The sequence below is a fragment of the Orcinus orca genome, chromosome 4, assembly GCF_937001465.1.
Source record: "Orcinus orca chromosome 4, mOrcOrc1.1, whole genome shotgun sequence".
NCBI classification, from domain to species: Eukaryota; Metazoa; Chordata; class Mammalia; order Artiodactyla; family Delphinidae; genus Orcinus; species Orcinus orca.
In genome coordinates this window covers 128,712,318-128,784,406 of record NC_064562.1, presented here as the reverse complement: position 1 = coordinate 128,784,406, position 72,089 = coordinate 128,712,318, and the positions used below count along the sequence as shown (strand labels likewise).

At 36.6% G+C, this 72,089-nt stretch overlaps 3 pseudogenes; 1 reads left to right on the top strand and 2 right to left on the bottom strand.

Annotated features, from left to right (window-relative positions):
* The first annotated feature begins 13,691 nt into the window (after nt 1-13,691).
* Nucleotides 13,692-14,569, top strand: LOC101290004 (40S ribosomal protein SA-like; annotated as a pseudogene).
* Nucleotides 14,570-14,989: 420 nt separating this feature from the next.
* Nucleotides 14,990-36,887, bottom strand: LOC101272222 (nucleolar protein 10-like; annotated as a pseudogene).
* Nucleotides 36,888-36,920: 33 nt separating this feature from the next.
* On the bottom strand, nt 36,921-38,012 carry LOC101290256 (syntenin-1-like; annotated as a pseudogene).
* Nucleotides 38,013-72,089: the final 34,077 nt, after the last annotated feature.

Here is a 72,089-nt window from a genome sequence, read left to right as displayed (position 1 = left end):
CTGAGGGGTAGACATATGAAAGTGGTTTTTTCGTCTATTAACTTTTATCCAAAATGTATAGGATTTCAGTTTTAAATAGTTGGAGCACTTTATATGGTCACTCGCTGACTGTTTGTAGTCACTTTCATCATAGAATCTGTTCTGTAACTCATCCTTTTAGCTGCTTCTTCCCATTAGGTATTATATTTGGTTTGTGCTTTGGCTTATTGATTAGTACTCTGTGTACAGTTCTGTTATTGGATAGGATCCAGAGTGTGTGTGTGTGTGTGTGTGTGTGTGTGTGGGTGGGTGGGTGGGTGGGTGTGTGTGGGTGTTAGGGCAAAGTTGGGATGGCAGTGGGGGTGGAGGGACAATTACATCCTGTGATGGAACAGGGAAGATAAGAGAGTCTTATGGTGATTTGATTTATTCTTAGGGTCTATGTAAAAAAGGTATTAAGCACTGGCAAGGTTAAATCCTGCATGAATAATCCTAGATTATTTCTAGTATCTATTTATACTAAAATAACTTTTCCATATTATGTTGCAATATAATATGGAATATAATTTATAATATAAAAGCCATTCTCTGTATCTTAGCCTTGTTTTTGTTTTTTTTTTTTGCAGTACGCGGGCCTCTCACTGTTGTGGCCTCTCCCGTGGCGGAGAACAGGCTCTGGACGTGCAGGCTCAGCGGCCATGGCTCACGGGCCCAGCCGCTCCGCTGCATGTGGGATCTTCCCGGACCGGCGCACGAACCCGTGTCCCCTGCATCGGCAGACGGACTCTCAACCACTGCGCCACCAGGGAAGCCCCCTTAGCCTTGTTTTGATGTAGTCTTTTATACTACATTGACCATTGCCTGCTGAAATGATGGAAGACATTAATTTAATAGAATGGTTTTTCTATGCTCCTTAGAAAATATTTATTAATGACATTCTTATCAAAAGAGTGTGTCAAGTTAGAAACCTATCTAAAATTGTCTTAAGAAAATAGGACAGACAGTTATATTTTACAACCAGGAAGGAATCAAGAATCACGTGGACTATTTGACACTGCCAGGGAGAAAGATCTAGAATGGAATAATACGATGGGTGCCTCAGACCAGAGGCACAAGGGTCTGGGTTGGATGGGGATTGTGGCAAATGAGAGAGAAGAGAGTTTGCCAAAGGGAGAGTGAACAGAATCGATGAAATATAGCTCTCCTTTTGCAACCCTGTTTATGCTTTCTTTTTGTGAGGTCAATCATAGTGCATACAAGGAAAGAATTAAAGAAGGGAAAAAATCTGTATTTATGTTTAGCTTACTTATTCTCATGCCTAACATAGTAACTATTGGTGTCTATTGGGGACTGAATATTTGTATTCCTCCAAAATTCTTATGTTGGAATCCCATTCCCCAATGTGATTGTATTAGGAGATGAAGCCTTTGGGTGGGGATTAGTGTCATGAAGGTGGATCCCTCATGAACAGGAGTAGTGTCCTTATAAAGGAGGCACCCAGAGAGCTTTCTCCTTTCTTCCTCAGTCATATGAGGATATCACTAGAAGACTGCGGTCTATGAACCAGGAAGCAGGCACTCACCAGACACCAAACCTGCTAGTGCCTTGATCTTGGACCTCCCAAGCCTCCAGAACTATGAGAAAGACCTGTTTGTTGTGTAAGCCACTCAGTCTATGGTGTTTTTTATAGCAGCCCCAAAAGACTAAGACAGTGTATAATATTTGTAAGTTACTTGAGACCAGGGGCTTTATTTTGATTACTGCTATCTTGCCTTCACCTACAGCAGTGCTTGGCACTTAGATATTATTCAATAAATACTTGTTGAGTGTGTGAAAATGAATGAGTGCATTATGTACTTAAAACATTTCATATATGTATGAAGAAAGGAAGTTACCTCTAACAGACTCACAGGTTCTCTACATTTAAAAGGCCCATCTGAAAATAAAAAGATATACAATCTGGCAGTATTTTATCACTAGCTCCTAACTAAGCTTTACACTATTCAATAGAAATAAGTATAGATAAAAACTCTTCTGTCTCTTGTACATGCAGCCAGAATATTACCTTGAAACACTTTTCTAAGTATAAGAAATGGTGAAAGTTCTGATAGACAGGAGGGAAATAACATATGTTCTGAAGTAAGACTGCTTGGGCTCAAATTCTGGATTCACTGTTTAATAGTTTTGTAACCTTGGGCAAGAGCACACTAACAAACTAACCTTTAGTTAATGAAAATGCAAACTACTAATTATTCCTTCGTGTTGCTATATTCTTAAGATTCTCTAAACAATATTCGCCAAACTTTCAAGATCAGGTATTCCCATCATATTTTGAGCATGCACCCCAATATATGTACCCGTATTTAGTTTCACATTGTGTCCATTTGCAACTGTACTCGCATATTGTCAACATCTTAAAACATGCAGAAAATTAGAAATATAAAAATAGGTGACAAAGACAAAATATACAACTTTATTTATTCTTAACATCTTTATTGGAGTATAATTGCTTTACAATGGTGTGTCAGTTTCTGCTTTATAACAAAATAAATCAGCTATACATATACATATATCCCCATATCTCCCCTTGAGTCTTCCTCCCACCCTCCTATCTCACCCCTCTAGGTGGTCACAAAGCACGGAGCTGATCTCCCTGTGCTATGTGGCTGCTTCCCACTAGCTATCTATTTTACATTTGGTAGTGTATACATGTCCAAGCCACTCTCTCACTTTGTCCCAGCTTACCCTTCCCCCTCCCCGTGTCCTCAAGTCCATTCTCTATGTCTGAATCTTTATTCCTGTCCTGCCCCTAGGTTTTTCAGAACAATTTTTTTTTTTTTTTTAGATCCCATATATATGTGTTAGCATATGGTATTTGTTTTTCTCTTTCTGACTTCACTCTGTATGACAGACTCTAGGTCCATTCACGTCTCTACAAATAACTCAATTTCGTTTCTTTTTATGGCTGAATAATATTCCATTGTATATATGTGCCACATCTTCTTTATCCATTCATCTGTTGATGGACACTTAGGTTGCTTCCATGTCCTGGCTACTGTAAATAGAGCTGCAGTGAACATTGTGGTACATGACTCTTTTTGAATTATGGTTTTCTCAGGGTATATGCCCAGTAGTGGAATTGCTGGGTCGTATGGTAGTTCTCTTTTTAGTTTTTAAGGAACCTCCATACTGTTCTCATAGTGGCTGTATCAATTTACATTTCCACCAACAGTGCAAGAAGGCTCCCTTTTCTCCACACTCTCTCCAGCATTTATTGTTTGTAAATTTTTGATGATGGCCATTCTGACTGGTGTGAGGTGATACCTCATTGTACTTTTTTTTTTTTTTTTTTTTTTGCGGTATGCGGGCCTCTCACTGCTGTGGCCTCTCCCGTTGCAGAGCACAGGATCCGTACGCGCAGGCCCAGCGGCCATGGCCCACGGGCCCAGCTGCTCCACAGCATGTGGGATCTTCCCAGACCGGGGCAAGAACCCGTGTCCCCTGCATCGGCAGGCGGACTCCCAACCACTGCACCACCAGGGAAGCCCTTATTGTACTTTTGATTTGCATTTCTCTAATGATTAGTGATGCCGAGCATCCTTTCATGTGTTTGTTGGCAATCTGTATATCTTCTTTGGAGAAATGTCTATTTAGGTCTTCTGCCCATTTTTGGATTGTTTGTTTTTTTGATATTGAGCTGCATGAGCTGCTTGTAAGTTTTGGAGATTAATCCTTTGTCAGTTGCTTCATTTGCAAATATTTTCTCCCATTCTGAGGGTTGTCTTTTGGTCTTATTTATGGTTTCCTTTGCTGTGCAAAAGCTTTGAAGTTTCATTAGGTCCCATTTGTTTATTTTTGTTTTTATTTCCATTTCTCTAGGAGGTGGGTCAAAAAGGATCTTGCTGTGATTTATGTCATAGAGTGTTCTGCCTATGTTTTCCTCTAAGAGTTTGATAGTTTCTGGCCTTACATTTAGGTCTTTAATCCATTTTGAGTTTATTTTTGTGTATGGTGTTAGGGAGTGTTCTAATTTCATTCTTTTACATGTAGCTGCCCAGTTTTCCCAGCACCATTTATTGAAGCGGCTGTCTTTTCTCCATTGTATATTCTTGCCTCCTTTATCAAGAATAAGGTGACCATATGCACGTGGGTTTATCTCTGTGCTTTCTATCCTGTTCCATTGATCTATATTTCTGTTTTTGTGCCAGTACCATATTGTCTTGATTACTGTAGCTTTGTAGTATAGTCTGAAGTCGGGCAGCCTGATTCCTCCAGCTCCAGTTTTCTTTCTCAAGATTGCTTTGGCAATATCCTATTTTAAATGATTATAATGGTACAAAAATATTTTTCCTCTCAGTACAAATATGAATAGTAAGAATATAGTTTTGTGAGAATGATGTGATTGAATGTTATATTTAATTAAATCTTCATGGATATTAGTCCCTAGTGACTGAAAAAGTGCTAATATCAGGAAAAGAAGTATCAGCTCTGTCATTTTCTTATTGCTCCCTTCTTCATACTTGCCTTATCAGGATTATATACAATTTTATTGAAGGGATATTTTTATGCTACTTACCTATTTTTTAAGGGTTAGTACAGTTTACATAAACTAATATTATCTATGAATACATTTAAGTGGGGACAGAAATGTTTCAATACTTAGCAAAATGCTATAAAAGACCAAATAGTAAAAATGACATCTTCAACACATCAGGATGCTCTGGAGGTATTAGGAATGTGGAACCATATGAGAATCTGACCTGCAGAGCTGTTGAAGGTGTCAGCAGTGATCCATACATTAAAGAGTATAAAAGACTAATTGTTTCTCATTTTAGGTAAAATTAAATATAAATAGAACGTGTTTCCCCACTCCAGTCAATGTTGTTTATATTTGACTTGGAGACCATTGCTCTACTAGGCATAAATATTCCTCTTCCTGCTCTTCTGTCATGGCATACTTTATTATTAATATATTAAACTAACACTAAAAAGAAGCAGGTAATTTTTCCACACGAAATAACATTACTGCAACATAGATCTTTGGAATGTAAATCTCAGAAAATAACATTGGAAATGCACGTACAAGTTAATCTTGTGAGCCTTCATGCAGATTTAATTCTGTGATTATAAGTGGAAATGTCTTTTATTATAGCTGGAGGAATGATCAACCTAACCCCAATAGGTGAACACAAAATCTACTGAACTGTGCGACTATTGAAAATAATGATCTGAAATGTATTTTCTTTCCAGTAAAAATGAAAGTTATTTAGGGAAGTAAAATATAAAATTGCGTGTAATTTTTCTACCGTATTCGTATTTTCCTACAGCTTCAAACGGTAGCATTTATAGGGCTTCCTGGTGACTCCTTCAAGTTGGCTCATGATTGTTACATAAAACTGCACTTAAAACAACGTCTATTATTTAAGGCAATATAATTTGGGGCAAATATTTTTAACTTCCCTAGACCTTGATTTCCTAGCCAGTAAGATAAGAATACAAAAAAGAAGCTATTCATACCAAGTATGAACTAAGAGAGATAACACATATAAATAACCTGGCACAGTTCCTGAACTCTAACTGCCTTGTCTTCTTGAAGGTTCTGACACTATCTGTGTCTGTTTTGGGTCTGTTTGCCATAGACCTGTTTTTTCCCTGCTCTGCTCTGTGTGGCAGGATGCTGACCTTTACATGCTGTTTCTCAGGCTCCTGTATCACCAAGTATCCAGTAGGGTCTAGTCAATGGGAGACACTCTGGGAAGATTGGAAGGCGGAAGAAGGAAGACTCACCCCCTCCCTATGCCTCAGGCTGTGGGTCCTGCAATTACCACAGCTCTTTCAGTGGCCTCAAGTACCCCCTGGACAGGCTTCTCTTGTTCCAGCTGCTGCTGTGTGAATCCAACCCATGGGCTCCAGTAGCCTACTTCCCACTGTCCTCTGACCTTGGGGTGGCAGTAGCTTTCTGTAGCTGCTAATCAGAGTTGCCTCACTGTGCTGCATTTAGCTTCTCTGCTCTCTTATCATTGGTGTAAGAAAATCCTTAGGTTGAAGTCCCTCTTTCTTAAAATCTCAAATACTTTCTGCTTTCAAGTTAGTCCTAGTATTAGTTTTCTATTGCTATATGCCAAATCACTCAAATTCAGCAGCTTAAAAGAACATCCATTTATTATCTTACAGTTAGTCAAAATTCCATGTGGGCTCAATTGGGTTCCCTGCTTATGATCCCACAGGGCTGAAACCAAGGTGCTGGGGCTGGGGTCTTATCTGGATACTCTGGGAAGAATCTGCTTCCAAATTTATTTCATATCCTTGGCAGAATTCAGTTACTCACAGTTATAGATATTCCTTTCATTGTCATCTTGGGCTGCTCTCAGTCTTGGCTTCCCTCACCACCTGGGCCCTCCATCTCAAGGATGGAAAATGTTAGTTCTTCATATCCTATTCCTCTCATACTCTGGAAACATCTGAGGTCCTCCTTGCCCATAGCTGGAGAAAATTATCCTCCCTTAAAGGGCTTATGTGATTAAATTAAGCCACTGGGATAATCTTTCTATTTTAAGGTCAACTGATTAGTAACATTAATTGCATCTGCAAAATTCCTTTTGCCTCATAAGGTAATTTAATCAGGGAAACAACACTGGGGAAAAGGACATCATAGAATTCTGCCTTCCACAGACATTAAGTGAGCCATCACTTCTGGCATTTGCCAGGTTTGTGTCCTTGAGCCAATAATTTAACCTCCAAGGGCCTTAGATTCTTCATTATAAAATGTTTATAAATAAGAGAGACAATCTGATTGCTGACATCTGGTTCTACAATACTATTGCCAACATTATTTGGGCCAGCAGGAAAAGTAATGTAGGGCTTGCTATCTTCTCTTGTGTCCCTTTCAAGGAGAAGCATTTTGATTTCATTTTGAAAAGAGGAGAATTTTGTTCTACTAGAAACAGTTCTTAGGTATGGTCACAATGGAAAATGTTTATATTTAAATTGTATTAACTTCCATATTTACAAGTGAGTTGCTCCTTCTTCTTTTGGTGTTGTCAGTGCTGCTGGAAGTTCTGACATGAATCATTCAGCCCCCCATGTCAGCCTTTGGGGTGGTGCTTTGATGTGATGGTGAACTGGAGACTATAGAAGGGTGGATCTCAGGGGAATGGTTAGAGGAGACTCAGTCTCAGATGACAGTGCCAGCCCTGGGGATCTCAGGCATGCCACATAACATCTCTGAACTTCAGCTGTATCATTTGTAAAATGAAGAAATTCGAATTGGGGGGTCTTAGGGTCCTGTAAGTTTTAACAATGAATGATCTTCCTCCATCTTAAATCCTTGGCTGTAATAAAACATAGTGACCATAGGTATAATGAAATAATAAGTTTATTAAATTCTCAGGTAAAAAGAAAGCTGACTACTTTAAGCAGAATCATTTGGAAAATTATTATTTTTTAAATGAGCTGATTTATTTATTTCATTTATTTATTTTGGTTGTACCAGGTCTTAGTTGTGGCTCCCGGGCTCCTTAGTTGCAGCTCACCAGCTCCTTAGTTGCGGCACGTGTGCTCTTTAGTTGTGGCATGCATGTGGGATCTAGTTCCCTGATCAGGGATTGAACCCTCATCCCCTGCACTGGAAGGCGGATTCTTAACCAGTGTGCCACCAGGGAAGTCCCTGGAAAATTATTTTTATTAAATAATTTCAGTGTATAGTTTTGGATGCTATCATTCTTTTTTTTTCCATAGATCTAGTCTTTCTAGATTTTAAAAAAACATATAGTAACACACCACCAAATGGTAGTCATGTAATGCCCCCTTCTGGCTAAAGATCAAAGTGTAACCTTTCTCTGCTATGGCAGTATCTGAAAATTTGCGTGTTCTTAGTTATTTTCTATACATTTACTTTTGAGTATCTGTTTCAACAATTTTTAGTCTGTTTAGTCCTTACTAACTTGAAAAATAAATGTTTTGTTAATAATGTATGCATTTACCTGCTTAGCAACTCAATTTAATATACATAGGCAACTTCTTAAAAATCTTGGACTATAATCTGTCTAGTTGGGATATCTTTACTGCAAAAATTAATCAACTTAACCAGACCCACATTTTACATTGCATTCCTAAAAGACAAAGTCATAGACAACTTCTAAAAACAACAGGATATTTTTATAATTAAGTTTTTCAATATATTTGAGTTTCTGCCTCTAGATTTGTGTGGGAGTTAGCTAAATGATTTGTGCTGCTCCCTAATCAAGGCAAACTCTCTGTGATATTATTGTACCATTACTTTTCTTACAGCTTTCACTATCTAAAATGTGACTATCAACCCTTAGGGCCACATCAGAATCACCTGGAGGTATGAGGGGGAGACTGAAGTTTCTCCATTGATGAAATGTGTGGTAGTCTTCAGAAGTGTTGGGACACTTTTAAAGCATATATATAAAAATATAAATATATATAATTTAGTATCTAAATGTGGGCTTTTGAGGGTGAAAGAATCATTAACAATTATACCAGGATATTAGCCTAAACTAGGGCTATTGAAGGTGAGGCAGAAGTGGGGTCACTGTATTTATATTTTTAAATTATCAGTTGGAATAATAGGAAGCTGAGAATCATTGCTGAAATTCTGTTTTTACCTTTATTTTCAATGGTGTTCCTCATCTTCAATTTACGATTTCTGTTGTACGGCAACTAGAAAGCATATTAAACACTATATTCTCCTTGGAGCCAGATGGCCTAGTTTCAAACTCTGACAAATTTCTTAATTTTTCTGTGCCTTCATTTCCCCAACTGTATGTGGGAATAATAATAATACTTACCTTATATGGTTGTTACAAGGATTAGAGGGTTGACAATCAGTAAATATGTGGTTAACATTTAGAATAGTACCTGGAGCATAGTAAACCCTATTATTAATAATAAAATTATTAGTGTCTATGAATGAATGATAATACATTTGAATTTTTAAAAAGTATGAGCTTTTCAGGTTTGCATTTATTTCAGGAAAGCACTTTGATAGGCAGCCTCTAAGACGGCCCCCAGTGATCCCTGCCAGCTGGTATTCACGTTGCAGTGTAATTCCCTCCCCTTGAGTGCACACTGGACCCATTTCGAATGAATAGAAAAGACAGTGAAAGTGGTGGGATGTCTCTTCTGAGATTAGGTCACAAAAAGACTGTGACTTGCATTTTGCTCTTGCTCTCTCACTGTTTCTCCTCCTCTCTTGGATCTTCTGCCCTGAGAGAGAAACAAGATGGCACATTGTGTGCAGCCATATGGAGAGGCCCACGTGGTAAGGAATTGCCTCTGGCCAAAAGTCAGCGAGGACCTGAGGCCTGACAATAGCCATTTCCAGTAGCAAAGTGTAATTTACAGATAGTAAAGAATCAAAATAAATAGTAGGAAAATGTGATTTCTTCAGTTTCCTTACCCCCCGCCAAAAAATTAAATACTCCATCTTTGTCCATAAATAAATCATCAGAATTTCCAAATGAAGAATAGCTCAGGTTGTGTTTTGAAATGAGGTGATATTTAATTATAAATAAAGCCTTGATAGGAATTCGAGTATGGAAATTAAACTGAATGCATTTGGAGACTAAGCATATAATCCTACAGTTTCATGTCAATTTTACCACTTGATGGAGCTATAATGCCAGATAACACTTCAAACACTGTAGTGTTTACAAGGAAGCAATCTTTTTGAGAAATATAGATAGAATGTATAATCCTAGTCATTAGTTGTAAGTGTTCATTCTAATCATTACTCTTCATCCTTGACAAGCAACTTCTGTAACGTGTCAAAGAGAAAACTTTATATAATCCCGGGCTGTTAGTAGCAGCTAACTTGCTTATTTTTAATTTAGAAAATTTGAGGAGGGTATTCCTTGGAAAATACTTAAATATTTGTACTAGGAAAGATATAATCTAATAAAAATTTAAAGATGAACATTAGGTCTTCTAGATGTCATTGTTTGGAGATTACATGAGAAGGAGAAGTGAACCTTCTTGGAAAGCCAGGCTTATGGAAGATTCCTGAGTCAGGCAGTGGTAGAGGAAGACTGATTTTTGCAAAGAAGAAAGAAGACAAAGTGTGGAAGTGTTGGTCATAAGCAAACATAAAAGATGCACAAAAGATCCATAATCTAATCCTTATAGCCTCTTTTCCCTATTTTATTTTATTCGGTAAATGCAGGTTTGAAATCCTTTATCTGAAAACTTTGGAGCTGACAACACTTTAGAATTAAAAGCTTTTCATATTTTAAAAAAGGAATACAGTATTTATACCATATAGTACATGACATTTCCAGCCATGTCTGAGGTGTCGCTCTTAAATAAACATGCAGTCTCAGGCTAAGTTCTACAGGAATCAGACTTTGAGACAGAGGTTCAGGGAAGGACATTTATCATTCCTTGGCGTGACCCAGACCACCATCCTTGAGGTTTCTGAGCCCCAGGTCACCACGCTTTTCTCAGAAAAATATTACTAAACTTTTCCACTAACCACCAAAACTTGGGAAGGGGACACCAAGAGGTACCCCAATGATCATCTGAATATCAGATATATTGTTCCCTGCCTGCTTTGTATCACTTCTACTGGTGAAAAACGGTCAATTACTCCTACCAGTGTGCTAACTCCACTCACATTCTGGTCATTTGCAAGAGGAACATGACGTGTCTAGGAGGCAACCCTTAGCTGATAGTTCAGTAAGGGCTCTTGCTGTGTCCTAGTGGAAATGTTTCTTTTTGATGGAAGAGTGCCCAGAGTGGCAGGGATGGGAAGCACAAATTTGCCAGGTGAGTCACTGAGAGTGATGATAAGTGGGGTTAATCCTGCTTCTGCATTTTGGTTTCTGGACTTATACATTCTACTTACTGGAGACACACCATCATATAAAGGCCTTTGAATTAAAGTGGACACTAAGTCCTGAAGGAATGGAGTCATTGTAAAGTATCTTCTCTGACCTTCAGCTTAGCCTTCAGCAGGCTATTCCATTTCTGTATCTGGCCAGAAGCTTCTGGATGGTACTGTGTGTGATATGTCTGGTGAATCATGTCATGGGCCATCTACAAACCCCCTTTTCTATAGAATGGTCCCTTTGATCTGACATAATATTACATGGAGTCTTGTAGTGATGAATCATGTTTTATAGACCCTAGGACAATGGTGCTAGGGTCTAGGACAATGGTGCTAGACCCTAGGTATCATGGGTAGGAAAAACGATTCCATAACTGTAATATGTGTCTGTTCTTATCAAAATGAATCACTACACCTTACAAGACAGAAGGAGTCCAATGTATTCAGCTGGCCTCCCGTGACCAGTTGGTGACATGTGAACACATCAGCAATGGTCTCTATTGCTGGCACATTGGACATTTTGTGGCTTTGGCAAGTAGGAGCCCATATGGTTGCATAGCCTCCAACTCTGTCATCATGGAAACTTCTTTTCTGTGTCCACTGTGTCAGCACCAGGGTGGCTGATGCCAGAGGCTGGCTTGTGTAAACTGGACAATTCAGTTTTATTTACCAGGATGTTTAGTTCTGCTTTCATGGTGGAGATCTCTGGTGGGCATTAACATGTGATATGAACATCTCCACAATGAGTGACCATTCTCAGATGCCCAATCCCATGTCTCTACCCAGAACTCTTTGAAACTGGTCTTTCAACACTTCTCTTTCCAGTCCCCTGATCAGCCAAGCCATTTCCCACTGTGCATTATTCCATACATTCTAAGCTTGCGCCACTTCTCTGTCCACACAAAATGGATGAGCAGGGTACTGTCTGAACCTCTTCTCATTGAGATGACTTCATATCGTCTCTGTCTTACCCTGAATGAGGCTATAGTGCTGTTGCCACCTATTTCTGTCTTGAACCCACATCCCCAGCTTACCCATTCATGAACCCAAACCCCTTCATAAGCTGTTTGTAAAGGATCTTTGTTGCAGCCATAGATGTGAGCTGAGGAAGAGGCACTGGGTGCGACAGTGATAGATGACATGAGGGTCATTATGATCAGTTGCACCCACCAGGCTTTTGATGGTTAAGCAACACCACTGGCCTTTATTGTTTGGGGACTTTATTCATTTCTACTGTTACCAGTGAGCTTAGTCTTATAGCATGTTCTCCTGCCCCAGCCCGCAGAAAAGAGCCACCACCTGCGTTCTTAGTAATGTGGGTGCTCTTCTCACCACTGTAATCCTTACTGTATTGGAAAATCACGTGACATCTGGGCTCTTTAATTTATTGGCTTTATTAATAATAATTGAAACTATACTGTCATCATGTCAGTTCAAGTAAATTTCTGCTGCCAAATGAATTTGCAAAAAAATAACGGTTGGATGTCAGAAATCTTTGGATTTTGGATTGTGGATAAGAGATTGTCAGATGGACAGAGAAAGTAGCAGAGACTCCTCTCTATGGGATTCTTATGACAACCTTTTATAGGCAAGATGTCACAGTCCTGTACCAAGAGACAGCAATGTATCAGTGCTACTTTTTGTTCTCCACATGTGCCCATTCTCCTGTGTCCATCCACATGCTTCTACCTCAGACCTCCTTGAACCTGATCTTTTAATCTTTCTCTTTCCAGTCCCCTGATCAGCCAAGCCACTTGCCATTGCCCATGATTCCACATATGTAGTAAGCTTGGGCTTAGATATGTAGTGGGTGGTAATTCCGGAACATAGGGGAAGGGATGGAAGCAGAGTAGAGACTGGAGTCTCATGTCACAGCAGATCACACACCTGTGACTTGGGACCAATATGGGACCAGTATGGGACAGGAGGAGTAACACAACCATAGCAGTAAGTTAGAGGGAAGACTGAGAAAATCCTCTGTATCTGGTGGCCACTAGCTAACAACACAAATAATGGTTATAATGAAATAAAACCAAACATGAATTTGAGTTTCATTATTTTGGAATGCTTATCAAAGATGTGGTAGAAAAAAATTCCTAACAACTCTTCAGTGTTCATATTTGTAGATTGTTGTCACCTTAAACTCAGTTTACTTAAAATCAAAGAAAACAAACTTTGAGAAAAACAATGGGGCAGCATGCTAACATTTATGTTTCTAGCACTGATATATTTTTCTTAGTCTTAAATTTTGGAATCATCTGTAACTCATATCTCTTTAGATGCTACATTGAACCAATTCCTATCATTCTTCCCTTAAAAGGCATCTGATACTTATTCATTATGTTTTGTTTCCATCTCCGGCTTCTGACTGCAGAAACTTGTCTCACTTTTTGATTATGAACTGATATCTTAATTGAGCCTTCCCTATCTAATCAACCCTGCCTACCACTGCTAAATTCGTTTTCCTGAAAATCTATTTTCAGTACCTCATTTTTGGTCAAAAACTATTAAAAATACAAATAAAAGTTGTTTGTTAAATACCTTTAAAGAATTTTAAAAAGAAAGCCCCAAACTGAGAAAGTATTTTAGCAACACGTTTGAGGATGAGTGTTGAAACTAGGTACTATATATAAGGGATGCTTCCAACTTAGCAAAAGACAAAGTCTCCAAAGAAAAATGGGAAAACATCGTGATAATTCACAAATGAAGAAATATAAACCGACAATACACATGAAAAAAATGTGCAAGTTGATAATAATAAAAATACAAATCAAAATACAACTCACCTTTCTGCACTACCCATAGAGGGGTCCATACAGCATTGTTCTGGGTTCCTATCATAAGGTAAATGGAAATTTTCACCATGTCCAGAGCCCTTGATATTCTGCTACTGAGGGAGGAGGATGTCCACAAATTCCTTGCAGCAGGAACCCACTTAGGTGGCAAAAACCTTGACTTCCAAATGGAACAGTACATCTACAAAAAAAAAAAAGGCAGTGGCATCTACATCATAAATATGAAGAGAAACTGGGAAAAGCTTAGAAGCCTTTGCTGGCAGCTTGTGCCATTGAAAACTCAGCTGATATCGGTATCATATCCTCCAAGATTACTGGTGATAGAGCTGTGCTGAAGTTTGCTGCTGTCACTGGAGCCACTCCTACTGCTGGCCGCTTAACTCCTGGAATATTCACCAACCAAATCCAGGCAGCCTTCTGGGGGTCATGATTTCTGGTGGTTACTGATCCGAGGGTTGACCACCAGCCTCTCACAGAGGCATCTTATGTTAACCCGCCTACAGTCGCTCAGTATAACACAGACTGGCCTCTGCACTATGTGAAGGCTCTAGCAGGAAGGACAGAGACCATCCCCTATAACAACAAAGGGGCTCACTTAGTGAGTCTGATGTGGTAGATGCTGGCCAAGGAAGCTCTGCACATACGTGGCACCTTCTCCTGTGAACACCCATGGGAGGTCACACCTAATCTCTACTCCTTCAGAGGTCTGAAATAGACTGAAAAGGAAGATCAGGCTGCTTAAAAGGCTGTAACCAAGGAGGAATTTCAGGATGAATGAACTGCTCCAGCTCCCAAATTTACTGCTACTCAATCCCAGGTCCCAGGCTGGTCTGAAGGTCGGCAGGTGCTCTCTGTGCTATCCGGCAGTTCCCTACTGAAGAATGGAGAGCTCAGTCTGCCGCTGGAAGAGTGGTCTGTAGCTCCCATTGCTTGGGCCACTGACTAGATAGTGAATGGAAGCAGGTATTGCAAGAAAAGAAGTTCCCAGAGCATGATCAAGCTTCATTTTTAGCACAGGATAACCTTCCATTTCATGGCACACATATTACATTGTTAAAAAATAACAACCTGGCCTACTTGATTAAAACCATGGGAAAATAACCATGTTTATGGGGAGCAGCAACTTACCAAAAGCACCCTGGGGGCGACACACTGACCATTTTGGTGGGGGAAGGGGTCCAGTTTCAAAGTCTGACCCATAAGGCACAGGGACAAGTTGTCAAATCTTTAACTTTTTAGTTGCATCTGGAATTTATACAAAACATTAAAAATGTACATTCCCCTCTCTGTGTTTAATGTACTCTAATGATGATCAATCTGGGGGAGAGGTCCTCCTTTCAAATCACAAGTAGGATCATTTCCAAATTCAAAGAAACAGCCATCCTCTTCCGTGTCTTAACTTCAGGTGACCTGCTGAACCAGGAAGTGTTTTCCCTTCCTGTCAGTGCAGCTTCTCAGTCTCCTGTTGCTTCTGCTCTTCAGACCTCTTTAACGTGAATGTCAATTGTTTACTGCCAATTGTAGTGTCTGATACACTCAATGTCCCATTTTCTGATTCAAGTTTCAAACGATCTTCAAGGGTTTTATTCATCTGCTTCTGGTTGGTGGCAGTCTCTGAAGCTTCCGAGTTCTTCTCCTGCTTTGATCACATATAACTGGGGCTTGAGGACCATCTGCTGGTTCTCCTTGTGTCTCTCCTACTGCTTCCGCCTGGTGGAGAAGTCTGTGCTACTTCCTGACCTCTTCAACCCCATCTTTTTTACCATCTGAACTCAAAATTTTCTGCATCACTTGGTTTTCCTTCCAGTTCTTTCTCTTCCCCTTTTTCATGAAGAATCTAAGAATCTTAGTTGCTTCTTGCTTTTTTCACTAATTTTTGAAACAGGTGAATTCAAAAGCCTAAATTCTTCACTCTCTTGGTCTCCCTGAAAGTCAGCGTTCTCAAATGTAACTTTAAAACCATCGCTGGTAAGAAAGAATATTAGGAAGGCTCTTAACTTTCTTCTTCTATGTAGATTTTTGCTCCTCTTCCTCTTCCTCAGCTAAGTGCTAGCCCTTTGTTAACTTTTGGCAAATTCTTTAATTGGACTCTATGCACGAGTTTCTTCTATCTTCTGTTGGATCTTATATTTCCCATATGCTTCATAAGCAAATGGATTTATCATGCATTTCATGAGTCTTATGATAGATAGAGTCTTATAACCATGAAAAATCCAGGAATATATGCCCGGAGAAAAAATGGTTCAATAATACGTGTGAGCCTTATATTTTCAGGGGCTTTCTTGGTGGCAAATTTTTAATCATCATAAACTGTTCTTTCTGTATCCTCTCCTAATTCTTCTGTCAATTTGTCTAAGAAGGAACTCATAACCTGGGAACAGAACCCAAAACTAGATTACTGGTTTATTATAAAGGGATATAACTCTAGAACAGCCAGATGGAAGAGAGGCATAGGTCGAGGTAATGGGAAAGGGCATGGAGCTTTCATGCCATCTCCTAGGGCACCCCTTTCCCTGAATCTCCATGCTCACCAACCCGGAAGCTCCAAGGGTAGCATATTTTTGTGAACCAAAACATGAAAAATAGATGTCATATATAAAATTATACTTATGGGGAAGTGAAGCAGCATTTTTTTCTTTTTCTTTTTTTTTTTTTTTGCGGTACGCGGGCCTCTCACTGTTGTGGCCTCTCCCGTTGTGGAGCACAGGCTCCGGACGCGCAGGCTCAGCGGCCATGGCTCACGGGCCCAGCCGCTCCGCGGCATGTGGGATCTTCCCGGACCGGGGCACAAACCCGTGTCCCCTGCGTCGGCAGGCGGACTCTCAACCAGGGAAGCCCTGAAGCAGCATATTTTAAATGGGAATTGCCTCTGATAATCTAGGACATATGATTGGCTTAGAGACATCATCAGAGAGTGGTGGGAAAATTGTTTTTCTTCTTGTGTTCATTATCACTCCCAGGCTTTCAGTGACAATGAGAAAAATCAGGATAAGCTGTTCGTAAGAATTTGAGGACATCATGGCAAAAGTTAACGATAAAGTATTTCTTAAAAGTAGCAAATATATCAACATTTTCATAATGAAATCATAGGACTAAAAAAGGATGTGACTTTTAGAATGCATTCCATATGCTATGTACCTTCTTATACATTAACTTCTTGAAGCTACATATCCGTTCCGTAGGATATATATAGAAAAGAGTTTAGTCTAACTACTTTAGCAGAAATACTAAAGGAAATTAAATACCTCCTAGAAGCTCTAGGAGAGCTGGAAGAGAACCAGACTTGGATACTGCACTGACAGGGTAGAAAAACTTCCAAATAGACCTTAGACATGAAAATTACCTGAGAATTTAAAAAGCATAAAGGAAATTATTATTAATGGCATCATGAGAAACTATAAGTACATTAGAAAATATATTCAGTGTCTTCTCTCAACTTTTATACGATTTTCATGTGACTGATCTTCATCCAATTTCATGGCCATTGTAGGTACTCAAAAGCAGTGTATGTCCTTCACACTCAATTACATTAGCTTTAATTCTAATGATGTTTAAGCAAATTTTACAAATTAAAAGACACTCAACAAAATGATTTAGTTATCAGTTAACAAGCTAGAGTAGATTTATTATTTGCTCACAATTATTTGTCTCCTCCCCACCCATGCCATGCTTCCCCATTGGTAGGGAATACACCCTCTTGTTCCATTGACACTGGCTTAGCCATGAGACTTGCTTTAGTCAATGGAGTGTGAGTAGGTGTGACATACACCTGTTCAAATAGAAGCTTTAAATGCTTTGCCTGGGTTGGCTCTGTCCTATCTAAGCAGTTGTCCTCTGCCATGAGAACATCATGTCTCAGATGGTGGCTCCTCCTTTAGAATGGATACAGGTGTGAGAGGACTCATGCAGCTGGGATGAGCTCAGTGGAGCCCAGCAAAGAACAGGTTTCAAGTTACATCCACATCAATAAAAAATCTTGTGGAAAACAAATTTTGGGTTTGTTTCCTGCCAGTAGTAAAAGTTGATAATATACAGGTAAACATAATTTCTTAACATAGGGTCAAATTTAGACATTACTACATGTAAAGGGAAAAGCCCTAAGGTTAAGGTTGAATTAAATTGCTTCCACATATCATTGCTAATAATTTACTTCTCTCAGCAAAAAGAACTTACACAAAAGGAGAAGTATATTCCACAGGACACTCGGTCTAATACAAGAGAGTGTGTATATCACTTTTTATATAATATATGAACACCTTTAGAGAATTTCCTAAGTCGCCTGTTATAATTTTTACTAATCATAATCAGTTTCAGATACAAATACAAAATAAAATTGAATGTAGAATTCAGAAATAATGATAGTATGAATTTGCTTTAAAACAATGATAAAATTTCTATGAACTGAAACTTATTACTATTGCTGGGCATACTCAATTATAAGCCAAAGCTCTTTCCTCCTAAAATTTTAATCCTCAGATAAGAGGATATAGTTATCTTATATCCAAGGTCTTACAAAGTCTAGTTATGGCAGACCTTCTCTCAATTTACTAAATTTTGATTAATCAAATACAGTTTGGGAAAGAAGACACATCAGTCTGAAGCCACATATGTCAATATTAGTATTAAATGATTAACTGAATAAATTGGTGAAAAAAACAAGAAGAAACTTTAATACATATTTCTTCATTACTCTCACTGGGATGACTTCACAATTTTAAGTGTTTGATTGTAAAGGCTTCTAAAATTTACTTGAAAAGCAAAGCAGAAAGTGTGGTTATGTTTTGGAGATCATAAATGCATGTACATAGGACAATATAAAATGATGTATTAATGTTTTCTGATTGTATACTCTCAGGGTAAATTTTCCAGTGAGAATAACACATACTGATCCAACACATGTTCTATCTCAAAAAATGTGGTCTGGCAAAATTATGTTCTCTCAACAAAGAGGATTCAACAAGCAATTCTGAGGGTGATACTACTTTGTAAGATACATATGAAAAGCTTGAATAAAATATTTTAAAGAAATGTGGAAAAGCATATTTTTATATAGATAAGGTAATTATATGCGTAAATTTGAATATTTTATAACTTATTTAAGAAATTAAATATTAAAAGTTAATTTACAATTATGTATTTATAATTAAATATTAACATGGTATAGTTAGTAAAAAAGCCACAAACTTCATTTTGGACCTTATTGTTGGGAAAATGGGAGATGGCTTTATAATTTGAGTTAACTCATAGTAGGAATGCATGGTATCTAACTACTTTCTGGACCAATTCCTTTTAATATTTACTAAATAGTATTACTTAATCTCTCATCCCTTTTCCACTCAAGATTAGTTCACCCATTTAATAATCAATTAATCAGTCTAGAATGTAATTTATAAGAGGAAATGTCCATGTCTCCTAACTCCAGGAGCCTAAAGGTTAGATTGAAAGGCAGAGTTCCTATTTAATCATTCTAACATGTTTGATTATTTTCCTTTTGACGAAGAAGAAGACAGAATTCAACAGCCAAAGGGTAAGATGTCATCTCAGACTCAGATCAACCCTTTGTTAATTAAGACATTTCTCGGCCCAATTACACAAATAAGGATTCAATTACTGTCACTGGTAAAGGGAGGCAGCTTAATTGGTTTCCTTCAACCACCACAATTTAAATTGAATTTTCATTAAAACTACAGGAGGGCAGACAGCAGAAGCAAGAAGAAGTACAATCCTGCAGCCTGTGGAATGAAAACCACATTCACAGAAAGATAGACAAAATGAAAAGCCAGAGGTCTATGTATCAGATGACAGAACAAGATAAAATGCAGAAAAACAACTAAATGAAATGGAGATAGGCAACCTTCCAGAAAAAGAATTCAGAATAATGAGAGTGAAGATGATCCAGGACCTCGGATAAAGAATGGAGAAAAAGAGTGAGAAGATGCAAGAAATGTTTAACAAAGACCTACAAGAATTAAAGCACAAACATGTAGAAGAATTAAAGAACAAACAAACAGGATGAAAAATACAATACCTGAAATGAAAAATACACTAGAAGGAATCAATAGCAGAATAACTGAGGCAGAAGAACAGATAAGTGACCTGGAAGACAGAATGGTGGAATTCACTGCTGCGGAACAGAATAAGAAAAAAGAAATGAAAACAGCCTAAGAGACTTCTGGGACAACATTAAATGCACCAACGTTCGCATTATAGGGGTCCCAGAAGAAGAAGAGAGAGATAAAGGACCGAATAAAATATTTGAAGAGATTATAGTTGAAAACTTCCCTAACATGGGAAAGAAAATAGTCACCCAAGTCCAGGAAATGCAGAGTCCTAGGCAGGATAAACCCAAGGAGAAACATGCTGAGACACATAGTAATCAAATTGACAAAGATTAAAGACAAAGAAAAATTATTAAAAGCAACAAGGGAAAAATGGCAAATAACATATGAGGGAACTCCCATAAGGTTAACAGCTGATTTCTCTGCAGAAACTCTACAAGCCAGAAGGGAGTGTCATGATATATTTAAAGTGATGAAAGGGAAGAATCTACAACCAACATTACTCTAGCCAGCAAGGATTCCTTTCAGATTCAACAGAGAATTCAAAAGCTTACAAAACAGCAAAAGCTAAGAGAATTCAGCACCACCAAACCAGCTCTACAACAAATGCTAAAGGAACTTCTCTAAGTGGGAAACACAAGAGAAGAAAATGACCTACAAAAACAATACCAAAACAATTAACAAAATGGTAATAGGAACATACATACCAATAATTACCTTAAATGTAAATGGATTAAATGCTCCAATCAAAAGACATAGACCCGGGCTTCCCTGGTGGTGCAGTGGTTGGGAGTCTGCCTGCCGATGCAGGGGACGTGGGTTCATGCCCTGGTCCGGGAGGATCCCACGTGCCGCGGAGGGGCTGGGCCCGTGAGCCATGGCCACTGAGCCTGTGCTCCGCAACGGAAGAGGCCACAACGGTGAGAGGCCCACGTACCACAAAAAAAAAAAAAAAAAAAAAAAGACATAGACCCGCTGAATGGATACAAAAACAAGACCCATATATATGCTGTCTACAAGAGACCCACTTCAGACCTAGGGACACATACAGACTGAAAGTGAGGGGATCGAAAAAGATATTCCATGCAAAAGGAAATCAAAAGAAAGCTGGAGCAGCAATACTCATATCAGATAAAATAGGCTTTAAAATAAAGAATGTTAGAAGAGACAAGGAAGGACACTACATAATGATCAAGGGATCAATCCAAGAAGAAGATATAACAATTATAAATATATACACACCCAACATAGGACCACCTCAATACATAATACAAATGTTAACAGCTATAAAAGAGGAAATCGATGATAACACAATAATAGGGGGAACTTTAACACCCCACTTACACCAATGGACTGATCATCCACACAGAAAATTAGTAAGGAAACACAAGCTTTAAATGACACAATAAACCACATAGATTTAATTGATATTTATAGGACATTCCATCCAAAAACAGCAGATTACCCTTTCTTCTCAAATGCACACAGAATATTCTCCAGGATAGATCACATCTTGTGTCACAAATCAAGCCTTGGTAAATTTAAGAAAACTGAAATGACATCAAGCATCTTTTCTGAGCACAACTCTATGAGATTAGAAATAAATTACAGGGGAAAAAAACACAGACACATGGAGGCTAAACAATACAATGCTAAATAACCAAGAGATCACTGAGGAAATCAAAGAGGAAATAAAAAAATACCTAGAAACAAATGACAATGAAAACATGACGATCAAAATCTATGAGATGCAGCAAAAGCAGTTCTAAGAGGGAAGCTTATAGCAATACAATCCTACCTCAAGAAAAAAGAAAAATTTCAAATAAACAGTCTAACCTTACACCTAAAGGAACTAGAGAAAAAGAACAAACAAAACCCAAAGTTAGTACAAGGAAAGAAATCATAAAGATCAGAGCAGAAATAAATGAAATAGATACAAAAAAAACAATAGCAAAGATCAAGAAAACTAAAAGCTGGTTCTTTGAGAAGATAAACAAAATTGATAAACCATTAGCCAGACTCAAGAAAAAGGGGGAGAGGATACCACTCAATAATATTAGAAATCAAAAAGGAGAAGTTACAATGGACACCACAGAAATACAAAGCATCATAAGAGATTACTACAAGCAACTCTATGCCAATAAAATGGACAACCTGGATGAAATGGACAAATTCTTAGAAAGGTATAATCTTCCAAGCCTGAGCCATGAAGAAATAGAAAATATGAACAGATGAATCACAAGTAATGAAATTGAAACTGTGACTAAATATCTTCCAACAAACAAAAGTCCAGGACCAGATGGCTTCACAGATGAATTCTATCAAACATTTAGAGAAGAGCTAACAATCATCCTTCCCAAATTCTTCCAAAAAATTGCAGAGGAACACTCCCAAACTCATTCTACGAGGCCACCATCACCCTGCTACCAAAACCAGACAAAGATAATACAAAAGAAGAAAATTACAGACCAGTATCACTGATGAATATAGATGCAAAAATCCTCAACCAAATACTAGCAAACAGACTCCAACAACACATCAAAAGGGTTGTACACCATGATCAAGTGTGTTTTACCCCAGGGTTGCAAGGATTCTTCAATAACACAGGAACACAACCCCACCCATTAGCAGAGAGGTGGCCTAAAATCATAATAAGGTCACAGACACCCAAAACATACCACCAAATGTGGTCCTCCCACCAGAAAGACAAGATCCGGCCTCATCCATCAGAACACAGGCACCAGTCCCCTCCACCAGAAGCCTACACAAACCACTGAACAAACCTTACCCACGGAGGGCAGACACCAAAAACAACAGGAACTACAAACATGCACCTGTGAAAAGGAGAAACCAAACACAGTGAGTTAAGCAAAATGAGAAGACACAGAAACACACAGCAGATGAAAGAGAAAGATAAAAAACCCACCAGACCAAACAAATGAAGAGGAAATAGGCAGTCGACCGGAAAAAGAATTCAGAGTAATGATAGCAAAGGTGATCTAAAATCTTGGAAATAGAGTGGAGAAAATAGAAGAAATGATTAACAAGGACCTAGAAGAACTGAAGAGCAAACAAACAATGATGAACAACACAATAAATGAAATTAAAAATTCTCTAGAAGGAATCAATAGCTGAATAACTGAGGCAGAAGAACGGATAAGGGACCTGGAAGATAAAATAGTGGAAATAACTACCGCAGAGCAGAAGACAGAAGAAAAGAATGAAAAGAATTGAGAAGAGCCTCAGAACCTCTGGGACAATATTAACTAAACCAATGTTCGAATAATAGGGGTCCCTGAAGAAAAGGAGAAATAGAAAGGGAGTCAGAAAATATTTGAAGTGATTATAGTTGAAAACTATAGTTGAAAACTATAGTTGAAAACTTCCTTAATACAGGAAAGTCAATCAAGTCCAGGAAGAACAGAGGGTCCCATACAGGATAAATCCAAGGAGAAACATGCCAAAACACATATTAATTAAACTATCAAAAATTAAATACAAAGAAAAATATTAAAAGCAGAAAGGGGAAAACAACAAATAACATACAAGGGAATCCCCATAAGGTTAACAGCTGATCTTTCAGCAGAAACTCTGCAAACCAGAAGGGAGTGGCAGGACATATTTAAAGTGATGAAAGGGAAAAAGCTACAATCAAGACTACTCTACAGAGCAGGGATCTTATTCAGATCGACGAGAAATTAAAAACTTTACAGAGAGCAAAAGCAAAGGAAATTCAGCACCACGAAACCAGCTTGAAAACAAATGCTAAAGGAACTCCTCTAGGCAGGAAACACAAGAGAAGGAAAAGACCTGCAATAACAAACCCAAAACAATTAAGAAAAAGGTAATAGGAACATACATATCAATAACTACCTTAATTATAAATGGATTAAATGCTCCAACCAAAAGACACAGGCGGCTGAATGGATACAAAAACAAGACCCTTATATATGCTGTCTAAAAGAGACCTACTTCAGACCTAGGGACACATACAGACTGAAAACGAGGGAATGGAAAAAGATATTCCATGCAAAAGGAAATCAAAAGAAAGCTGGAGTACAGTTCTCATATCATTCAAAATAGACTTTAAAATAAAGACTATTGCAAGAGACAAAGAAGGACACTACATAATGATCAAGGGATTAATCCAAGAAGAAGATATAACAATTGTAAAAGTTTATGCACCCAACATAGGAGCATCTCAATACATAAGACAAATGCTAACAGCCATAAAAGGGGAAATAGACAGTAACACAATCATGGTAGGGGACTTTAACACCCCATTTTCATGAATGGACAGATCATCCAAAATGAAAATAAATAAGGAAACACAAGCTTTAAATGATACATTAAAAAATATGGACTTAATTCATATTCATAGGACATTCCATTCAAAAACAGTAGATTACACTTTCTTCTCAAGTGCTCATGGAACACTTTCCAGGATAGATCATATCTTGTGTCACAAATCAAGCCTTGGTAAATTTAAGAAAATTGAAATCGTATCAAGTATCTTTTCCAACTACAATGCTTTGAGATTAGATATCAATTACAGGAAAAAATCTCTAAAAAATACAAACAAATGGAGTCGAAATAATACACTACTAAATAACCAAGAGATCACTGAAGAAATCAAATAGGAAATCAAAAAAACACCTAGAAACAAATGACAATGAAAACACAATGACCCCAAACCTATGGCATGCAGCAGAAGTACTTCTAAGAAGGAAGTTTATAGCAATACAATCCTACCTCAAAAAAAAGAAAAATCTCAAATAAACAATCTAACCTTACAACTAAAGGAACTAGAGAAAAAGAACAAACAAAACCCAAAGTTAGTACAAGGAAAGAAATCATAAATATCAGAGCAGAATTAAATGAAATAGAAACAAAGAAAATGATAGCAAAGATCAATAAAACTAAAAGCTGGTTCTTTGAGAAGACAAACAAAATTGAAAAATCATTAGCCAGACTCATCAAGAAAAAAAGGGAGAAGACTCAAATCAATAGAATTAGAAATGAAAAAGGAGAAGTAACAACTGACACTGCAAAAATAGAAAGGATCATGAGAGATTACTATAAGCAACTCTATGCCAATAAAATGGACAACCTGGAAGAAATACACAACCTTCTGAGACTGAACCAGGAAGAAATAGAAAATATACACAGACCAATCACAAGCACTGAAATTGAGACTGTGATTAAAAATCTTCCAACAAACAAAAGCCCAGGACCACATCGCTTCACAGGCGAATTCTATCAAACATTTAGAGAAGAGCTAACACCTATCCATCTCAAACTCTTCCAAAATATAGCAGAGGGAGGAAGACTCGCAAACTCATTCTATGAGGCCACCATCACCCTGATACCAAAACCAGACAAAGATGTCACAACGAAAGACAACTACAGGCCAATATCACTGATGAACATAGATGCAAACATCCTCAACAACATACTAGCAAACAAAATCCAACAGCACATTAAAAGGATCATACATCATGATCAAGTGGGGTTTATCCCAGGAATTCAAGGATTCTTCAATAACACAAATCAATAAATGTGATAAACCATATTAACAAATTGAAGGAGAAAAACCAAACGATCATCTCAATAGGTGTAGAAAAAGCTTTTGACAAAATTCAACACCCATTTATGATAAAAACTCTGCAGAAAGTAGGCAAAGAGGGAACATACCTCAACATAATAAAGGCCATATATGACAAACCCACAGCCAACATCATTCTCAATGGTGAAAAACTGAAACCATTTCCTCTAAGATCAGGAAGAAGAAAAGGTTGCCCACTCTCACCACTATTATTATTCAATATAATTTTGGCAGTTTTAGCCACAGAATTCAGAGAAGAAAAAGAAATAAAAGGAACCAAATTGGAAAAGAATAAATAAAGCTGTTATTGTTTGCAGATGACATGACACTATACATAGAGAATCCTAAAGATGCTACCAGAAAACTGCTAGAGCTAATCAATGAATTTGGTAAAGTAGAAGGATACAAAATTAATGCACAGAAATCTCTGGCATTCCTACACACTAATGATGAAAAATCTGAAAGAGAAATTAAGGAAACACTCCCATTTACCATTGCAACAAAAAGAATAAAATACCTAGGAATAAACCTACCTAAGGAGACAAAAGACCTGTATTCAGAAAACTATAAGACACTGATGAAAGAAATTAAAGATGATACAAAGAGATGGAGAGATATACCATGTTCTTGGATGGGAAGAATCAACATTGTGAAAATGACTCTACTACCCAAAGCAGTCTACAGATTCAATGCAATCCCTATCAAACTACCACTGGCATTGTTCACTGAACTAGAACAAAAAATTTCACAATTTCTATGGAACACAAAGACCCTGAATAGCCAAAGCAATCTTGAGAACGAAAAATGGAGCTGGAGGAATCAGGCTCCTTGACTTCAGACTATACTACAAAGCTACAGTAATGAAGACAGTAGAGTACCGGCACAAAAACCAGAAAGATAGATCAATGGAACAGGATAAAAAGCCCAGAGATAAACCCACGCACATATGGACACCTTATCTTTGATAAAGGAGGCAAGAATATATAGTGGAGAAAAGACAGCCTCTTCAATAAGTGGTGCTGGGAAAACTGGGCAGCTACATGTAAAAGTATGAAATTAGAACACTCCCTAACACCATACACAAAAATAAACTCAAAATGGATTAAGGTCCTAAATCTAAGGTCAGACACTATCAAATTCTTAGAGGAAAACATAGGTAGAACACTCTACGACATAAATCACAGCAAGATCCTTTTTGACCCATCTCCTAGAGAAATGGAAATAAAAACAAAAATAAACAAATGGGACCTAATAAAATTTCAAAGCTTTTGCACAGCAATGGAAACTATAAGCAAGACAAAAAGACAACTTTCAGTTTGGGAGAAAATATTTGCAAATGAATCAACTGACAAAGGATTAATCTCCAAAATATATAAACAGATCATGCAGTTCAATATTAAAAAAAACTAACGACCCAGTCAAAACATGGGCAGAAGACCTAAATGGACCTTTCTCCTAAGAAGACATACAGATGGCCAAGAGGCACATGTAAAGCTGCTCAACATCACTAATTATTAGAGAAATGGAAATCAAAAATACAATGAGGTATCACCTCACACCAGTTAGAATGGGCATCATCAGAAAATCTACAAACAACAAATGCTGAAGAGGGTGTGGAGAAAAGGGAACCCTCTTGCACTGTTTGTGGAAATGTAAATTGATACAGCCATTATGGAGAACAGTATGGAAGTTCCTAAAAAAACTAAAAATAGAACTACAATATGACCCAGCAATCCCAGTACTGGGCAGATACCCAGAGAAAACCATAATTCAAAAAGGCACATGCACCCCAATGTTCATTGCAGTACAATTTACAATAGCCAGGTCATGGAAGCAACCTAAATGCCCATTGACAGAAGAATGGATAAAGAAGATGTGGTACATATATACAATGGAATATTACTCAGCCATAAAAAGGAATGAAATTGGGTCATTTGTAGAGATGTGAATGGACTGTCACACAGAGTGAAGTAAGTCAGAAAGAGAAAAACAAGTATCATATATTAATGCATGTATATGGAATCTAGAAAAATGGTACAAATGAACCAGTTTGCAAGGCAGAAATAGAGACACAGATGTAGAGTATGAAAGTATGGACACCAAGGGGGGAAAGTGGAGGCAGGCAGCAGTGCTAATGGTGGGATGAATTCGGAGGTTGGGATTGACATATATACACTAATATGTATAAAATAGATAACTAATAAGAAACTGCTGTATAAAAAATAAATAAAAATTTTAAAAAGAGACAAAAAACAAACAAAAAAACAAAAGCAAGCAAAAAAAAAAAAATTCATGCCAAGTTCAGCTTACTGATTAATTACCAATTGTAATACTATATGTACTTAAGTGTGCATATAAAAAAAAACTACAAAGGCACATTTCTTAAAAAATGGCCCAAAAGGCTATATAATCCTCTTTTGGGATCTTTTTCCCCATAGTTCTAAAGTTCCAAAATTATAGGTTGACTTTTACTATTAAGTGAAAATACACAAATACTTTCCTATTGACCTGTGAGTAGATTAATACGAGTCTATGTGGCTTAATCCTTCCAGAATAACATTTGGTAGGACTATCAATGTTATACTAGGAAATTAAACCCACGTTCTCTCCAGGAAAACATGGAAGAAATATGATAATCCAACGATTCTCTTGGAGCCTACTTGCAAAATTTTAATTTTGACCCCTTCAGACTAGCTTGATCCCATACTAGATTTAAAAGACTAGACTTTTTAAAAAGTGCTTGTATTTTTGGACAATTCGATCTAAAAACATTATGAAAATTGAATATGTTTGTAAATTTTATTGGCTTCTACTCCCACTTCTGATCTCTTTTGCTGAGCAACCAGTTCTTATGCCAAACTAATCGTCCCCAACTAATCCCTTGTTTCTTCACACTCTAGAAGATGTGTCATACATGCTTGGCAAATCTGCTCTAGAGCTTTGCTCTTTGAAGCGTAGTCTGTGGTCACACATGGCTCACAGAGGAACAGACTAGAAATGAAGACTCTCAGGCTCCACCTCAGACCTACTGTATCAGAATTCGCACTTTTAAGAGTAACCCTAGATGGCTGGTTTGCACTTTAAAGGTTGAAGAAAACTCCTCTTAGGATCTCTTTGTAATTACTCTTTGGAACAACAGTTCTCAGCCTTAGTTGCACATTAGAATCACCTGGGGAACTTTCAAAATTCCTAGTCCTGTTGCCCAGGGCACACACTTGTCTATAGCAGAATCACTGGACATGGTCCAGGTATCAGTATATTTTAATGATCCCCTGATGATTCCAATGTGCAATCAAGATTCAGACTCTTTAGAGTGAATCAGAATCACCTGGTGATATTCTCAAAACACAGATTCTGGCCCTCAAAGGCCCCGAATTCCTGATTTAGTAGGTAATGGGTGGGATCTAAGATGTACCTTGAACAAGTTCCAAGTTGCTGTTGCTGCTACTCAGGTAGCCATGCTTTGAGAAATACGAAATTAGAGGATGTGACTCAGAGGGGAAAATTTCAAAAACTGTTGCCTAGGAAAAAGTATTACTCCCTCTCCAGCCTATCTCCTGCTATTCCTTATAAATAAATTGATGAATTCAATATTTATGAGCCTTCTGACACCCTGAACTTCTTTACTCTGAAACCCATATCTTTACTGTTCTTCAGAAACCCAATCACCGAGCCGCATCATGGCTATTTTTTTCAGCACCCAGAACAGTTCCACCAAAAAAAAGTCAGACTTCATACTAGATAGATACACTTGAACACAACCCAAGAAATACTGACAGCATATTCTTCTTTCCGGATTTTTTCATCCCAATAAATGACATCACCGTTTACCTCAACTATGTGATCTATTATGTCCCAGAGACATCTTTGATTCTCTTTTCTCTTTTACATTATGTCCAATATGCCAACAAGTTCTACTGATCATTTCCCTGTAACACCCTTAATCATATCTTCTCTTTTCCCTATTTACCGAGAGCAATCATCTTAGTCTCTGTTTCCTCACAGATGGTTGTGTCTTTCCCTATCCTCATCCACTCAGGCACCAACTGAATTGTTAAAATACAAACTGCTTGTCACACACAAATCTTGCTTCCACAATTTAAAAGTGCCAATATTTCTCCATTACACATAAAATAAAATCCAAAATAAATAAGGCATTCGGAATACTTCCACAATCTTATCTTCTCCCTCAGTATACCTTTCCAATCTATCTCCCACAACTTTTCTTCATAAGCCTGCTGAATTTCCAAACCCACTGAATCTCTCATGATTCCATAAACATGCTATTTCTTTCCATTATTTTACATATATATATATATCAAATAGGATATGTAATATATATTCTATGTAGTTCTGTATAATTCTATAATATATAACTAGAAACTGACTCTTCACTGTTGTTTTAAAATACAATTCAGTCTTTAAGACTCAGGTCTCATATTTCCTCAAATTCAAAGTCTTCCTCAATACCCTTGAGTAGAAAAATAACTTATTCCATTTTACCATTTAGTATTTTCCTATTGATAGTTTTACATCAATATGTCTTTCTGTATTCACAATAGCGTCCCTCACAGCATTTAGCAATATCTGGCTCTCAAAAAAATTGTTGCATTTGTTATTACATAAATGGCAGAATTATCATCAAATAGTAATTCTCTGCCCTTCAATATTGTTACCTTGCCCCACTTCAAACATATACCAAAAAAGATAGACTCAGGCAAAATTCTCCCTTTACTGTAGATACGGAATTCTTTTCCATTAGTTCATATGGATTAGATGATCCTGACGATGCCATTAGCAGTTACCGCAGTTCTCTAAAAGTATAAGTTCAAAGTCATCAATCAGGTTTCCAAAGCCATATTTTAGCCCATTCCTATAATAAGAAAAGAACTGGGGTAGGAAAATGATGGGGAAAACTTTTTTCTCACTAGGTAAAACTATATTCCTGCCACTATGAAGCTAATAAAAACGACCATTTATTTTCTGTCAATTTCAAATACAGCACTTTCACATACATTTTTATACCAACATCGAGATAGAGAGAAAATTTTCCTGTCTTTCCAGTTAAGCAAACTGAGACACAGGGAAACTAAATAATTTCCATGTCATATAATTAGTGACAGGTTTAAGATATAGCTAGTAGTCTGCTTTTTAACACACCAGAAGACTTTACAGCCAATAGCTGCTTTCCATTTCAATTACATGTGCAGTCCAGAGCATGCCGAGAGCGTGACAAATGACATGATGTTTGTTATACTATTGAAGTCCAGAACTGGAGGACAAAACTACAGAATTAAACTAAAACCAACTTCATAGAAAGATATTAAACTAGCAAATATTTACACGTTCTAAATTTACAAACTACTAATAGCAATTTAGTAACTGAATTATGCATTTAATATTACTAAATAGTAATTTGGTAGACAAATATATTTCAAGAAGAATAAGTGAATCTTACTTCTTAAAAGGATCATTTGAATGTCATCATGAGTCAGAGTAAGAGAAAGACAACACCTTAACTAGTTCAGAAGTTACCCAGCTAATACTGTGATGTAATCACATAAATTAATTCAGAAACAACCAAATTATTCAGAAGATGAGAGGTAAGAATATAAAATATATATAGACAGCTTCATTAAATTTATTATATCCTTCCCTGCCTTAATAAAGACAGTAGATTAAATGTAGTTAAGAATTTACTTGATGACTCAGGGTAATTATTTTATAATTACAGTTCTGTACTACAGTATGGAAACATTCCTTCCCCTCCCCCATCCTTGACTTGGTACTATGTGTAAGCCGTATCTTGCTTTTTGCCAAAAATTCTGGCAGCCATCTATGTTGTCCTCATTGCTCCTATGTCTTTTCCTCTTTGACCTGGCACTTGTTATTGCTGTCAGACTTTTTTTTGTTTCTTTGTTATTCCATGGCTCATTTCTATTCTCCAGTTGTAAGTTAGGATGGATTTGAGGATTATCAGGAGATTTCAGAAAACCAAACCATAAAACTATCAGAAAAATGCTGTCAAATACAGAAATTTGTTCTTTTCATTTTCACTTGAGAAAATAGTATGGGGACAAAAACCCAGTAAAAGACCAGGATCTGTCCCAGTAAAACAAGGAAGGTCAGTCATGCTGGAAGTAGAATCACAAAGGGACCCTGATCTGACGTACAAAAAGCCATCCTGTACTATTCCGAGTATCTTGGACATGGGGAAATAAATGTGACCTTGTAGGTTATTGAGACCTGAGAATTGCCCTATTGAAGAAAGAAAGCAGACTTTAGAGCCTGAGACCAACCCTAAATTTAGGGGTGACTTTTTTAAGGAGCCACTCTCTTTGAAAAGATAAGGATTGTATTCCAGATGAAAGCAAGTCTAGCAAGTCAGTCAGCCCATGCAGGATCTTTTAGAGGTTATAACACGTTTCCTTGCACATCAGCATCCAGTCTTGGGTTTCCTGTCCATCTCCCATATCAGTATTTCAGATTCAAATTCCCTCTGATGAGCATGAAACTTTCACTGAGTCTGTAACCTTTGTTCTTGGTTCAGTTATGAGAAATCATGGCAGAGGGCAGTAAAGAGAAGTGGGACTTTCCCTATACGACAGTCACAGTAATAATGGGAGGATAGTGGCACTGGTGTTTTGAGAGGTTAATCACAGTGAAGCACCCAGACAGCCCTGAGAGTGGCAGGGAGAAGAAGGCAGTGTGGAGAAGCAACTGCCACTTGGTTTGAACGGCATGTGTGAAATACGCTTTTTTTACTTCTTACTATACCACAGAAAGATGACCCTTAAATAGGAGAGGTCACAAGTTACAATTTGAATGATAATAAATAGACTTTATAACTACTGTTTATTTCATTAATTTCACTTACAGTGCTTTCCTGATTTGTTCAAGATCATTTCAGAAGTCTGAGGTTGCTGTAAAGCGCTTATTAGTTTAGTGGTCACTTTAGGCACCAGTATCGTCACGTACGTTTGCCAAAGCTAAGTAAAAGATAAAAATCTCGGGGTGCTCTGGAAAGTGAGTGTGTGCTGCCCTGGATCCACACAGTTAATAACCACACACATACACACACACACACACAAACATGGACTCCAGAAAGAAAGAAAGAGTACGCAGTCTGCGCTGTAAATCATTTTCCTATTTTTGTAATATGCACATTTAGATATTTTGCTGCTCTAAATTATCCTTATCTGTTAAAGGCATACATCATGTTCTTCTCAAGCAAGTTGTTGTAAGAAATACTTAAATGTCTGAGGTGGATTACAGTACATTACAGGTATATTTTAAGATCATATTTTTCTTTGGGAGCTTTCACACTCTATTAGAGAAGGTGCTATTAATCATTAACTAGGATGAATTGAAGAGCCATATTGAAATTGCAACACAAGGATTAGTTCTCTACTGGAAATTAGAAGATAGAGTAAGAATTTGTAATTAATCAGCCCCCAATTTTTGGTATCTCTGAATATGTATCTTTCTGAACCAAACTTCAGAATGGAGTGTTGCTGTTTTGTGTCAATAGCTGTGCTGTCTAATATTGGTAGCCACTAACCATATGTGGACATTTGAATACAAGTTTAAGTTAACTGCAGTTAAATAAAATAAAAATTGTGTCCCTCAGTTACACTAACCATGTTTCAGGTGCCCAACAGTCATGTTTGGCCTAGTGGCTACCATATTGAATACAGATGCAGAACATGTCCATCATCTCAGGAAGTTCTATTGAATAGTGCTGGTGTATAGGATGATTTTCCTTTTTTCCTTCTACATTACCCAGGTACACATTAAAATGTAAGCCATTATGCCAACATTTGAGAATGGCATACCCCAATACGCTGGCTAGCTAAAATGGAAGACAGTTTAGTGATACAAACACATCTTTTTTTCCACCTTTTCTTTCCTGGACTTAAGATACAGTAAGGTTTAAATGCTTTCAGAATTTGTTCAGTCCTCACGGTTAGCTAGGTTGAGTATACCCTTGAAAAAGGAAATCCAGTTGCTGATTTTCCGCATACACTGGGATATTATTTCTTGGATTCAGCCTTGGGGAATGATAATATACAATTTGGGAAATAAAATGAAAGAAAACTGCAGTCCCCTCCCCTTCCAGGTAACAGGAGAGCAGAGAGACATATACTTGTTTATGGACCATCAAATAGTTCCATGAATTAAAGATCCTTGCACTAAATTCAGGTCTCTTCTGTGAATTCCCAACGGGTATTAAATTTAAATACCTCTCAGGTTCTCACCATAAGGCCATTAGGACAAACATAAGATCTCTGTTGGTATAATTTCCTTTCTCTTCCTCCAGGCAACTGTATTTTGAAAAGGTAATCAAGATTAGGAATTGCCTTCATTCAGGCAGAGATGGGATTTAGTTAAATAGGTATAACCGATTAAGAAATGCTCTATGTATTTGAAGATGAGAAATCTACTAACTGGTCTGAGGCATCACAGTAATGTAATGGATGGTGGACAGACAGGTTCTAGTCTGAGTACCAGCCTATTATAGCCACAGAGATGTTGAGATTTTGTGGAGTCTCAGAGTGAGCAAAAAACCACCAAGACTTAGCAGGTTTCTAGGGAGATGTTGAAAAAAAGAAATACACCAGAGGTTTAGCTGTGGATTAGTTGTGCCTTGAGCACTCAACAGTCAGGATTTCTGTCAAGATTTGAAAACAATGCCATCTGATAGTCATTAGCTTGAATTATCAGCAGGTCTTGGAAGCTTTGAACTTCCTGGTGATTATGTGCCCTTTATCCAGTCTTTTGCCACCATATGTGCTTTTTTTAGTCAGAGTATGTTACATTAACTGGTTTCAGAAGTCTGAGTGACCCGAATATACAACTCTAATGTCTCAAAGAAAGAACATAGGACTGTAATTGAATAATGCCATGTTGCATACTTGAATACTATGAATATTATGAATACTATGCAGTTACGATTTGACATATGGTTAATATGGTGTGTCTGGATGAGTTACTTAAATATGGTCAAGAACTTAAAAGGAACCCATCCATACAAATCACAATTACTGCTCCTGCTGATAGATTATCTGGGAGGAAATAAAAGGATATCTTAGGGAAGCCAGCTCTGGTGAATCTGTGGCAGAGACCCTGCCTCATATGACCTCTCAGACTGCCTAACATATTGACATCACTTCATGATGATGCTACCAAGTAGAACTTTACCTGGTCCCAAAGAAACTTTTCTTTTTTATCACAGAAAATCTTCTGAGAAGGGTAAAATGCCCAGTACAATAAGCTAGTAAAAATTACTTCAACTAGATTGTTCTTGTACAAAGACCTTGCCCATATCATCTAAACAATGGGTGGGAAATTAGTTGGAAAACTAATTTGTAGCAAGAGCATTTTATTTATTCTGTTGCTCAGAATAGGGAGGTTCTGGGGTATAACTTAGGAGACAGTGACCGGGAGTTGCTGTAGGATTGCTTAGCATATACCATATCTGTGATTTAGCAGGCCCAGAGACCCTGTGAGTTAGCTCAGGGAATCAAGGAATAGAGGGAAGCAGATTGTCTTGCAAAACAGCCCAACATGTGCTAATATTAGTAAGCACCTTAATCACTTAGCTTTAAAAAAAAAGAGAGATCCCTATTTAGTGGGAAAAGAACAAACCCATCCTTATATACCATATATATAAGGCCAGTCCATATACTCTATATTTAAACATGTAAAAGTTATAAATTAGAATAACAAATTGTTAAATCAAATTGTTCCCTGTAGACAATTAAATCTTCACAATTAAATTTTTTTAATGTAAATAAAATCCTTGTTTTTATATTATTGAAAGTTGGCACAAGAAAATCAAAGACAACTAAATCTTTTTTTTGCCCACCTTTTGATGTTCTACTGATGAGCCGACAATGTTTGAATAATAAATGGAACATTGATAATTTATAAATGATTTTGTATTTAGCTCATAAGATTTATTTCTTATCTTACATACATCAAAATCACTATTCTGGGATAAAGAAGATGTGGTGTGTGTGTATATATATATATATATATATATATATATATATATATACACACACATATACACACAATGGAATACTATTCATCCATTAGAAAGAATGAAATAATGCCATTTGCAGCAACATGGATAGAACGAGAGTTTACCATACTAAGTGAAGTCAGAAAGAGAACGACAAATACCATATGATATCACTTATATGTGGAATCTAAAATATGACACAAATGAACTTATTAACGAAATAGACTCACAGACATAAAGAACAGACTTATGGTTGCTAAGGAAGAGGAGAGGTGGGGGAGGGATGGATTGGGAGTTTGGGATTAGCAGATGCAAATAATTATAAAATGGATAAACAACAAGGTCCTACTATACAGCAAAGGGAACTATATTCAATATCCTATGATAAACCATAATGGAAAAGAACAGGTAATAGAATACATATACTCTATTATATATATAATTGAATCACTTTGCTGTATACCAGAAAGTAACACAACATTGTACATCAACTATACTTCAATAAAAAATAAATTAAAAACAGTTCCTCTTTTCCAGCTGCAAAAAAACCCCATCATTATTCTGTAATAATCAAGATATGCACATAACTTTTTGGCCCTGTGGTAGGCAGAATTCTAAGGTTGGCCCTACAACGTATCCTAGCCCCTAGTGTACCCGGGACTCCCATTTATTGCATTCAACCAAGGGCTAATCTAGCTTTGCTGTGAAGGTATTTTGCAAATGTAATTAAGATCTAGAATCAGTTTACCTTAAAATAGATTCTTTTTTTTTTCAGACTAAAATCTAACTTTATTTATACATTTTCAATTAAAATAGAATAGGCATAAACCAAAGAGAAGGAAAAACAAATCAGGATGAAGTGTCACTGTCATTCTGTTTGCAGGGAGGGGTCAGGAAATGGAACAAATGAGCAGGATAGCATTCTAAGACATCCCAGAGCAGCTAGGTTACATGTAAGTGCCAAAACCAGGTATTATCCCACTTAATCTACACATGAAAAAGAAGTCAAAGTTTATCCTATTTAGTACAAGAATTTTTACATTACATATATAGTGATTCATTTCTCAGAAAGTGACACCAGTAACTTTTAGAGGAAAAGTTTCCATTACACAAGGACTAGAAAATCTCAAATGCAACTAAGCAGCTGTGCTATTGCTCAATATGTACCGTTACACTGCTCTGGGCTAGTGTCCGTTTCAGTTTAACAGAGAACTGCATTTGGGGTTTTAGAAAGGCAGCAATAGTTTGGCTTTTATTCTAGATGCTTAATGTTGTTTGTTAAGGTGACAGTCCAAGCATATTAAGTAAAGGTAGTTAAAACGTAATGATAGTCAATATAGTCTCTTGCAGCCTACATACACTGTATAATAATGCTTACATGGAATGAAACCAGTGTTACTTAATTGGTGTTTTATACAAACAGAACTGAAAGAAAAAAGTAATCATTCTAAATGTACTATGGTAACAGTAAAAATGCACATATACCATAGAACTAAAGTGATATGAACAGCACTACCTGATACCCAGGATCGAAGGTGACTGGTTCCAACAAAGCTGAGTCTGTATCAGTCATCCTAATGACACGGGTTGTAAAAGCATCTGGTTTCCAGTAAAGACACTAGTCTATGAAAGTAAGTCTTTCAACTGTAAAATCAGGATAAGGCTACAACTATCTTGAAGTCTGAACAAGATATCAGATCAAACAGTAAGATCCCCAGCCCTGCTGTAAGACAGGAAGGTCTTCATGCAGCATATGCCTGCTGGCTCCTAGAAAGCTTCATGTGCATAATAGAAAGGTACGTTGCCAGAGATGTAAACGGGAGAACTTCAGTGAAGTTTCTACTGTGCCGTGACTTCTAAACCTCAGGAATGGTGTGATCCATCAAGCTTTTCATAGTGCTTGGTGCCATCCGTTTAATAACATGTTCAAATATAAAAACAGGCATGATTGTAATAGTAACTACATTCCCAGCTGTTGACAGTATGTCTGCGATTTGAGAGCCCTTCAGTCCAATGACATTCTGTCAGTTGACCTCACAGATGTTGTGTTCCGTGAGAAGACCGTTTCTAGCTGCAGAACTATGGATGTGATTTTTCCATTTTTAAAGACAAAGCCAACATGTCCAGTACTGTCCTTATGCATGGTAATTGTCCGTTCAAAGGGCCTGTCACGAATGGTCATAGTAATCTTCTCTCCAAAAGCCTGCTTGAGCACCTTGTGTGCTCAGTTGGAGCTCCAGCCAGCACAGTTCTCCCCGTTGATCGGGAGCACCTGGTCCCCGAATCGCAGACCAACCAGCGAGGATGGAGAATTTGCCTGGACTAGCTGAACAAATATACCATTATCTATGGATTTAAGCCTGAGTCCAATTTTTCCATCTTGATCCTTACACAAAATGACTTCCCGAATCCCTTGCTTAATTTCTGCTCTGTGGATTCCAGTATCATTACCAGTTACAGGAGCCACCATATAGTTCATGCTGGAAGCTCTTGCTACCAACTGCCCCTGACTTGGTGCTCCAGGGACCATAGCCATATTTGCACGTATTTCTTCTTCATTTAAACTCAGGCCCATGTACTGAGAGAGCTCCGGATACAGTTTAGGATAGAGATTTCCATCTTGAGAGATGGGAGCAGAAGCTTCAGATAGAATTGCTGGATTGGCAGGGTTTGCAGAAAAGGCAGTTTGAGCTTGCTGTTACATCTCCAGGCAGCTAGCTTTCTGCTCAGGACACAAAAAGTCTTCTAATGGAAATACCCATATAATTTGCTTCTCCTTAAAGAGGTCAGCCTGATGTAGATTGTAGCCCTCTTTATCTTCCAATCCAACATTTGCCAGTATCAACTGCTGCTTTCAAAATAAAAAAAAACCTCTGTTCAAAGTCTACTATGGTTAATTTAAAGTTCAATTCCATAAAAACTGAATCACCTTGTCTACCTTCAGGTCTTCAAGAGATGGGTACAGAGACATTTTTGCAGGATTTTCCTCCCCATCAAAATCCACCCATAATTGGCTGCTCTGTGGAAATGGAGATGGGCCCTCTAATTATCTGCTCTTCTGCCAGGTGGCAAGATGCTGAGCTCTGTCAGCAGAGGAAGCTGGAGGCACACGAGGCCTCAGGGACCCACGCGCTGCAGCCGCCGCCGGTCACTGGCTCAGACTTCTGAGACCCAGAGAGAGGAGGACGGTGCGCGCCCGAGGACCGCCCGCGCCGCGCGTCCCAGCCTTCCGCCCGTGCCTTCCCCTCACGCCTTCCGTCTCCTAGAGAGGGATTCTTTGGGTGGGCCCGACCTAATCACATGAGCCCTTTAAAAGCAGGGATCAAAGAGAAAGTCAGAGACTCAAACCATGAGAAGATTCATTGCACTGTTTCTGGCTTCTAAATGGATGAGGCCACATGACAAGGAATGCAGGCTGCCTCCAGAGCTGAGAGCAACTCTTAGTCCAGCCAACATCTTGCTATCAACTCTGTGATACCCTGAGCACGAACTCAGCCAGGTTGTGCTGGACTTCTGACCTGCAGAACTGAGTACTAACACATGAGTGTTGTTTTAAGCCACTAAATTTGTAATTTGCTGTGTATCAATAGAAAACTAATAGACCTTCATTAAAAGTTATACTGATGACATCTTTAGAGTAATGTGATTGAATGCCACTTTGTTTTTTAAATCTTGGTTTAACAATTTGTCATACAGAGATTAGAAAATCTTGTTGAGTTTAGTTTATTTTGATCCTTGGGTCTAATCACTACAGTTAATAAAGAGATCTCAAAAGATATATAAATCTTGGCTAAACTTACTAAATAATGATACTTGGAGTTTTATTCCTAGCCATCCATTATACAAAGACTTGCTGAAATTCAAGAAGCAAATTTTATACGTCCTAAGGTTTGTTAATCAATTATTATGGAAACTAATCAGAAGATATTATATTTTTATATTTGTAATAAATGTGTTCAAAATTAACTAAAATTATTTGCTTATAATATTTTAAAACAGGTTATAAAATTCTCTTGCCAAGTTTTTCACTTTTAAGAATTTGAAATCTGTAACCTATTTTCAGCAGCAAAATCATATGACATGAAGTATTTCCTAGTATACATATCCATTTGCTATTTTTGGTACTTTCACTTGAAAAGCATTTGCTTACCCGATTTTTTGTTTAACGTAACCTTCCTTTTGAAAAGAAAGACTGATTTTTTTTTAATTGAAAATAACTTCATGAAGTATACCCCTGCCAGCCAGTGGTCATCACAGAAAAAGAAAAGCTATTTGGAACTCATCTTTTCTGTAAAATAAATTTGGAACTCACCTTAGCTTCTTTGCCATGAAATAACCAGTGAACATCTATAAATACCAAAAGTTCTGATAATCTACATCTTATTATGAAATACTATACTATTTTACTCTTTAAGAAAATGAATTCATAAATCCTTTTAATTGGGCACATGTAAACTGTAATGTGTCCAACAAGGACAAAAGCAAATACACAAAAAGAACACTCCATGAGGACATGAATAGTCTTTTCAATAAATGGTACTGGGTTTACTAGATAGCCCCATGGAAAAAAACGAAGTGTAACCATACATGAACATTAATTCCAAGTAGACATAAATGTGAAAGGAAACCATAAATCTTTTAGATGATAACATGAGAGATTATCTTCACCATCATGAGGGTGCGCAAAAATTTTGTAAGCAGACACACAAAAAAGTATTAACCATAAAAGAAAAGATTGATAAATTGGACTTGACTAATATTGATAACCTCTGTTTATCAAAGATGCCAATAAGAAAATGGAAAAGACAAGCCACGGAGTGGGAGAAGGTATTCATAATACATTTTTCTGGAAAAGGACTGACAAAGGACTCGCATAAAAAATACATAAAGATTAAAAATCAATAACAAAAATAGATAATTCAATTTAAAAATGGGCAAAAGACTTAAAAGGTGCTTCACAAAAGATGATTCCCCAATGACTAATAAGTATGTGAAAAGATGATCCATCTCCCTGGTAATCAAGGAAATGCAAATTAAAATCACAGTTATATTATTGCATATCCAGAATGGTTAAAATTAAAGAAAATAATAATGAATATTGGTGAGTTATATGAAGCAACTGGAACAGTCATGACCTGCCGGCAGGAGTGTAAATTGGAACAATCACCTTGGAAAACAATATGCACTTATCCTATAACACAGTTATCCCATTTCTAGATATATACTCGCCAGAAGTGTGTACATATGTTCCTCAAAAGACATGTACGAAAGTGTTTAGAGCAGCATCACTCCCAAAACCCCAAACTGAAAACATCATAAATTTCCATAAGCATTATAATAAATGAATAAATTGTGACATATTTACACAATGGAATAATATGCAGTCACTAAAATGAACAAAGTACTTAGAACAACTTGGAAGAAATCTCACAAAACATAATGTTGAGAAAAAAACTTTGACACAAAAATGAGCATGGACTGTGTGATTCCATTTATATAAAGTTCAAAAGCAGGCAAAACGAAGCTATGTTGATGGAAGTCAGGAGAGCCTTTACCTTTGGGGGAGGTGGATGATAAGCGGGCAGGCACCTGAGGAGGCTTTTGAGCTGCTGTGATATTCTGTTATATAGATCTGGCTGCATTCATTTTGTAAAAATTCACATATCATAGCAGTACACTTATGATTTGTGCACTTTAAGTATATTTTGACAAAGAGTTACTTAAAAAAAGAAGAAGAACACCACAGTAATCATCCACTGTCCCCTCAATACCCCAAATACTATATATATCAGAAAATCATTTGGACTAAATGAGGATTCCAGGTTCAGTTGGGTATGAAAGGTCAAGAGAGCTTAACTCCTTTCTATCTTACATCGAAATACATATGTATATAAAATATAAGAATGTTTTCTTTCACAAAGTTGCTTTGTACTCTTCCTGGGAATGGCACACTCCACTGTGTGGACCTTTGGTACATACAGTATAAGGGAGCTGTGGAATTGAGCATGCATACCACACTGGTACAGGGTGAAGGGTGGGGTGAGGGGCAGTCTTCTCACTAAATTCATCCCTCAGTTCTTGTTATTCCAAGTGCTTCTCTCTAATCCATCTCCTTCAGGGGTGTTACATCAAAAACAGAGGTCTACATTTTAGTGACTCAACAATTATATCACGCTTACTGAGCACAGTTTTATAACAAGAGGAAGTAACATATTATTATAGGTTGTTCTTTATGTATTATTTCTTATTATAAATGCATAACTTCTATTAAATATTTGCATTTAATTGAATCTGTCTTTCTACTCTACCTTAAATTTCTGAATCACTAATGACCTGCTCTGAAGACTGGGAACTCAGTAATATGTATCACAAGGACTGTGGTTCAGCTTTCATTATGGACTTTTAAGGCTTTGATGACTGGCCTGAGGACCAAATTCTCATTTGCAACTTTGTTTGTAAGGAAAATATGTTCCACGTTTCACTGACCCATAAATGAACTTTTCAGAAGAAAAATAATTTGTAAATTAGGGATTCCTTGTGTAACTGAATTGTAGAAAATTTAAATATCAATAACAAAAATGTGTTTCTTGCGATTTAAATATACTTAAAATATATTTTAAATATATCACATTTAAAAATAAAATATATTTCTAAAATAGCACAGGAATGACATAAGTAGGGCCTATCTTCTGAGATTAAGGTAAATTAATTAATAGACCAATTTGGAATGGAGATGATGAACAGTCAGGAACAGAATGGTAGACTAAAGTTGACAATTTTTCTCAATTCAAGGATAATATAAATTCAATACAAGATTACAAGTAAATCATTATTGTTAAAGTTAGAGAATAGTTTTAGACTCAGTGAAATAGCAAAATGAATGAAAAGCATCCTTTTTAAAGTAGCAGGTAGAGATTCAAGCCAGGCAGGTAACGTTCTTCCTTCTTAATATTTTATTTTATATAACACAGTAGGATTCTTTCACATTTAAAATCTCCTCAATTTCTTTATTGAAAATAATTTAATGTAGTTGTTTAAAGCAAAGTTTTTGAAATCAGACTTTTATTCAAATCTTAATTTTGCTACTTTCTAGTGGTTGACTTTTGACAAATTCTTTACCCCACTGGGTGTCAGTCTTCCCCCCTGTGAATTGAATCGCCCCCATGGCCATTGTCAGGAACAAATGACACAGCCCATTTAAAGCACTTGGCACGATATCTGGTATATGGGAAATGTTCAACAAATAGTGTTCTCTGTAAATCTTTATATTTAGTGTGGGTTTAATATTTTCACTTTTGTTTATCATAAGGGGAGAACAAAAGGTTAACCTTGGATCATATGTTCTACTAATTGATATATAAATTATTGTATTCAGCTCTAGGAAAATAAGAATCCTCCATACAAACACAATGAAAATCATAATTTCATTCAGAAAATTGGTGGAAGTAAATGTCTTATTCAATAAACAGAAGTTTCTGTAAGACCAAGGTAACTCAATTATGTCTTCCATGCAGATGACATAGCTAAATGCACTTTGGAGAAATCAGCTTTACCATTTTTTTAAAAGAAGTTATTACACTAGTTATGAGGTGATAGCTCACAGGGGAGCCATTGATGTTGCTTCTTTTGCTTTTGTTGCTCTCTCTGAAATACATGATATACACCTTAAAATCTGCACTGTTAATAGATTTCAAAGAAAAAATGGGGAGGAAAAGGGAAGCATTTGTGCTTTAGTTCAGCATGTGGATGAGAACTGAGGGAAAACAGAAGTGAAAAGGACAGAGATGAGATACAGGGACAACCGTGTCCTGTAATTTTAAAAAGCCAGATGACAACTGGTAGGGAGTAAGTTCAGGTTTTCAAACAGTGCCAGGAGTCATGGTTTTAACTTTAAAAACGCTGATTGTACTCTTGGCACTAAGGGTTTACTTCACATCTGAGTATCCTTGTATATCTATTGTCCTGGGCCATCCAGCTCTCCTTGCCAGGTGTTAATTCTACACCCTCTTCCAAGCTTCCTCTGGTTACTGAAACCACCCAACGTCACACCTCTCCATGCTCTCTCTACTTTAGTCATCAGGAGAGTCCTGGATTGCCTGATACTCATTGGAAAACAAAATAATTCCATGGGTTATTTTGTTTTGATTTTCAAAATTAGAAGAGTTTAAAGGCTCCTGAGGTGAAGTAAGCAATAGAAAAGAATGAAAACAAACGTGTGAGGTTGGCATGGGATGACAGAATATGATATACTGAGCGTGATTTCTTTATCCTTATACTAGTCATGTATGGTTGCAAGGAGAAGCTTTTTCAAACGTGCTAGAAGATTTCTTTTTTACCTGTGTGATGTTATTGAAGCTGAGATGTTTGTTTCCAAAACGATTTTTAATGAAGTCAACCCAAGAAGAACAATTTCTCATAACCAGATTAACACTCCATCATCTTTCTTAAAATAGTTCAGAACCACTTAAAATGGCTGGATCAGCGACTGACTGAGTATTGGAAATTTTGCTGAGTTCATCATTACACTACAACAAAAGGTTTATTGTGGCATCAAATAGAGTAGTAAATATCTGTTTTCTCGTCTGCTCTCCACCTACCTCCTTTCAGTTTTTTTTTTTCCATCAAATTGTCATTTGGCAAAAATAAGCATTTTCCTTAATTTGAAGCCAACTCTTCAAGTACAGTCATTCTGAAAAATTCAACAGTATTATTATTTACTAACTAGTTATGCTCCATACACATACTTCTATCATATGCCAATCTGCAGATTGCAGGACAGTGCGGGGATGCTCCTCAGTGTTTACACATGAAAATGATTCTCTATCTAACCTCTTGCAACTGCAAAATACCACTTCCATCTAGAATGACTCTACTGATGCTGCTTAGTTAAAGTGGAGATCAGGAAAGTGAATTCAGAGTGTGCTATGAGTTAGCAAAAATTTCTCAAATATCTAGGCAAAGGAATGATATAATTAGAGGAAACCATACAGCATTCTTGATTCCAGTTGAAATCTTATACAGCTCTGCTTAGATTAACTCCTGATAAAGATGAGATGGAAAGGATATAGGCATTTCTTTCATAATTGTAACTTTCCAAGATTTTTCTAAGAGCATTGTCCTGTGGGTCTCAAAAGAATTTGTGAAATATATTCATTCACTAGATATACAAGTATATGTCTATTCCTGTGTGGTAAAAAATGGCATATTCGTCATCTTTAGGAAACAATGAAATTTCATTGGGTTACTCAAAATAATGTTAAATTTATGTCCATCTGATTCAAAAGATGTCTACGTTTACATTGCAGGAGCACAGTGATATCTGTGTAAAGTGAGCCCTAAAATAAGTCATTGTGTATAACATGTTGGGATGCTTGCTTCTTTGGGCAGAGGATGAGTTACATATTTTATCCGTAAGTATAGTCTTGTTCCTAGTTAGTGCTAACTTGCTTTCGAAATCTTTTCCTGAAGATACATTATAGGCAATTCTAAGATAAACACATATATGCAAGCATGAATGAAAGACACACAGACAATTACTTATGTTTGGTCTGCAGCTAAACAAGTATTAGCAATTGCATTGGACTATTTAGGGAAAAGATTCATATCAGGAACCAGAGACGGCTCATTTCTCTCTGCACTGATTTCAGTGGTTGCTATGGGAGAAGGGCTTGCTCATAACGTTAACAGGCAATTCAGGTAATTCATTCTACATGTTAAAGTTTTTTTAAACCTCCATCCTCAATCTATTTAAATCTATTTTCTAACCCTATCTCCAAAAAGAACCCTTCATTTAAAAAAGGTCATGTTTCCATCTTCTTGGCCCTTTCTGACATACTTGATTATTTGTACAGAGGGCCAGCAACTTGATATTTCTTTCTTAAATTTCTCTTCCTTTTCAGTAGCAAAGAAATCTGGGATAGCTCCATAATTATTTTACGATGTTTCCTTTAAGGAAAGAATTGGTATCCCTTTTCTACAAATATTACTCAGTAGAACTTTGGAGAGACATTCAAGGTAGTTCTAACATCAGGTTCTTTCAAGTTTAAAAGAAACATATTTACCTTTAATTGCCCTCAGCTGAATTCTGTAGCGCTGACTATCTGACTTTCCGGAAATTTCAGGTAAAATACTATACATGTTCCCAATGGGGGGACAATTTCCGACTTGAAGGTTTAATTTGGTTTATGCACTACTAACTTACAAAGCAGCATATTCATTTATGTAAGGTGTTTTTTTTTCTTTTAAATAAGGAGTTAGAAATGCTAGTGAGCTGATAATTTCAGGATCAAAAATGTTTCATTTTTATTTTCTTAAGTAGAGATTCTTAACCTCCATAATTTTTGGAGGTTGATTTTAACATTTTTGATACAGGCTTCTCGTACAAGTCACAGAGTTCTTTCCACAGAGAAATCTTAAAAGTTAATATTTATTTTAATATTTTGAAGATATCATGAATTAAGGGCATTATTTTCATACATATATATTTAATTTTATTATATATTTTAATTGTAATATTTCTGAGTTATTTACTGTGTACTTTTTCTTTTGACTTCCCAAATAGCAAACATCTGACAATGTCATCTACATTATTGCTATTTAATTCCTGCTCTGTATCTCACTGTCTACTCAACATTTCTTCTTGGATACTTAAAAAGCATCTTAAATCTGATAATCTCAAATCTGAACTCTTTGATCCCCAGTTCTACCCCTCAAGCCCTATCCTCCTTTTCTATTTCGGTGAAAGACTACTTCTTCCTTCCAGTTTTTAGGCAAAAAATCTCAGACTCAGACTCATCCTTAACTTTCTCTGTCTCTCATATCCCACATTTAATCTATCAGTATATCCTATCAACTCACCCTTCAAAATTTATTCAAAATTTTACTTCTCACCATCTCCACTGCTACAACTACCCACCAGGAACAAATCACCATTTTCCCTTACCTAGACTCTTGCAAGTCTCCTCAGTGGTCTTTTTACTTGCATCTTTGTATAACTATAGTTTCTTCTCAACATAGCAACTATAGTAATCCTTTTAAGAAATAGCAGATCTCGTCACTGTCCTGTGCAAAACCATCCAATGTTTATCATTTCACGTACAGTAAAAGCCAAGGTCCCTGCAAAGGCCTGCATGTTCCTCCTGGATCTGCCCACCCACCCCACCGCTGGGAACTCGCCTTCCATTCTGACCCTCACCAACTCCACTCCTGCCACGTTGAACTCCTCACTGCTTCTCCAACAGGCCAAGTATGCTTTATCTCAGGATCTTTGCATTTCCTCTTCTCTCTGTCTGTAATGTTCCACCCTAAATATCCACTGGCTCACTTTGTCACTTCCTTTGGTTTCTTATCAAATGTCATCTTGCCAGAGAAATCTACCATGACCACCCTATATAAAATAGCTCTCCCTTACCACCATCACCAATCTCTAACCCCTTACCTTGCTTTATTTTTCTTTGGATTGCACTTATTACCATCTGAACTGTTGAGTATTTCTTACAATTTGTTTTGTTTGTCTACCTCCATTATATTACAAACTCCATGAAAAAGGGATTTTGTTTACTTTGTATGCCAGTACCTGGCACCTAGGCTCTCGACAAACATTAATTGAAAGGGTGTATGAATGAACTGCACAGTGCTCTGCTCAGTAAACACCACCTGGGCATTACAACACATGTTCTGGGTTGAAATGGTCACGTAAAAAGTATTGACCGGGCTTCCCTGGTGGCGCAGTGGTTGAGCGTCCGCCTGCCGATGCAGGGGACACGGGTTCATACCCCGGTCCAGGAAGATCCCACATGCCGCGGAGCGGCTGAGCCCGTGAGCCATGGCCGCTGCACCTGCGCGTCCGGAGCCTGTGCTCCACAACGGGAGAGGTCACAACAGTGAGAGGCCCGCGTACCGCCAAAAAAAAAAAACCTGTGCTGATCATTATTGCACTAAAAATTTTCTTTATGTTCCCTATCATCATCACCCTCTACTAATATTTACGGTTCACCTCCTGTGTTGCAATCTTTGCTTGTCAGATTATTACTTGAGTATCTTGTACTTTGTCTCTAGAGAAGTGAAAATTGGAAGATTAAAAGATAAAGAAAATGGATACATAATACAGGTAATGATCAGAATTATTGTCACTGTAATTTTATTGGTTCAGAACAGACTCTGAAATATTTCTGGGGAGCTGTGTCACCTACCAGCATGTCATTCCTTATGCTTTCATTAGTCCTCCACCTCAATAATTTACTTTGTTCATTTTTCATTAATATCCAGGTGGTAGGATTATAGTTAAGAAATATGTTGTACATTTGATTATTGATCAACCTGATGACAATGTCAGGCCGCATAATATAATGAATCCATGAAAGAACACTCTGGTTCATTTTTAATAGTAAAAGCACTGTTTTATTACTGTTTTTATTTTTTTCTTGGCTTCTGCTGGGAGTATGTTCTAGTTTCTAGTCACCTCACACTTAATCCTTTTTAATCCCTTGGCAGTTTGACCACTCAAATATTTCATCTTACGATAATAATCCAAAATTCAGAGATTTACATGAAGACTCACAAAAGAACAGTATTTTTTCTGTTTTTCATTTCCCAGGTTGTCCAAATTAGGTAAAGTGGTTTCTGTACTTAACACTGTACTCACAAGTGCCCGGTGTCCACTCAACCTAAAAAAAGCTATGCTTGAAAGAGGGGTCCACCATAATACTACTAAAGGTCAAATAACGAGCCTAAAAATCTGTTAGCAATAGCCATGTCAGTTATTTACAATAAAGCAACTAATAGGCCTATTTAATTGTCTCTTTGTATTTTGCCTCAAAACTCCACTTTCAACATTTTGTTTAAATATCTTACCTAGGAATGAATTTATATTAACTATAATAATTTTTAGGCTTCTATAAACTTTAGGTTTCTATAAAATTTCTTTATTAAAAAATGCATATATGAGAGAATATGCCATCACGAGCAAAATATTCCACTGCCTGGAGTAAGACTTTCCTTACTTGGTAAGCAAATATATAATATCTACTTTTTGTTGTAAGAATTTCAAACACACTAGGAGAGCTTTAATTCCCAAACACAGAGGACTATTTCATTTACTACATTTATTACCTATGTGATTATGAAATAACATTGGAATTTGACATGTTCAAGAATAGGCACCCTTCTTTAGGTATAATTATTTTTTTTTCCCAGAAGAGTCTAATTGGGTCTATAATTATTCATTTACAAATGAGATTTTTTTTTTGGTCCATCTACAAAGGATTTGTCAATATCTGGCAATATTTTACACTGCACTACGTTCTTACTGGTATTTATGTAAGCTAGAAACGAATATATCTATGATGCTTGAAGAAGAGATTGTAATACTTTTTAAATGACCGAGTGCTTTCTAATATTGCAAACAAAAATAGTTTTCTACACTTAAGCTTCCCTCAGATCATCAAATGCTGACAACTTTTATTCCTCTGGCTCAGCTATGCCTCAGTTCACCAAAGGATTAATGACTATTTTTTGAAAACGTTCTTCTGAGATCAGTCTAGGCTGGAGAAAAATATTTTACTAAACCTTCTTTGCCTTTGTAAGTAGTCTGAGGCTGCTAGAGAACATATACCTGGGAGTTGGGACATTTGATTCACATCAGCAAGCCCTTTGGGATGAATTTTAAACAAGTCAGGACCTTGAGCTACAGGTCAAAGCCATTACTTTTCACATTTTGTAGGTGGAAAACAACTTGTTTTTTATTTTTAAAATGGTGTTTTGAGACACAGGTAGAACTTGGAATTAAATAAGATTGTGTTTGTGGCCACTTGTGAAGCTCAGACGTAGTTGTAGAAGCTTGAGAATGATGTGAAGGAAAGAGAACCAACTGAACATTTCAATTTCTGTGAGAAGCAGTGTGATGTGAAAAATCGAGAGCCCTGAAGACAGACAAGGGAGTGTCTAACCTTGAACATTTAGTAGCTTAGCACCTTCCTTATCTTGGACAAGCCACATATTCTCACCACCATAAGACTACTATCACTACTAGAACAGCTACACTTCCAATAACTTGCCCAATCACAGAGATTTTTTAAAAATAACTTCCCTATGTCTCAGGGTTTTTGCTTCTTTTTATTGTTTTTCCAACTGAAAACCCACCTTTTGTGTTGTTGTAAGAATTATAATTTTTATAAAGATGTTGGCATTTAGTAGGGTGTCAAAAAATTAGTACTCTTCTACTGTTAATGGTTGGTATTTGGACACATAAATAGTTCTTAAATCTAAACTTACTGAACTTAGCCCAAATTCATTGTAATAGTGGCAGACAGCAAGAATTTTTTTTCACAATCTTAAAATTTTCTGAACTATAAGCAGCTCCCCTAGAGTTTAAGGCTACTTCTGATTATAATCCAGTTTCCTAAAGATTATCAAATGGAGCCATGTGTACATACTTGACTGGCAATATCTATTTGTTGAAAAGAATTTATTGACTCCACACATACACATAAAAATGCTGAAGACTTTTGATACCTATTTTTTTACTTAAGTATAGTTGACCTACAAGATTATATTAGTTTCAGGTGTACAACACAGTAATTTGATATTTTTATAGATTATACTCCATACAAAGTTATTATAAAATATTGACGATATTCCCTGTGCTATACATTACTTTCTTGTAACTTATTTATTTTATACATAGTAGTTTGTACCTCTTAATTCCCTTCACTGTTTTGCCTCTCTCACCCTTCCTTCTGGTAACCACTAGTTGGTTCTCCGTATCTATGAGTCTGTTTCTGTTTTGTTGTAACTGTTCATTTGTTTTATTTTTTAGATCCCACATGTAAGTGAAAATACACAGTATGCTCTGTCTGATTTATTTCACTTAGCATTATGCCCTCCAGGTCCATCCATGTGGTCACAAATGGCAAAGTTTCATTCTTTTTTATAACTGAATAATATTCCATTGTAAATCTTGGTGAGGATATTGAGAAAAGGGAACCCTTGTGCACTGTTGCTAGGAATATAAATTAGTGCAGTCATTATGGAAAAAGCATGGGTTCCTCAAAAAATTTGATCTTTTTTTTTTTTTGGCTGCATCGGGTCTTCGTTACACTTGGGCTTTCTCTAGCTGCAGTGAGTGGCATCTACTCTTCATTGTGGTGCGCGGGCTTCTAGTTGCCATGGCTTCTCTTGTTGCAGAGCACGGGCTCTAGGTGTGCAGGCTTCAGTTGTTGTGGCTCGCGGGCTCTAGAGCGCAGGCTCAGTAGTTGTGGCGCAGGGGCTTAGATGCTCCTCGGCATGTGGGATCTTCCTGGACCAGGGCTCGAACCCATGTCCCCTGCACTACCAGGCGGATTCTTAACCACTCTGCCACCAGGGAAGCCCTGATATCTATTATTTTAATGAACATATGGCATTTGTAAAATTGCACCTGAAACTTTGATTTGTTAAATCTCCTAGAAAAATGGAACAAGTTTGGGAAAGAAGAAAATATTGTTTATTGTGTACCTTTTATGTCCCAGGCAACAAACTAAGCATTTGAATAGCATCAAGGCTAATACATAAATATAAAATGGCTTTATTTTTTTAACCACCAGCACTGAGTGTGCTGTGTGGAGTAGTCAGTCCATCCACAGTTGACAGGTTGATCACTGAACATCTCCAGGGAACACATTCACCTTGTAGTCCTCTCTCATGACCTTAGCTCAATCCATTTGTACAATTTATCTTCAATAACTTTCTATTATTAAACAATCACTATTGTTTTCCTACTCACCCCATGCCTAGGAGGTTCCACTTTAGTGGTTTGGAGGTTTAGAAGTGTGTGTATGTGTGGGGAGGATATTCCGGTTCCCAAATCTCAACCCTACACTCCCCCTAATGTGTACCTTTCTAGAAATGTTAGAGCTAAGTGGAGGGAAGGGGAAGGGAGGCAGTTTCCTTGGATAACCACCCATGACAAAACTACAGTCCTCCCTTTAATTAGTGCAAACTCCTCAACTTGCTCATTGGCTGTGGGTTTGATGTTGACATGTTCACCCTATAGGTGAATGGCTCACTCCCGTACAGCTCACCTGGGCATTGGTGGCCCCTTCTAAAATTAAGCCACATATTTTCATCCTCCTGGCAGCCTCATACTTCATTCCTCTGAAAAGTACATGCCTTTGACCCACACTCCTATAGTCTAATGTTCAACCGTGGTTCCATGGGTTACCTAGTCTCCTGGTGGGTTCTCAGAACAGAGACACTTGTGAGATCAGACATTGATATGACACTGTTTTTCTCTCTTACTTCTCTCAGGCTTCTCAGCAAACCTTCACCTCTCATGTTTTTTTTACCCATGCTTTGGTAACACAAAGAACAGGAAGTCTGATGGCTATATAGATATCACACCAGAAAACACAATGTAGGTTCCTCATTTTACAGGTATCTCTTTGGGCCGCCCACATTGGTTTCCAAAAGGAAAAGCATGCCACCCACTCAAATGGGAGATGGGCATAGGGAATGGCTCCTTTTCATGAAATTTTCCACAATTTTCTGCATTCTTACAGAAATAAACAGAATCTCTCAATACAGGTTAATGACCTTACACCCAATGGAAATTATGGGGAGCCAAAACTGTTCATGTGCAGTTCTGATAGGTATATTTGAAAATGCCTCAAGTAGGAAGCATCCTTACCTAAAATCCCTGGACCAACCTTGGGTTTCAAAGCAGGTCTATGAACCCCTGAAATTATGTGCAATATTTTTTATGTGAATGCACATGTGTAATATCCTTGGGTATTCCAAATGCTTTCATCAGAAAATTAAAATGAAATAAAACAAAACAAACCAGCAAAAATTCCATAATAATTGTTTGTTCCATAGCATTGGATGCATATTCTTTGAGAAATTCTCCTATAAAGTCTCCTTTTTCTCATCCTAATACAGATATTACATAGCACTGACTTTGAGATTAAGAATTCTGGAAAATACTTAGAGGACGCTTCTTTTTATGTTGTGAATTAAATGCAGATCTTTGTGATTAAACAGTCCTCAGGACTTGGGCTGGCATCCTTTACAAAGGATATGTGGCTCCTGGAAGATCACCTCACTGCAGCTTGAAGCTAAATGCAACTAAAAACACCTACCAGAATATGACAGAAGTTGGCATCATCTCCGAAGTCTAGATTCATGCACACTAATCTGATCATTATCTGCCATTGCATATTTGAGGGCACAGACCCAAGGTTCAAGGCCAAAACTTCGCCGAAAGTAGCTTGCACCACAAACCTAACTGTGCAGGAAAGGATAAAAAGTCTTCAACAACTCTTCACCATTATTCTCATCTCAGATTTGTAATAAGAATCCATTGAAAACAGAGTTCTGTCTTATAAAAGCTACCCTTTTATATTCTTTAAATCTTAAGAATTTTTGAATAGCAAAAGCTTTAAAATATGTATGTATAGATTCCACATATAAGCAATATCATATGATATTTGTCTTTCTCTGTCTGGCTTACTTAACTTAGTATGATTATCTCCAGGTTCATCCATTTGCTGCAAATGCCATTATTTCATTCTTTTTTATGGCTGAGTAATATTCTATTATACATATATACATACATATATGTGCCACATAAGATACAAATAGAACTTATTTACAGAAGAGAGACTCACAGACATAGAAAACAAACTTTTGGTTACCAAAGGGGAAAGGGTAGGAGGGATAAATTAGGAGGTTGGGATTAACATATACACATTACTACACATAAAATAGATAACCAACAAGGACCTACTGTAGAGCACAGGGAACTACACTCAACATTTTGTAATAACCTATAAGGGAAAAGAATCTGAAAAAGAATATATATATGAATATATATATATGAATATACATATATGAATATATATATATGAATCACTGTGCTGTACACCTGAAACTAACACAATATTGTAAATCAACTGTACTTCAATAAAAAAGTGTATGTATATGTTAAAAATCTATTATAGAGATTGTCATTCCGCTTGTCTTTCATTATTTAAGCTCAGACTCATTTATAGGTATCAATTTATTTATTGCATGAATCAAATTTCATTTTCATCGACAATACAGTAGATGTATAGTATTTAATTTAAAAAAAGAACCCTCAAAAGACATTTTCAGCCTAACTCAATCTTTTTCTTTTTTTGGAAAGAATTCTTTTTATTTTTTTCAATTTTTATTTTATATTGGAGTATAGTTGATTAACAATGTTGTGTTGTTAGTTTCAGGTGTACAGCAAGTTATACATATACAAGTATCTATTCTTTTTCAAATTGTTTTCCCATTTAGGTTGTTACTTATGGTGCGATTCTTTTCTTAATAGTTTAGGATAATTAAAGACTTTTTAAAGATAATAGCTTCAGAAATGAATTTAGTCCCCCCAAAACAACAGAACTATTTTAAACTTTCTTAAATTCAGGGTGCTTCCCTTGATTTTTTTTTTCTTCATCAGATGTAAAGTATTGCTTAAATTCACTTTAAAGGAGTAGTCAGCTGTGCTAATCATCTCTAAAGAAAAATACAGTGAAAGCTATAATCTGCTAACATTTAAAATTTTCAAGACAAAAGCAGTAGAATCATATACTTCATCAATATGAGACATATAACTCAATACTAATACTGTAAAGATGAGGAGAAAGAAAGGAGACTTCATTGAAATCAATATAATGACTAAATTATTACCTATTATAGGAGTGGTGGAATATTTCTGATATACCATTGTAAATAATAAAACCTTTAATGTTAAATTAGGTAACACTGGTTACCAAACTTCTTCCATGTAACCTAACTACACATTTTACTCCAATTTGCAATCACTACACATTCAGCAGTATCTCCCAGACACCTTACTGCCAGAAATCATGCAATTATATAATATTAGGAGTTGACCTTTTGTTATGTAATCCTGCCCTCATCCATTGGAGATGAGAAAGCTGAAAATAACATGAGCACTGGATTAGCATCAGATCTGATATAAATCTGTCCTTCTGATAATCACATGACTTTTTAAATTCAACTTCATTTCATTGCATCTCTGTTTTCTTGTCAAATTTGAGAAGTGTTATAAGGATAAAATGAGATGACATGTATGAAAGTACAACACTTTGTAAGTGTTGAAATCATTGTTTTTTGAATTATGGAACACCATGTGTCCCTGCATGGTGTGCAGTTTGCATGTATACACACACCACTAAGGGAACTCAATTAGGGCAGATTCTCTGATGCATCCCAAGGGACTTGAAAAAACAGCACTGGAATTTGTACCTAGTCCATCAACCTTAGTTCCACTCCCAGCAGTTATGGTCACTACTTGAGTGGCTCAGGAGGAAACCCTCCAACAAGACAAGAAAGATATGGAGAATCTTTACCCTAGTTTAGTATTTAGCCAAAAGATGATTAAGAATTATCTTATCATTTTGTCTCTCCAGAATCTGCAAAGCCTGGAACCTACTTTTCCCAAGATCCGATACTAGTTTAGGTTTCACCGTTGAGAGTCACCACACAATAACTGTAAGGTGAAAGAGAATCAGAGGCATTTCACTCCGGCAGCAGTAGGCCAGCGAGCAAAAGATAGATGTGACGTTTTTTCAGTGGCTTCAGGTGTTCTGTGAATCACCTGTGTCAGTGCTACAGGCAGTTGATAGGTCTGATCATTCTCTTTGCCATTGTCTACAACTTCCAGATTTCCTGAAAGTCAGTGATGCCTTTCCTGACCTTTGTTTTTCTAGCTTTTCTAATGCTTTTGCATGCATGTAATTTATTGTATTAAATCTCTTCCTGTTTTCTTTACAAAATCCTAACTTTACAAATGGGATACAGTATCCCATTTGCCTAGATATTCATGAGTTCTTTATCAATTACCAAATTACTGCACAACACATAACCCCAAAACTCAGTGGCTTAAAGCAACAACAATGGTTAAACTAGAAATCAATTAAAAGGATATTTACAAAGTCTCCAAATATTTGGAGACTAAAAGACTTCTAACCAAGCCATTAGTCATAGAAGAAATTGAAGTAGGAACTAGAAAATATTTTTATCTAAATGAAAATACATCTTTGCCAAAGTAGTCAAACTTGTGAGATTCAGATAAAGCACTGCTTAGAGAGAAATTCATAGAACTAAGTGCCTGTATTAGAAGAGAAGGAATATTTGAAATCAATGACTTCAGCTTCTACCTTTAAATATTAGAAAAAGAAGAGCACATTAAATTCAAAGTAAGCAGAAGAGTAAATAAAAAGTTAAGAACAGAAATCAATAACATAAAACACACAAATGAAAACAGAAAAAAATCAATGAAACAAAAAGCTGATTCTTTGAGAAGATGAGCAAAATTGATAAATGTCTAGCCAGACTGATTGGGAGAAAAAGGAAAGAAGGCACAAATGACCAATATCAGGAATATTAGAGGATGTAACTACAGACTTAATAGATGTTTAAATGATAATAAAGAAACATTATGAACAACTTAATGACAATAAATTTGATAATCTAGGTGAAATTCATTGACAGGCATGAACTAGCAAGGCTCATCAGGAAGAAATGGTTTCTTTAATTTTTTTTAATTTATTTTATATTGAATATTGGAGTATAGTTGATTTACAATGTTGTGTTAGTTTCAGGTGTATAGAAAAGTGATTCAGTTATACATATACATATATCTATTCTTTTTCAGATTCTTTTCCCACATAGGTTATTACAGAATGTTGAGTAGATTTCCCTGTGCTATACAGTAGCTTGTTGTTGATTATCTAATTTATATATAGTAGTGTTAATCCCAAACTCCTAATTTATCCCTCCACCCACCCCACCAGGAAGGAATGGTTAAACAGAATAGCCCTACATTTATTAAAGATGTTGGCTTTGTAGTTAAAAACTTTTCCACAAAGGAAACTCGGGGCCTGAATTGTTTCACTGATGAATTTGACCAAATATTTAAGAAAGAAATAATAACAATTATACATAATTTCTTCCAGGAAAGTTAGGAAGAGAGAATACTGCACAAAACTCATTCCATGAACTCAGTATTTTTCTGATATCTAAGACAATGCAAGAATAGAAAAGCATGGACTCACCAACCTCACAAAAAGAGGTGAAAATTTTCGTAACTTTTTAGCAAATCTATACCAATGGTTTATAAGAAAAATAAAACATGATCAAATGGAAGTTATTACAGGAATACAGGTTTTGTTTAATATTTAAGAATTAATCACTATAATTCACATGTCCACAGAGTAATATATACATAATCCCCTCATTAGATGCAGAAAAAAGCGTTTGACACACCTATCAGCAAATAAAAAATAGAAGGGACTTCCTTGACCTTAACGAAGAAAGACTGAATACTTTACCCCAAACATAAGGAACAAGGCAAAAATGTCCACTCTTATGATTTCTGTTCAACATTGTGCTGACGATTCTATTCAGAAGTAATAGGCAACAAAAAATATATATATAAAAGTATTTAGATTAGAAATAAACAAGTAAAACTATACTTACAATCTGATTGTATATGTAGAAAATAGTAAGAAATTTATAAAAACGATAGTGAGTTTAACAAGGTTGTATATTACAAGGTCAACATAAAGAAATCAATTGTTTTTCCATAAACTAACATCAAGCAATCTGAAATTGAAATTTAAGATACCATTTTAAGTAGCATCAAATTATGAAATTCTTGGGGATAAACTTGTCAAAAAATATGCAAGACCTGTAAACTGAAAACCACAAAAACTTTACTGTGACAGAGTTTAAAAAAACCCAAATAAATGGAGAGATGTACTGTGTTCAGGAATAGAAAGCTCAGTATTATTAAGATATTAATTTCCCCTTCACTGAATCTATAGATTAATTACAATCTCCACCCACTATCAAAAAAAATCTGAGCATCTTTTTGTAGAAAATCACATACTGATTGTAAAATTCATACAAATGAATTTGATCTATAAAATTCACAATTATTTTGAAAAATAACAAGCTTTTAGACTTAAAACCTAATTTCAAAATTAATTATAAGGTAACATTAATTAAGACAGTGTGCTATTGACATGGGAGATCAATAAATACGTCAATAGAACCGAAAAGAAAGTTCAGGAAAAGACCTATACGTATATGGTCAATTGATTTTCTTTTTGTCAAATTATTTTTGGCAGAGGTGACAAGAGGAAAGAATAACCTTTTCAATGAACGGTGCTAGGACAATTGGTTATCCATATGCAAAAATATGAACTTTGATCCATACCTTATAACACAAAAAAATTCACTCAAGATTAATCATTGAGGGCTTCCCTGGTGGCACAGTGCTTGAGAGACCACCTGCCGATGCAGGGGACATGGGTTTGTGCCCAGGTCCGGGAAGATCCCACATGCCGCGGAGCGGCGGGGCCCGTGAGCCATGGCTGCTGAGCCTGCGCATCCGGAGCCTGTGCTCCACAACAGGAGAGGCCACAGCAGTGAGAGGCCCCTGTACCGTAAAAAAAAAAAAAAAAAAGGATTAATCATTGATCTAAATGTAAAAATTTTTTTCTATAAAATTTCTAGAAGAGAACATGGGAAAGTATTTGTGACCTGGGGCTAGGTAAAATCTTTTTAGATCCAACAGTCAAATCATAATTCTTAAATCGGTATGCATTTAGATGGTTAATAGTAAATGGCTGAAAATTGGCACAGAAGGCCACTGAGGGTGGTGGTGAGAAAAAAATTAAGGAAAATCTTTATAAAATTTTGCTTTTGATTCTCCCTCTGTTAACTTTGGATAATTGTTGCTTTCTCTTTGTTACTGGAAATTGGCAGCAACACCCCAGACTGCTGACATTGATTCTGATGAATTAATAACCAGGGAGGGAAAAATCCCTGCTGAGGTGATGGAAACATGTAGATTGTCTAGGCTCTTGCTCCTTTCCTACTTCCCTTTCCACACTGCAGAGCTGGAATTCATTTCTCCCTAAGGGTTTACAGATGAAACTGTGATTGGAAAATTTGCCTCATATTAAGCAAAATAAAATATGTTAATTGAGACTTTCAGATTGTATTCAGAAACAGAATCCAACTAATGTATTCCTTGTAAGAGATCTACTTAAAAACACCAAACAGAGTGAAAATAAAAGGATGGAGAGATATATACCTGGTAAATAAGACTAAAAAACAAAACAAAACACACACCTGGGGAAACAATATCAACACCCGATAAAACAGATTTTAATATAAAAAGATATGATAAGGGTATTATTTCTGTAAAAATAAAACAGGACAAGATGATATATCTGTCATAAACATATGCCCATCTAATTCAGTGGACTCCAAATATATAAAAGCTACAACTAAATAGCAGGAAGACAAATATAAATCAACAATCTTAGTTTTTTGTTTCTAGAATAATTTTCTTAGAAACTGATAGAACAAGTAAACCAAAAATAAACATGGATAATGAAGATTTGAAGAATACAATGAAAAATCTTGAGCTAGTATATATATCTATCTATCTATCCTGCTTTATTCAACGAACATTAAATACAGATCTTTTCCGTAACACATAGAACATTAAAAAATAGATTATGTATTAGGTCATAAGAGAATAAATTCCAAAGGATTAGTACTTTTTTCTTCTACCAAAATGAAGTGAAATTAGAAATAAATAAGAAAGAGCAGCTAAGAAAAACCCATATGTTTTTAAATTAAATAACATTGCTAAACAGTCTTTGGCAAAACTAGAAAATTATAAAGGAAATGTAAAGATAGTTACAATTTAGTAATGAAAAAATAATACATAGATAATTGGATATTTGTATAGATATGTAATAGTTATATATTTTATATTGTGTATTAATATATTATATATATTATATAACAATAGTTTATGTATATGTGTGTATATATATCAGCATTTGTTGGAAACTGCTAAAGCCATACTTGGAGGAATACTGATAGCTTTAAATGCTTTTATCAGGAGTTAAGAAGGATTAATAAGCTAATATTCAGCCCAAGAAGCTAGAAATGGAACAAGAAACTGAACTCAAAGAAGAACGCAGGAAATAAAGCCAAGGGCAGAAACAAATAAAGAATAAATAGAGAATATTAACAAATTCAAAATCACATTTATTAAAAAGATTAATAAGATAGATTGCTGGCAAATATGATTAAGAGAGAAAAAAGAGAGGAGTAAAAAGGGAAAAGATTCAAAAAAACAAACTACAGGACGGAAATAGAAAATCACCACTGAGACACAAAGATTAAAAGAAAAGCAAGAAACTATTAAAATTCACCAACACATATGAAAACTGGATCACATGAATAAATTTCTAGAAAAAAAATACTAAAAATTGGATCAAGAAAAATATGGAACTCAAATAGACTAATAAGTACTAAACAACTGCAGTGTTAATGAAAATATTTCCCTTTTAGGACAACTTAGATCCATTTGGTTTATAAATTAATTCAGCCAAGCTGTAAATAACTAGTTAATTACTGTCTTATAAAAAATCATGAAAGCTCTACAGCTCATCTTATTAGTAGAGATTTCATAAGGTACAACCTAATATTAGGCCTGTGAATATATATTCAAAGTCACACAAATAATACAAGAAAATATAATTTTAGGTCTATTACACTTATGAACCTAGAAACAAAATATATAGGTGATAAAATTCAAAATGTTATTAAAAATAGTATAACATTACCAAGTAGTGTTAATTTCAGTATTCAAGGATTTTCAGCATCAATTTGTCCTTATAATTTATCACATTAATAATCTAAAGTAGGGATTGATAAACTACAGCCCATGGGTCAAACCCAACCTGTAGCTTGGTTTTATATGATCCTTGATATTAGAATGGTTTTTACAGTTTTAAAGGGTTCTAAACAAACTAACAAAACAATGAATATGTGACAGAAACTGTATGTAGTCTGTTACCTAAAATATTTACTATATGGCCCTTTGCTGAAAAAGTTTGTCAATCCTTAGTCTAAATGATAAAACTAAGGAATATCTCAATCAATATAGAAGAAACATTTGATATTTATGATGCAAATTCTCGGCAATCCAGGAAGAGAAGGACATTTTTTTAACTTGGTAAAATTTTTATATAAAAAATATTTGTGGCAAAGCTTAAACATAATGGAAGAAATAACGGTGTACTCACTCTTTTTAAATTCAAGGGCTAGAGAAAAAAGTATATTATCACTGATTTAACATGATACTGGAATTCTAGGTCCAAGCCATAACGAAAGAAAAAGAAGAGGCTTAAGTATTAAAAGGGAAGAGAATTTCTTATTTACGGATTATATGATTATTTACCAGGAAAAAACTAACAGAAGAGATGGATTATTTGAAGAAGTGAGAGCTCAATAAATTTTCTGGATATAAATCAGTTACATTGAATTTGTTGACACCAGCATAATCACTAAAAAAAAAAAAATAAAAAATAAGGTACTATATATAAAAATAAGTTCAAATAGAAAAACTAAGAAGCATCCTAAATATAATGTAAATCAAACATGTATGAGACATCTATAGAGAAAAAATTTAATTTGGAGACTTTTATGCTCTTGGATGCGATGAGTTAATATTATAAAAACGTCAAACATCCATAGATTAATTTATATATTCAATGTTATCTAAGTCTAAATCCTAGTAGCTTTCTTTGCAGAAACCAAAAATTTTCTATTTTTTTATCCCAAGGAAATTCTCAACTTGAGCCATAGGTGACGCACTAGGGCCGTTCTTTGCAACACTATTTGTGGAGGTGAAGAATTGGAGTCCCTCTGGTCCCAAACTAGGAAAGTCAAAGGAAAAATGGGAGGAATACACACCGTGGGGTCTCACGTAGGAGACAGAACCAACAGAGAACACATAGCAACACGTGTGACTAACTTTAAAGTTATGGTGCTGAGGGGAAAATAAGAGATAAAGACAGCAAAAGAAAAAGTGAAATATGTAAAACAACGCCATTTACATAATTTCAAAATATACATAAATTTTGCACCAACAGAATGAAACAAAAGTAAACACATTAAATTGATTTAAATGGTTGCCTTTGGAGTACTGGAGAGGAGGGACTTGGGAGTGGGGACATAAGAGGAAACAAAAATGTAAGTAACTGAAGTAAGAGCAGGATATTGCACAGAACCACTGGTCATGATGCTGTAGCATGAACTGAGGAGTTTAAGTCACCCAACTCTCTGAGCCTGGCATCCAAAGGAGATTAAAATAAACAGCCAAAGAAAAACACAGGGAAGAAGGTACTGTTTAGAAACCAATGACTGTAGGCCATTAAAAGTCTATATACATTGTGGTCATCCATTTACAATGCTTGGTGTCAGTTTATTTATCTCTTGTAAAAATAAAATACAGTGTGTGTATGTGAAAAAAAAAAAGTCTATATACATCTATGGAACAAAAGTGACTGAATTTTTTCCCTCCTTTTCTGTTTAATTTTCAGGCTCTCCTTTTCCTTGCTCTTTCATCTGAACTTATCTTTATTCAATTTTCTTAAATTCTAAAATAAAATGATGTAATAACTCTTCTTTGACCCTAAGCCACACCAGGTCTATTCTCTTCAAAGATTCTTAGAAAAGCAGCTTACGCCCAATGCTCTGTTTCCACACCTCTTATTTACTCTTTAGTCATTGTAAGTGGGCCACCAATCTCTGACATACACGTTGACATTGATATTTTTATATTTTAATATATTTACATATTTAATATCTAATGTATTTTATCTATTGAATTTACTGTGTTTTAAATATATTAATATCACATTTGATATATTTTTTCCTATATAAGAGGTTCCTTAAGGCCACCTCATGTAATAATTCATCCTTTCATCCACTCACACATCTTAGCACAGAGCCTTGCAATATTAAGTATCTCAAAATAGTAAATGAATAAACAGAATTTTGATTTAATAAATGTAAAAGGGTTCAGTTTTAGACAAAACTGAGAAATTGGCACATTTTACTTTTAGAGTCCCAATTCACCTTTTTTTTTTTTTTGTCTTTTGTCATAGGCATACAGTCTGGGTTTATATGTTGGCCTCATCACTCATGGCCTACGTATGTTGAAATGTACATCATTGGGGAAGACATTTAGCCACTCCAAGCTTCCATTTCCTCATCTGTAAAATAGCAAATGCAGAGTATCTATCACATAGGGCTGCTATGAAAATTTAATAAAGTAAGACTTTATGTAGCTGTCTGGCCCACCATCTGTAAGAGCTCAAAAATAATTGCAAGTACAGTTATTACATAGCCGTCCCTCAGGTCCTCTTCCTACTTTCTTTCTTCTTGTTCTCTACTTCTTCCCCATCAAAATTGGAGATTATCACATCTCAGTTATTTAAATCATGAGACAAGGATAGCAATCTTCATCCCGACTTCCTCGGAATGTCAGTACTGGAGTCTAGATTGTGATCTGATAGACCAGATTGTGATCTGATAACAAGGATTAAAGCCAGAAAAGGTCTATCTATCAAGACAGTCAATAAACTGGCTTTGCAGAGTTAGAGGGGTGAAGACGCTTTTGGTAGAAATCAGGCACACATTTTCCCAGGCAGTAGAGCATAGCATTGAAAGATTTTGAAGTAGATGGCACGCTGAAGCTTGGACACAGTAGTCATTTACACTAGAAACTTGGGGATTGATTTAAAGTCCCATGAGGACTGTATATGCACGAGGGTGGGCAAATCCATCCTAGAGAGAGACAAAGACTTATGCATCGTAAGGGGACACAACAATATAGATTCTTCCTTTCCCTTTGCTACCAATAATATAATATAAGAATGTATCATTCTGCATGAAGTCCATGTCCTTCAGGTGACGTTAACTCACTCCTAGCTCCAGGAGAAGGGTTGACTGGGTTAAAAGTGGTCTCATTTATTTTTACGTCGTTAGGGTGACTATGAAGCAATACATGGTATTTTCCTGGCCTAGCGTAAGGGTCTGGCTCAGTAATTCACTTAAGACTTTCTGTGCTAATAAGAGGCAAGTGAAGGCTTGCTGGAGATTTAGGGAAAGAGGTTTTCTCATTCTCATTTGATTTGTTACCAGAAACCAGTCCACTCTACAGTTTGGGATGATGTGGTGTGGGATGTGAATCCTGGAAGTGCTACAGCCATTTTTCCTTTCTGTTGAGAAGTCAGCTACAGCAGAGAATGCTATGTGATCACCAAAACCTGTTTCCTGTTCCTTCTTGAGGATATAAGATGATTTCCATACCCTCTGCCTTTAGGGATATCACATATCCATGTGACTAAATTCTGGTGACTGCAATGCAACCTGAAGTGTTTGTGTCACTTCTCAGCAAAGTGATAAGATGTAGGTATCCTCCCCCGTGCTCTCTTCGCCTGATTGTAGAGACCTCTGAGGACTCAGAAGAGAGTGGAACCACACATTGGGAGGAACCCTGGTCCCTCAATGACAACGTAGAAGGCTGCTCAATCAGAAACATTCACATTAGATGATGATGTGAGCAGGAAATTAATCTTTATTGTGTAGTCTCTAAGAATTCGGGTCTTACCTGTTGCAACAGTGAATTAAATTATTTGCCTTACAATTCAGCTGATGCAAGAAAGACAGAATAGAAATGGAAAGGCAATTAGGTCTCTGATAATAATCTTGAGCTGCTGAATCAAACAATCCCTGAAACTCAAATTATCCTGAATCTTCCAGTAATGGGAACAAATAAATTGTCCTTACTGTTTAAATAGTATGTGTTGGGTTTACTGAAAGCTTATTTCATGAAGAATAAGACGAAAACCAATCAGTAGACACAGGTTACAAGACTAAGCCGAGCCACAAAGAACAGGGCAAAGAGATATACTGAACAGAATTAGGATGCAAGGTGAGCAGGGTTCCAGCAATAGAGCAATACAGCCAATTGATGCTGAACTGTCATGCTATGAATCCATGGATCTTTGTAATATTTTTTGCCTTGGGCCAAGGTCATCCAATAGACTGTCTTAGAGTTGAGCCTATAGGTGAAGGTTAAGTAGTCCTAGGTATAGGGAAGTGTGTAAGCAGGGAACCAGCTTCCCATTATACCAGACACGTAAATCAGGAACTGGCTGGCCTGCAGCTAATAGAAGTCTACTTCAAGTAGCTGATAAGCATAGAACATCCTTTTTAATGTCTGTTCTGCCCTAGTGAAGAGGTAACCTACAGAGCCCTGCCAGGCCATCCCCTTAATCTCTTCTATTTATCCTTTATATACCCTTTCCTATGTTGGTAATTTTGAATATTTCACTCTCTCTCTGATATTCTGTACATATTTTCTGATACGTTTGAGTTTTTCATTAGTAAAGTCTATATTTTAATATTTAAGTCCCTTATATTATATACTGGTATGCATATCTCTGCTTCCTCTATCATTTTGGCCTCTAGTAATACTACTTATGAGAAACTATGCCCTTGTGATACATGCTTTGTATTATTAAAAATGTAATGTTAATATTAGTGTATCTATAGTATCAATAATATCTTTCGTTAACAATGAAAAAACCTTGATTATTTCAAGTAATCCCTAGGGATAGTGCTTTTTGCATACTCAAGGAGAATGGGTCATCAGTAATGAAGATCTTTCTATCAATAAACAGCATAATTTATCTAAGAGAATTAGATCATATTTTAAATCCTATTCTTAAACCTAATAGAAATGGGTCTATCTTCTCCTTGGGTCTATTGTTTTACCTGTAAATTATGATGTATTTTAGGGTTCTTAAAATATTTTTAATTGTGTTATCTGTGATTCTAGTAGCTCAGCATATCTTTATAATTGCAGCTGCAAAGTGATCAAAATAATAGCCCTCTACTGTGGTCCTAAGGAAGGACTGAAAAGGATCCAAATTCAAACTTTTTCACAGTTAATCATGAAGAGAATGAGGAGATAAAATCACTCTCAAATATCTGAAGCTCAGTAAAGCAGAATTTCTCATACAGTCATCTGAATTTGTTGAACACAAGGGTAGAAATAGAAATATAATTCAAACAATAGCCCAGACTACCTTTCAGTAAGTCAAGGAATATATTTTGAGGATTTACCAGTGACTAGTTTTGTTCTTGGACCTCTAGCAAACTAGCAGGTATTAGATACAATCTCTCCCCTCAGGCAACTTAAGAACTTTACTAAGTAACGCTCCTACTGGGAAAAGAAAAAACCCATAAAGTAATCAAATGAAAAATTAGACCAAACATAAAAGAAATGAATTGTTTTAGACAAAGCACAGACTCTCTAGGAACCCGAGGGGCTCATCTGTCTTATAAGAATTATATATTTTTCCACACCTGCAGAATCTGGACACTGAGTTCAGCAGGTTACCATGAGTCAGATATCATTCTACATGCTACCCATGCAAAGAGCTTAACTATAATCAAAAGAAAAAATTTAACACATTGAAATGATTACATGATAGCAGACAGTTTTCTAGATCCTACTACTGAATAAACAATTGTTTAAGGAACCTGTATATTACTTTCGTATATAATACAAAGAATATTTCATTCACGTGATTGTTTTTTATATTGAAGGACTAAAATCCCAGATGGATGTCTAAATAAATTTTCAATAGAAGAACAATATATTCTGGTATACTATGATGGATTTGAGCAATCTGAATGGGACCTTGACTAAAAGCTGTTAAAATAAAGGAGTTGTGGTAGAGGAAATCTTAAAAATTAGTCTTAAGTAACAAAGAACAGTTCATTATTCAGCTCAACCAAATACAGGAAAATACTATTTTATTTTTTATTATTCTTCAATTTCCAGCTAAAGATCTTAAAGACTGAAATAAATGTTTTTAGAACATTTTCCAAGTATCAGCCTGATAAATGGAATTTTGACAGCAAAAACTTGATCCTAAAACTAAATTAAAAAACCTTGATCTACACTGATTCGTGAGCTTGTCTTCAACTAGTACAAAGAGCAGAAAGCACTGTAAATCATATTGTACATGGTGAAACTGATTTCATTATTGAAGTTTTCCAATTTTCCCATACATAAATGGAAAAGTTATTTAAGAAATAAACTGCAAAAAATTAATATTTAAGAAATAAACTGCAAAAAATTAAGTTCCACTAAGATTTTGGAGTATCAGTATATCACATTGCTGAGTTCACACTTCTTTAATGAGACAGAATATTTTACAATTTGCAGAAGAGCTCTGTTACCTATTATTTTCCTAAGACAGTGGTCTTACTGCTTGTGAACACTGCCTGGTTTAAAGAATAGAAAAGGGTGAGTGTAAGGGTATTTGTTCAAAACTGGAGGAATTCTGCTTTCTAAAGGAAAGGGCTGCTGAATACTTGGTTAACTTGAAATCATGGTAGCTCTTTTCCCACTCTGAAGCAAAACATTTATTTTCCCATACATTTAGCTGAAGAAACAGCTAAGTCCAATATTTTTCTTAAAAGGAAGTGGTAATTGTTGCTATTTCTATTCTTGTTATACTTCATCCTTTGAAGGAAGGTACAATGGACGGAATGTGTACTTCCAAAATTCATAGGTTGAAGCCCTAATCCCAATATGATAGCATTTGGAAGTGAGAGGTAATTAGGCTATAGAGATTGAGCCTCTTATCTCGTTTACAAGCCACCAGTTTATGGGATTTTGCTATAACAGCCAGAGCTGACTAAGACAAAGGGTACCCAGAGCTAGACTAGTACTCACATTGAGGCCATGCTCTTCTGTTAAACGTAATTCCACAGACAACCAACATCAGAGAAGGCCACTCTGTGACCATGGTGAAGTGAGACAAAAACCAGTTCATAATCATGTTTGAACACAGATACACATTAAGTCACTATGAAAACTCCAAAATGAGCAAATACTTCTCTCTCCCAGCTGACATGAGTGACTGTAACTTTTAAAATGTTAAACGAATTATAGCTTTAGCCTCACTCTTCTGGCTTCTAAGATAAGATATCCAATCATAGAATTACTCTTTCTTTCTAACAGCTTCCTTGAACCCTCCCCCAAATCACCTGCCACAAGCCCAAATCCTATAACAATTTCCTTCTACCACTTCTTACTGAGGAACCCCATGGTTCCCATGGTACAAGGTCTTCTGTGCTGCGACAGATATCAATAAATAAAGTTTATTTGACTACAGATGTATTCTTGGTGGTCTTTGACTAACGGGCACCAACTTTATGCCATGAGTCTCAGTAATGTACTAAGTACATTTTGTTTTTCAGGACAACATTATCTTTGATTAACTATATACAATCTAAATGGTGTTTTTTTAAAAATGGTTTGAAATTCAGGTTCTACATGCAGATTCAAGAAGTCCAAACCTCAAAGGCTGTAATCATCTGGTTTGCTTTTCCAGCTAGCATTAGTATATCTCTGGCCTGTTATATATGAGCTGTTCTCTCTGACCCACTGATAGTTTTCTCTCTAAGCATTAAACAATGAAATTTAAAAAAAAAAACTTCTTAAAAAACATGCATTTGGTGGGCTTCGCTGGTGACACAGTGGTTGAGAGTCCGCCTGCCGATGCAGGGGACACGGGTTCGTGCCCCGGTCCGGGAAGATCCCACATGCCGCGGAGTGGCTATGCCCGTGAGCCATGGCCGCTGAGCCTGCACGTCCGGAGCCTGTGCTCCGCAACGGGAGAGGCCACAACAGTGAGAAGCCCGCATACCGCAAAAAAACCAAAAAAAAAACCAAAAAAAAATGTATTTTGGATTTGTGTTAATTGACAAATAAGGCATGACAAATAGGTGCAAGATAAATGAAAATAATCAAGGAACCCCTCACTGTGTCATTTAAAAATATTCATATACTCAAGTGCAAGAACTACTTTAGAATATTTTGTATAGTCAACTAGGGCCCACAGTCTGATGGTCAATGAATGTAACTGTTCACACATTATAAATCTTTAAAAAGCCTTGATTACTGTAAGGTGAGTTAATAACACAGAAATCAAGTGATGTTTTCATACCACTGGATGGTATTAACTCTGAACAACATAAAGAGCCCAAATCCTGCCCTGCCAATCACTCATAATCAATCCCACCTGATCTCCAAATAGTTACACACAACACAAGCTGAATAGAGATCAAATGGTCTTTTAAATCATATCTGAACAGGTCTCAATGCAGATTTCTGGTAAAGGATTAGCTGACACACAGAAGCCTGCATTGCTCTTAAATATTAATATTGGGACCAACATGTCCAGATGTATCTTAGTGGTGAAAAAAATGAGACAGAGAGATGTGGGGAGGGAAGAGGTGAGGACAGAGAGAGAAGATAGATAGATACATAGATACATAGATACATAGATAGATATAGAGAGACAGATACTTGGGCCCTGTGAAAGACCTTGTGTCCATTTCTGGATAAAACTACATTGTACCAGAAAAAGCTAAAGAGGCACAGTAGCCCGCTTTTTGGTAAAATATAGCTCAAGTGAACATCTTACACCCTCTCTACCAGAATAGCACCTCCTTTTACCCTTAGAGGAGCAAGAAATGTATAGACCAGACCACCTGTGTTCAAATCCCAGCTCTACATTTTATGAGCTGTGGACAAGTTGGACAAGTTGCTTAGCCTTTCTATGCTCTTCCCTCATGCATGAATTTGGGATAATAAAATTACCCACCTCATCAGGTGTTTATGAGGATTAAATCAATAAGCATATATAAAGTACTTAGAACAATGCCTGATATATAGTAAGGGCCATGTATTAGATTTTACCTCTATTACTAGTCACAGAAATCTAGGAAGGGAATGTGAACCAGGTATGGGAAAAAGGTTGACAACTGCCATCTCTCCTACGCTCGATGGGTTTTCAGAAGCCAGCCTATGATCCCCCACTGGGATAAGATACAAAGCACATCAAGGTAATTCTGTTCTCATCCTCTAAAATCCACTCCCCGAAAGTATACAACTGCTTCTTTTGTAGATATTCCCAGGAAAAGAGAGATGGGATGTTCTGTTTTTGCCTCAGAAATGTGTCTGAACAGACATTAATTAGGTTATCTCCAAGGTTTCAGCAAATGGTAGATTGAAAAATCACTCCCTAAAGTTTTATAAATTCCAAAGTGTGCCTAGTCACAATATTCAACCCCATTCACTAGGGGAGGTTTTTCAATTTGCACCATATGGTGGCTTAGCTCAAATAGAATGCCAGTCAAATAAAAGTACCACAAACTAGCATCCTCTTTTACTTATTAAGATTTCACAAAAAATGAAATTTAAGGGCTTCCCTGGTAGTGCAGTGGTTGAGAGTGCGCCTGCCGATGCAGGTGACACAGGTTCGTGCCCCGGTCTGGGAAGATCCCACATGCCGCAGAGCGGCTAGGCCCATGAGCCATGGCTACTGAGCCTGCGCGTCTGAAGCCTGTGCTCCGCAATGGGAGAGGCCACAACGAGAGGACCACGTACCAAAAAAAAAAAAAAAATTGAAAATAAAATAAAATGCTATAGACTCTGAGACTTCCAGTCTCATGCCACATATCAATTCCAGGAATTAACAATCTTGATGCAAAAAATCCTTCTACCCTTAATCTTTGTTAGAGGTTTCTGTGTACCAAACAAACTGGCTTAAGAAAAAAGTTTTTTTTAAAAAGTGTTTTATGGTAAGTTTTGTCAGTCATTAGCAAGAACCTTTCCTTCTCTTTGTCTCCAGTGTCCCTAAAAAAAATCAAGAAAATAAATATTGGGTTAATATTTATATCTGCTCAACTTGTGATCCCTTCTCTCTCTTCAAGGTCCCAGGTAACCCTGCTCTGCTGCCCAAGTGAATCTCTCTTCTTGCAAACCACAAAAACCAGCTGTTTTATTTCCCCAAAGTCTTTGATCTCCTTATAGAATATTTCACTCCCAAATGCTGACCTCTGTATAGCTCCAGATTTGAGGTTGAGAGGTAGGAAATGGGATTTGCTTGGATGTCAGTTTGATAGTATTAGAATGTATTAGAATGTTCAAATCACAAGCATGGTGTTTTGTGCAAGTAGCAAGTGCTTCTTTGTGACTGTAGCTTAGAGAGTGACCAGTGTGAGAATGCTGAGTCTGAAAAGGCATATTAACGCTGCATTTATGGTACCTGTGCCATGCTATCTAGATTTTACTCTATAGGCAATGTGGAGATTCCAGAAGTGAAAGATATGATGCTTGTATTAAATTCAGCATTAAGAAGAAATATAGGGCTTCCCTGGTAGCACAGTGGTTGAGAATCTGCCTGCCAATGCAGGGGACACGGGTTCGAGCCCTGGTCTGGGAAGATCCCACATGCCACGGAGCAACTGGGCCCGTGAGCCACAACTACTGAGCCTGCGCTTCTGGAGCCTGTGCTCTGCAACGAGAGGCCGCGATAGTGAGAGGCCCGCACACCGCGATGAAGAGTGGCCCCTGCTCGCCGCAACTAGAGAAAGACCTTGCACAGAAACAAAGACCCAACACAGCCAAAAATAAATAAATTAATTAACTTTAAAAAAAAGAAATATATTTCAAATTTTATTAAACATTTATGTCTCTGATTTGGCATTGTAATCAGTTTAAAAGAGAGTGTGACCGAAGTACATGCTTTTAGAATTAGCCTTTTGTATTTAATACCAAAGCCAACTGGAGATAAGAAATTACTCTCATTTGGGCCACTTTGTCATATTATGAAAGTCTCTTCAGTAACTTACTGGTAATATTTTCAGACAAATCTTGAGACTATTAACTCCAAGAGTTAATCCCTGAGAAAGTATCATCAAATTTTGCTGATATTCAAACAACTAAACTATGTGAATTAAGCCACTGAGCAGGACATTTGAATCGCTGTGCCAACAACATAGACCCAGAGTGTCTTTTTGAAATGACCCTGCCTTCACAGGCTCCATTAGATCACTTTGCAAAGTGCATCACCAAGAGTAGTACTGAAGCTTCTTTGATGGCAAGAAAGAGAAATCCATTCAAATAAGCAGTGTCCTGATCCACTTGGGCTTCTATAACAAAATACCATAACCTAGTGGCTTATAAACAACAGAAATTTATTTCTCAATAATTCTAGAGGATGGAAGTCCAAGATCAGAGTGCCAGCACAGTGAGGGCCCTCTTCTGAGTGTCAGGCTTCTTGTTGTATCCTCACATGGCAGAAGGGGAAGAGGGATCTCTCTGGAACCTCTTTTATAAGGGCACTAATCCCATTCAGGAGGGCTCTGCCCTCGTGACCTAATTACCTCCCAAAGGCTCTGCCTCCTAATACTATCACCTTGTGGGGTTAGGATTTCAACATATTGATTTGGGAGGGACTGGGAGGCACAAACATTCAAACCACAGCAAAGAGGAAATTTACTGAAGGGGTATGGGGGAAAAGCACAAGGAGATTTGTGGAAGTGAGTCATGCATTGTGAAGTTGTCAGGGCCTGAGGGAGCCACTCTTTCCATCTCTGTGGAGTCACATTATTTCTCATTGCTCCTTTCTTGTCATGTCTCCTACTTCTTGCTCCAAACTGGTCTAGAATTATTCACAAAAATTCACATGGCTTACCATGGCCATCGTGGCTCTGAATCATGTTTTCTGGGTGCCTTGTTTCAAATTGGAATGGAAAATTCTGATTGATCACTGGTCATTCATTGCCTTGTTATTCTTGGATTCTCATCCTTCCTGGTTACATGCTACTCACAAAGCTGATTGGACTCTACAGTACATCAGGCACTGCTGGTGTGGGAAATTCCCAATGAAGGGGGGCAGAGGGTAGGGAATAGTCTCCTAAAGTGGTTGACAATTTTTTTATATAAATGATAACAATGAATAGGCTGTAATGGTTCTTCTAGTTTTGATCCAAC